Here is a 72,089-nt window from a genome sequence, read left to right as displayed (position 1 = left end):
TATGATGAAGTATGTGAAACAGAATTAATTTAATTTACCTGACCTCAAACGCAAATTTTGATTTTACAAAACAATTTATTTTGTCTACAAACAAACAATTTATGTTGTTTCTAATTAACACAAGTCAAATTATATTCTATTGAAAATATTTCAACTTGTGCTATCTTTAAGTAGTCACACCACTATATATAAATTAAAACCGAAATAAATTACACATATGAAAGAAAAACCTCAGGAACTGGAGGCCAGGTCACTTTACGTACGTCAGAACTGTCATACGCACTTTTCGTTCGCTCCGTGATTTTAATTTAAAAATAAGTTATAAGTGTGTTTTTAATAACTTGGCTCGCAAAATAATTTAGCCCTAGCACCAGTGTACCTACTTAAAACAAACAATTATCAGGTGTGCAAATTTTAAAGCCGCTAAAATCAGTTTTAAAACAGTGAAATATCAGTTACAAGTAAAAATCAACTCCGCGGTCAGCTGACCGGTGACAGCCAATCAGCTGTTTCGTGTCAGCGCGTGTGCGTTATCGTTGTGCCAGTGATACTCACTGGAAAGTAAACTTTATTTCAACTGCACGAAGTTCGAAGTTGCCATGGCAAGCTGCGGTGGTTGCTTTAGTGAAATAACGGACGGAGGATGTTTAAAATGTCGCAACTGCCAAAAAATTTACGATCTTATTTGTGCAAATGTGACTGAAGACTTTTTCAATTGCATGGGACCCGACCAGAGATATTCCTGGAAGTGTGTGGAGTGCAGAAGTGCGGAGCCCAAGACGAGCAATATAAACACGCCCGTACGCGGCCATCACCCGGCGGGCCATGCAAATGTTAACGTGCACAGAGGCGCGCAAGCTCTGGTGGACCTGAGCCTCGTCGGGCCTGAGGGTGACAGCTCGGTCATGGAGGTATCCTACACGGACGGAAACACCACCCCGCGCGACAATGGGCTGAATTTGACCAGCGTCAACGACAGCCAGCTGCTGGTCACTGAACTCCGGCTCTTCCGCGAGGAGATGCGCGCAATGAGCCTCGAGATCCGCGCTCTCCGCACATCCCTGCAGAGCCTGTCAGCCAGGATCGATGGCTGTGATGGGCGCATCGACGAGCTTTGCGCTCGCGTGGAGTCCCTCGAGAGTGGGCCGCAGCAGAGTGACAGCGGAGTCAACAAATCTCTCGCCGAAACCGTGTCGCTGCTCAGACTAGAGCTCAACGACCGCGACCAGGAGTTGTTATTAAATGATATCGAGATATCAAGTGTGCCGGAGACTAATGGCGAAAATGCGATGCATTTGGTAACAACTCTGGGCCAAAAGTTGGGTATTGAACTCACCGAACACGACATCGTCGACGCTACCCGTGTGGGGCGCGCGCCTCAGCTGCAAGAAGGTGTCCACGGGCCGGCAGCGCGGCCGCGGCCGCTCGTCGTGCGCCTGGCGCGCCGCGTCGTCAGGGACCGCCTGCTGCAGGCAGCGCGCGTCCGCCGCGGGGTCACCACGGAAGGCACCGGCATCCCTGGCCGAACGTGTAGGTTCTACGTCAACGAGCGGCTGACTCCTCACAACCGACGTCTCCTGTACAAGGCCCGGGAGCTGAAGCAGCAGTACTCCTGGCGGTATGTCTGGACCCGCGACGGTAAAATCTTCGCGCGGCAGCAAGCGGGGATGGCTTCGCCTCGATACCGCATACGGACGGAAGCGGATCTGGACCGTGTTTTTGGCCGATAATATGTTTGTTCGCTATTTTAACTCCGTATCACTCCTAACGATCACTATTCGCGCTTATACGTCATTGCCACTGTCGCCGCTGGTCAATCAAACATCTAAAACACGTGCACTACTACACAAACACAAATCGTACACATATTACACTTTCTATTTTAACATGAACTCAAGGTTACAGTTTATATGCGCCATATTTGTTTACTTGTATTATATCTCAACTTATTTACACGACACTATACTTATTTTATATGATCATTCACCGATACACGCATTATTTACACAAATAACCTCAAATCCATGCTTACGTTCCCCGCGCCTGGTTGCAGTACTAGCGATGCAAAACCGGTTCCGTCTTAGTAACTGCTCGGTCATTTTTACAACTTACAAAAGTGAATAAAAATCATCTAAGAATAGGTTTGTACAACGCGGGCTCATTAGGCACGAACCACGATAACTTTATAGCAACTTGCACTCGGTTAGATATGGATATGTTAGCCATTAACGAGACTTGGTTAAGAGGAGGGGATGAATGTCGTGCACCGGTACTACCGGGGTGTAGGCTGCGACACACTCCGCGACCACAGGGATCTCGCTCACGGGGTGGCGGGGTCGGCTTTTATATAAAACGTAGTGTGACTGCCCGAAATTTGACACATCCCGTAGACCCAAAACATAAAGCAGTAGAACAGATGTGGCTACATATGTCAATACAGGGGAAAAAAATTGTAATAGGGACAGCATATCGCCCACCATGGCAGGATGTTGACTTATTTTTAGACGCCATAACCGACACTATAAGCTCGTTGACATGTTATGACCACATCATTTTGCTGGGTGATTTTAATATTAATTTATATATCAATGACATTAATACAACTAAGTTTAACCATTTCTTGACTACTTTCAATTTGACACAATTAGTAACAAAGCCAACACATTTCACAAGCACCAGTCAGACATTGATTGACGTGGTTTGCACAGATTTAATTGCCAATAAAATAAATATGGAGCATGTAGGGTCATTATTTGGGCACTGTATTGTTATGTGCGAATTTAAGATTAGACGGGACAAACTTAAGCCCCATACTGCACTGCATAGGCCCCTTAATGACATAAATTTTTCACTTTTTGACAATGACTTGCGTAGTGTGAGGTGGGATCGGATTTCTGCTTTATCGGATGTTAATGATCAGGTGGACGTATTGACCAAGCACATAGTATATTTATTTGACCTGCATGCGCCCGTAAAAACATCTATAATAAGGGGTCCTTCATATCCATGGATCACCGACACAGTGAAACTTATGATGCGTATGCGTGATCAAGCTGCCTCAGAGTATCATAAAACAGGTCATGACAGTAAAAGGCTTTATTATAAGGATCTAAAATCAGTAGTAAATAAGGCTATATACAACGAAAAGTCTGCTTTCTTTAACCATAACATTAATAATAAAATAAAAGAGCCAAAAGCACTTTGGAAAAATCTTAAGTCTACCATTCTACCCAAGGATACCAAAGAATTGCCATCTACTTTCAGCGATCCTGATATCATAAATAACCACTTTTTAAATTTACCTGTTACTTCACAGGTGACGATTTCCCAGTTAACATATTTTGAGTTTTACAGGTACCACCAGTCTGTGTTTCACATCGAACTAATTACCCCAGATGCGTTACTAAAAATTGTCTCAACACTTAAGTCAAATGCAGAAGGGCATGATCTAATTAATTTAAAAATGCTTTTGATGACATTTCCTGGTACTTTGGATCTGCTGACTAATATTATAAATACCTCAATTTCAACCTCCACCTTTCCTGATATCTGGAAAGTAGCCATCGTTCGACCGCTACCAAAAAATACTAACCCTTCTCAATTAAAGGACCTTAGGCCCATAAGCATATTACCTTGCATATCGAAAATAATAGAAAAGATAGTGTGTACACAGTTAAGTGCTTACATTGAAAAAAACGCCATCTTACCAGATGTACAATCGGGATTCAGAAAGGGGCGCAGTACTGTGACGGCCCTGCTTGACGTGACAGATAATATACTTGGCTCACAAGACAAAGGCATGTGCACACTGCTTGTTTTGCTGGATTTTTCTCGAGCTTTTGATTGCATTAATATAAATCTTCTACTTTCTAAGCTAAGTTACTATGGGTTCGACAATAGTGCAGTGCGTTGGTTTCACAGCTATCTGAATGAGCGGTATCAATATGTAAAGCTGTGTTCCAGTGATGGAACCTCTAAACTCTCAAGTAAAGCGGCCCTCCAGAGAGGTGTTCCACAGGGATCGATACTCGGTCCAATCTTATTCATATTGTATACAGCGGACATCAGAACACGCATCTCGTACTGCAAGTATCATATTTATGCGGATGACATCCAAATATATATATCTTGTAAACCTACTGAAATTGACAATGCAATTGAAAAGCTTAACATTGACTTAGCGAACATAGCGTCCTGGGCTTGTGACAACAGTTTAATGCTAAATCCATCTAAATCAAAATATCTTATCTTTGGCACCGAAAGTCAGTTGAAAAGCATCGGAGCAGTTAGAGATGTGTTGCTATCAGGTGAACCAATTGAAAGAGTATTTGAAGCACGTAATCTAGGCTTAATTATGGACTGCAAACTTAGGTTCGAGAAACATGTTGCTGAATGCGTTAGAAACTGTTTTTATAGGCTCAGGGTATTATATAACATACGACCTTTTCTTAAAGAAACCTTACGCATACAGTTAATTGAGGCACTTGTTTTGACAAAATTAAATTATATGGATATAGTGTATGGTCCACGACTACTAGAAAGGACAAGGCGTCTTATTCAGCGCGTACAAAATACACTGGTCAAAAAGAGAAATAAAAAAACAAAGTGTGATGTAAAGCTGCATTTTTGGTATGTTATTTGGGGTCCTTGGGGGAATGTAGGACTATATTTTGCAAGCAAAAAAATGATGTGCTAACTTTGTAATTTAAAAAAAAAAGTAAAAAAATCAGACTTTTTTTGGTTTTTGCCGTTTTATTAAAAAACTATGCATTTTTGGTCAAAAGTTGCTGTGTAATGTTGAAAGCGCATTAAATTCCAAACAGTTTGACATCTTTTTTATCAATGTCCGTCAAATATTTTTTGAGATATGAAGCGTCAAAAAAAGAGCATTTTTCCCCTTTCTATGAAAATATTCGTTTTGCTAATATTTTGAGACAGATATCAGCAAAACAACTCAGGCTATTACATAAATTGTAAAAGGAAAATGTAGAAAATTTCAATAAGACCAAAAGAGTGCCAGTTATTTAAAAAATAGGATTATAATTGGTAATGGCCAAATGGGATAGTTTACATATATGTTTACATTACTATGAGGCGTAGCGGAGAACGAATTATTATTATTTGGGGGCTGTTCAAGTATTACTCAGACACATATTTGCGTATATCAAATCAACATTTATTTAGTAAGTTAAGTTTACGGTCAGAAAAACCTCAGGATCGCCGCTTGGCGGAAAAAAATATTTACGAGTAGAAAACCCTCATTAATTAAATCAGATTGTTCCGAAATTGTTCTTGTACGGACTGGTTTTTAAAGCATATCACTGAGGGTCAATAACATCGATGCAATCTCACGAGCGTTGTCGTGGACGTGCCCGAATCATAGTATTCTCCGTTTAACGAAATATCAGTACATAGTACTATATGTGTTGTATTGCACGCGCAGGTCTCTCACCGCCGCGCAGGTGTAGTCGGACCATAACTCGACAGTATACACGCTTGTACAAAAACTGAGGAACAGCTGTCTTTTTACGCTGTCACTACATTTGGCGAATCTTCTAGCCAACATGTTTGCCCTTACTGCGGTGGCTCGCCTCTGCCTTTCTATGTCCTCCTGGTCTTTTAAACTGGACAACAAGATGTGGCCAAGATATTTGACTTCGTGTACTCTCCGCAATTGAACTCCATCAAGCAAAAGAGGTGGTACATGTGTGGGCATATGTGCTGCCTCCATGAGCATAAATTCAGACTTGTCCGGATTGTATCTCATGTTATGCTGGCTGGCGTATCTCTCGCATTCTGCAAGTAACTTACGCATAGCTCCCACAGATGGTGCTAGTAGGACCATATCGTCTGCATATGCGATGTGATTTATCATTTGCCCATTGATGGAGCAGCCAACCTCGGTACTGGTCAAAGCCTGCGACAGCCCATCCATGTACACGCTGAAGAGAGCCGGAAACATACTGCCTCCTTGTCTCACGCCACAGTTTAGCCCGCTGGCTGTGGACAGAGTTGACTTCCATCTTACTACGTTCTTCTGCTGGGAATACCACTTCTCCAGTATCTTAATAATTGGCGTGGGCGCTTTCCGTTCCCGTAGTTTATTCCACAGCAATTGGTGGTCAAATACAACTCAAGTGGACTTTCTATCACTAAAGGAGTTGTGCCATCAAGATGCAGAACCAGGACCCTCAAAAAGGAAAAAGTAAAATGTAACTAATTCTGTTTTATTTTTCTAATTTACTAAACTTCAAAATTTTACTGTATTTTAATTCTTCATTAGTAATAGTCAAATCGATGCATAGTTATCTTAGACAATTTTTTCAGATAAACGGATATCAAAGAAAGTAAGATCGAATATATAGCACTTTCAACCTAAAACTTTTAGCGTAAACTATTTTACCTTAACCAATCTACCAGACTCTTGGCTTCTCTATTTATAGATTTTTTTTTGTTTACCAAAGTAACTATTTGTCTTACTGACCTTTATTTACACTAAAACTAAAGCAAAATAAATTTTATACAATGTTATATTGCAATATACACCGTGTCCAATAAGTTTGAATACAGCACAAATAGCCAATAAAACAAAATGAACAAATAGTTACTACATTATTATTATATTTTATGAATGGCACTCTTATTTACTACATTCACAACAAATGTTTTGGAATAACTCCAGCATTAACTTGTTTACCAGCCTCAAACGCTTCTCAAACGGATCACACGCGGCACGCACCGTTTTCTTCACATTTCATCCCAAATACTCTCGATAACCTTTTTGAAATGATCTAGGTTTATGATTTTATAAAAATTTTGTCTTCAAAGCATGTATGACCATACAAAATAGTCTAATACGCCTAAACCTGGAGGCCTGGGTGGCCACTCGTGTTTCGGATAAAAAACTGCCAAATTAGTCTGAAACTACGCTAGAATACCATTTGCCGAATAAGCTGGAGGTGCGTCTTGTTGGGACACATGATACTCATTCCCAAGCATCCTTTTTAACTTTTAGGCATTTTTTTCTCCAAAACCTTGGTTTTAAAGAAAAAAACGTTGATTTTAACGCTTTTATCTGTAAGTACTGAAGGTAGTTTACCTCGCTTACATACTGCATCCCACACCTGGGCCGATGGTGAGCTCTGGAACCTAGGCACATTTTTCTAGTTGCCCGGAACGTTATCTATCCTCGGTACCCATAATAGTTTATTTTGGACACGTAGCGTATGTTTTATCACATACAGATTCTCCTTATAAAAAATAACTCGTCACCTGCGTGCCGAGCAAGTATTTTGTTGGCACTTTACCTCTTTGTTTTTCTTAGACACTTCGGAAATTTCATGTACTTTGTGCTTGTATTTTATTAAGAGGAATATACTCTTTAGTTTAAATAAGAATTTGATGGCCTGTGATCCCTATATCTTTAGAACTGAGGTAAAATGTGAGTATTCGGACTTATTGGACACGGTGTATATCATATCATGAAGTATTTTGCAGATATTTGTCTAAAAATATTGGCAAAACGCTACATTTTATAAATGCGTCAAAAATTAACCTTTTTTGACGCTTCATATCTCGAAAACTATTTGACGGACATTGATAAAAAAGATGTCAAACTGTTTGAAATTTAATGCGCTTTCAACTTTACACAGCAACTTTTGACCAAAAACGCATAGTTTTTTAATAAAAAAATAAAAACAAAAAAAAGGTCCGATTTTTTTACTTTTTTTTTAAATTACGAAGTTAGCACACTTTTTTTTTGCTTGCAAAATATAGTCTTACATTCCCCCAAGGACTCCAAATAACATACCAAAAATCCAGCTTTACATCACACTTTGTTTTTTTAGCCGATTTTCATGTAAGATTTGACCGGTGTAAAATGCTTGTGCCCGTTTTTGTTTCGACATTCCACCTAGAGGCCATGTTACACCATTTCTGAATCAGCATAGTCTTCTTAAAATGCTTCATCGACGGAAATTACACCTGGCATGTCTTCTTTTTGGTATTATCAAGCACAAATCTCCTTCATATCTGTTCGAGAAGTTGTCGTGGAAGTCCACCCGCCAGGGATCGGATACCGGTATTTTTTTCGGAACGGTTCCGTACGTTGACCCGAGAACTTTACTTTAGCGTTTCTGGTTCCATTAACCGGTATTCTTTTTCGTTCAGTGAACGAACGTTTATGAGTGAGAACTGTTCCGAAGAACAGAATTAAATGATACGTTCTTTAAAGAACAGTTCGCGGGAACGGAATTAAATGATACGTTCTTTAAAGAACAGTTCGCAGGAACGAAATTATTTCGGTTTTTCTATTTCCAAGAATTTGAACGAACAGTGCAAGCGGTGTCGGCCACGGCCATCACTTTAGTAACTTTAGTTTGATTTGAGACTAGCGGTGAGTAAACGGCGTCGAACGAAACAAATACGTCGAAAACATTCTGCACCACAACCACAATGAAGTAAGTTTTTTTCTTTTAACTTAGTGCTTTCAATTTTACCGATTTTAAAATTTAAGTAATGTCACGACGCTTAAGTATTTATTTACAGGCAATCGTACAATCCAAGGTCAAATAAGGACGGGACGCCGCTATTAGCAAGAGCGAGCGTCCTTATTTGACCTTGGTACGGTCATCTCAGGTGTGTGTGTGTGTGTGTGTGTGTGTGTGTGTGTGTGTGTGTGTGTGTGTGTGTGTGTGTGTGTGTGTGTGTGTGTGTGTGTGTGTGTGTGTGTGTGTGTGTGTGTGTGTGTGTGTGTGTGTGTGTGTGTGTGTGTGTGTGTGTGTGTGTGTGTGTGTGTGTGTGTGTGTGTGTGTGTGTGTGTGTGTGTGTGTGTGTGTGTGTGTGTGTGTGTGTGTGTGTGTGTGTGTGTGTGTGTGTGTGTGTGTGTGTGTGTGTGTGTGTGTGTGTGTGTGTGTGTGTGTGTGTGTGTGTGTGTGTGTGTGTGTGTGTGTGTGTGTGTGTGTGTGTGTGTGTGTGTGTGTGTGTGTGTGTGTGTGTGTGTGTGTGTGTGTGTGTGTGTGTGTGTGTGTGTGTGTGTGTGTGTGCGCGTGTGCGTGTGCGTGCGCGTGCGCGTGCGCGTGTGCGTGTGCGTGTGCGTGTGCGTGTGTACAATATACACTACTCTCCCCTTAATTGTGTCGTTGGTACTGTAGATAGTCAATTACCATAGAAATTACATCAGCTACTATCAACAATGGACCTTTAGGGTCAGTTGCACCAAACCGTCTGTCACCGTTAAAGCATTCGTTAAATTTTATTGTATGGACAGTTCCATAGGCGTCTGCTGCGTGACGATGATGTGTGTGTCAAATGTGGTTGATGCAACGGGCCCTTAGTCTAAAAACGTCACAATGAAAGATGTGAAATGTGCAATTAGTCACAAAAATAAATTGTTTTTAGTATTCAACACTCCCGTGTCCCAGAACTCGAAGAATCCCAATTCATCCAATGTTCTTATACTGCTGCGAGTGAAAGGGGCACTAATGATGATATTTATGACTTGATCGATGCACAGAATGAGCCACTGAGTAAGTACTTACCTATACTAAACCTTCATAAACCTAAATACTGAAACTCTGCCCGGTGGTTCGGTGTTAGGGCTTGCAATTATCCGTCCAATTCGAAATCCGGATGATTCGACTCGATATTTGAAAATCCGGATATTCGGATAAAATGGATATTTCGAATATTTTTTATTTTATTTAATAAATCTCATAATTAGTAACATAATTATGTACTACGATACGAAAAACACGTCGTAGGAAATTGTTATTTTATAATCAGGCTTGAGCTGTTGTTCGTAACCTTAATGTTAGGTTAGGTTACTTAGTTATTTCATTCTTGCCTTTTTTAGGGTTCCGTAGTCAACTAGGAACCCTTATAGCTTCGCCATGTCTGTCTGTCCGTCCGTCCGTCCGTCCGTCCGTCCGTCCGTCCGTCCGTCCGTCCGTCCGTCCGCGGATAATCTCAGTAACCGTAAGCACTAGAAAGCTGAAATTTGGTAGCAATATGTATATCAATCACGCCAACAAAGTGGAAAAATAAAAAATGGAAAAAAATGTTTTATTAGGGTACCACCCCTACATGTAAAGTGGGGGCAGATTTTTTTTTCATTCCAACCCCAACGTGTGATACATCGTTGGATAGGTATTTAAAAATGAATAAGGGTTTACTTAGATCGTTTTTTGATAATATTAATATTTTCGGAAATAATCGCTCTTAAAGGAAAAAAAGTGCGTCCCCCCCCTCTAACTTTTGAACCATATATTTAAAAAATATGAAAAAAATCATAAAAGTAGAACTTTATAAAGACTTTCTAGGAAAATTGTTTTGAACTTGATAGGTTCAGTAGTTTTTGAGAAAAATACGGAAAACTACGGAACCCTACACTGAGCGTGGCCCGACACGCTCTTGGCCGGTTTTTATGAAATGACTTCAGTTGCCCATAAGATATATGATTTTATTTTTATGTAATTTTGACTAATATTTGATATTAATGAATTTTAATGCTAGAGACATAATCTGATTGCCATATGAGGCAAAACGTCATGTTGTGATCGTTTAGATCGAATATTACCTAAAAAAGGTATTACCTACCTACTCCTTGTTTAAATATCAGATTGCATTTACGAGGTTTTCATTGCCGATTTATTCAAATGCAAAAAGAACTATGACATATTACAAACACCATTTAGCTTTGTTAAATAACAAGGCTGAATGATCTTTCTCTCTAATAATTTTCACCTCTTATCTTTGATGACTTCGTGACTCCATTCCAGTTACACTTGGGACTCTCGGGTAGACGTTCTCGGGTAGCTAGAGGGCCTTACGTTACGTATACAGCGAAAAAGTTTTGGTGTTGCAACACTTGCAACCTATTTTGAAAGGATAAAATGCAAAAGCGTATCTGCTTAACTACTTCATCTTGTTCTGCAGTTCAATACTAAACAGGTCTTCCGCCGCGGGATACATAGAAGACTTCTTTTTGTCAGAAAATTTGAACAGTTTTAGTTCTGTTTGCAATTTATTTATTTATAGGAAGCCGAGCGTAGCGAGGTGTTTTATGAAAATGAAAAAAATTCTATCTTTTTATTGTATCGTCCGATTTTGACAAAACGTATCTCAAATGAAAGGTATTAATTTGTGTAATTTAAAAAAAATACAAAGAAAAAAAATTTAAAAGAAAAGTAAGAAAAAAATAAAAAAAGTAAATTTCCGTCTCGCACTGAATAACTTCAAAGAATGACAGACAAAATGTACAATGTCGATATACAAGTTTTTTTTAATCGAAGACAGATAAATTTTTAGTTGAAAACTGAAGACCGCATCGAAATCAGATCAGCATTTTTTAAGATACAAGTTGCCAAAGTTGGGAAAGATCGCTTTATATGGCCACTTTGAAATTCCTTTGCCAGAAAGTCAGAAATAACATGTTTTTCTGACACAGAAAAATACATAGTAACAGTACACATCAAACTAAAATTAAAAATTCCGAGGATATTATAATTTCATCCCTTAGAACGACGAGCGTAGCGAGTCAGTTACGAAAACCGAAAAAAAAAATCTCATTTTTTTGTACGTCGTCCGATTTTGTCAAAACATGTTTCATTTGAAAGGTATTACTTTATGTAACTTAAAAAAAATATTGAAAAAAATTGGAAAAAAATGTAAGATTTAAAAAAAAAACCTTAATTTTCGTATCACACTGAATAACCGCAAAAAACGGTAGACACGGTGTATAATTTCGATATATGATTTTTTAAATTAAAGACAAATAAATGCATGATTATAAACTAAAAACCGAATCGAAATCGAATCAGTAGTTTTTAAGATGCAAGTTGTCAAAGTTGGCTTAGTTTGTTTATATGGTCGCTTATAATAGTTATAATATAAATTCCTTAGCCAGAAAGTCAGAAACATTATATTTTTCTTACAGTTAAAAGTATGCATAGGTAATAGACATCATTATAAACATTTTTTTACAAGGATATAAAAATTTCATTCCTTAGAAACCCTTACAAAGACGATCAAATAAAAAAAACTGCCTTTTTTTTGTTTTTCGTAACAGACATCGCTACGCTCGGCTTTCCAAGGGATGAATTTTTTATATCCTCGTAAAAAATTGTTTATTATGATGTCTATTACCTATGCATACTTTTAACTGTGAGAAAAATATAATGTTTCTGACTTTCTGGCTAAGGAATTTATAAGCGACCATATAAACAAACTAAGCCAACTTTGACAAATTGCATCTTAAAAACTACTGATTCGATTTCGATTCGGTTTTTAGTTTATAATCATACATTTATTTGTCTTTAATTTAAAAAAATCATATATCGAAATTATACACCGTGTCTACCGTTTTTTGCGGTTATTCAGTGTGATACGAAAATTAAGGTTTTTTTTTTAAATCTTACATTTTTTTTCCAATTTTTTTCAATATTTTTTTTAAGTTACATAAAGTAATACCTTTCAAATGAAACATGTTTTGTCAAAATCGGACGACGTACAAAAAAATGAGATTTTTTTTTCGGTTTTCGTAACCGACCTCGCTACGCTCGTCGTTCTAAGGGATGAAATTATAATATCCTCGGAATTTTTAATTTTATTTTGATGTGTACTGTTACTATGTATTTTTCTGTGTCCGAAAAACATATTATTTCTGACTTTCTGGCAAAGGAATTTCAAAGTGGCCATATAAAGCGATCTTTCCCAACTTTGGCAACTTGTATCTTAAAAAATGCTGATCTGATTTCGATGCGGTCTTCAGTTTTCAACTAAAAATTTATCTGTCTTCGATTAAAAAAAAACTTGTATATCGACATTGTACATTTTGTCTGTCATTCTTTGAAGTTATTCAGTGCGAGACGGAAATTTACTTTTTTTATTTTTTTCTTACTTTTATTTTAAATTTTTTTCTTTGTATTTTTTTTTAGTTACACAAATTAATACCTTTCATTTGAGATACGTTTTGTCAAAATCGGACGATACAATAAAAAGATAGAATTTTTTTCATTTTCATAAAACACCTCGCTACGCTCGGCTTCTTAAGGGATGAAATTTCGATATCCTCGGAAAAAATCGTTAACTATGATGTCTACTATCACCATGCAAAGCGACTTGCTTCCATCCAAAAGTGCAGCTTTCTTTTCATAACTAGTATGACTATTATTAAATAAGGTAGTAGTGCCACTCAAGGAGTAATTTTTGATATAAATCGCTTTAATATCGTAAATGTGTTAATTTTACTTTAAAATTTGTTTTCCAAATGAGCTTCTTAAAAATTGCAATGGTATTTCTGTCATTCACAATATTCGAATTATTCGTTTTATCCGGATTTTAACGTGCAAATTATCCGAATTTCAAAATCAGCGGATATATCCGGATTACAATACAAGCCCTATTCGGTGTCACTCCTAAAGTAGGTACTTACAGGCGACCGTACCGACATATGTCAATTAGGGACGCAGTTATTTGTAAAAAAATGAGAAAGCCTTATACGGTCAACCGGGGTGGCTTTAAAACGCAGGGGTGACTTTGAAAATTTAGTTTTAAAGTCATACTGTAAGTAAATTCGCGATTTTCTATGGTAGATTTACAAGAATATTTATTGATCTATTATCTATCTACTAATTACATGAACAGTTTCAGTAAATAATGAATGATGTTAATTTTAAAGCCGTTCAAATACCATCAAAGTAACCCCAAATTTTCCTAAAGCCACCCCGGTTGACGTAGCTCTCCCGCTCTTACAATCCCGTACTTGTTGGACCTTGGTCGGTTTGGTCGTCTGTAGACAGTGTAGACACTAATACACTCGCCAACTACAGTTGTGTATTCCATGTAGATACACCAAGGGCCCAATTCTCAAAAGCTTGTAACTTATTGTAATAATTTTCTAGAAATGTAAGTACATTATGCAAAATAAATAAGATATTTTTATTGCAGATAAAAGCTTTGACATAGATGATGAAGATCTAGCCTTCAAAAAAATATATATAGAGAAAAAACTACCCCATATCCAAGCGATTCTGATGACCTTGAGTTGGATGTAAGTGCTTATAGTGTGAGAAAGCTGTATAAAATATAATCTGCACTAATTTGTATAAATATGTGTGTTACTTAATCTGTGTGAATTTGTAATAGTGATATGTTTTTAAATGTTTTTAAGGACCAAGATGCAGTCCTTGAGAGAGCACAACCCATGCAATCCATTTATAGTGAACCGGAACCGGACGCGATGTGCCCTTGTTCATGCAAGCGTAATATAGTTGCAGTCGTTATAAGAAAAAAGTTAGAACAAGTTCCCGAAGAGAATTTACGGGCTTGTTTAGAAGATCTCGAAAATAAAATAGAAAAATATTATTAAATGTGTATCAAGATTATGTGTACTCTATCATAATTATAGCTTCAGTGTAAAAGTCAATCATATTTTGGTACATTCGTTAGTGAAATATCGTTATAAAATAAGGGTTATTCCACTAGTCAGAGTTACCACTAAGTTGTTACCAGTGGTAACTACAATGTTATTTTCCCATAGGCAATTACTGGAAAGATTATATCATAAGATTCATAAGTTTTGTTTTATTTTATACACATGTAAAGCATGACCAGAAATATATGACTACGCGCCATGTAGCGGAATTTCATTAAAACTATTTTCTTCATAGTCATCATACTATACTGAACTGTCACTCCATACATCAGAATAACAGCGCACTCCTGCCTGACAATAGTTATTTATATTTCTGTTCAGGCTTTAGTTTCTTAACCATACTTACCATATCCAACGCGATCAATGTTATTTTCACCAAATCTAATGGCAACAGCTGAGACTGTTTCCTCACCTTTAATTGATTGGCCTCAATGGCCACTGCGTAAGAGTCGTTAGAGGTGCACATTGACTTGCCTAATATCAAGGACTATAGATACCGGGACTGACAAAGCCCATACAAAAGTTTACCTCTGAAATGTCCCATACATTTCCGAGCGATTATTTCCGAAAAAATTAACAATATCAAAAAATGTTAGTAGTAAACCCCTATTCATTTTTTAATACCTATCCAACAATAGGTATATCACACGTCAGGGTTGAAATGAAAAAAAATCTCTCCCCACTTTACGTGTAGGGGGCGGGCACCCTAATAATGTTCTCATGCAATGATTAGTTGGTTTCGATTTAGCTTAATATATTTTTTGTTCTTATTTATGGTGTCTGTATTTAGCTCTGCCGTGAAAAATATTTAAAGAAATAAGGAGGCCGTTTCATCATCGCCACCAGTACAAAACAAGGTCCCACGTAAGAAGAAAATAAACATCGACGACTTCGATACAGGCACAAGCTTCATGAATTTTAGGCTGTGTGGAAGTAGCAAGTCTTCAAACCTAGCTTATTAAATTGTCATTCTCTAAAACCATGCTTTAATTTTCTACAAATATTAACGCGAAACGAAACCCAGTACTCGCTGTCCCGATTATACATGACGTCGGCACATTATTGCCATATGAAAACGATTTGTAGCGACACTCTTCCAGGGTCAAATAAAAACTTGTCAGGCATTAGTTACTAAAAAAAATCCGGATTTAATCCGGAGTTCGGATTTTGCCCTAAAAATAATCCGAAAATCCGGATTTTATATTATTGCAATCCCTAGGTATAACCCAATCCTTTGAGAAAATATTTACTTTATCACAAAATTATTTTAAACTTTCTTTTTGACATCGAAAAGGCTTTAGTTTTTTACATATCGAATAACTTTATTTCGGTATCATGATTCCTTTTAAGATAATTACATTATGTATAAGGTAAGGAATAATATTTAGAATACCTAAAATATGACAAATTTGCATTCTATTCAAATCAGTACGAGTATACTTCACGGAGTCCAAAACTATACGCAAATCAGAAGTCCAAAACTAGAAAAATATAGATAGAGACTATAGAGAGCGATTGCGGGCGCCGGTCGGCTCGAGCGCGAGTACTTGCGCCGCCGGCGTACGCGTCTGTGTGCGTGCGCCACGCGCACACACAACTTTACTATACAGGGCCTCTCTGTGGGTTCCGCCCCCGTCAACGCGACGGCGATAAAGACCTAAAAATCTGAATTCGTGCTTGCCTCCTGTATCGTCTTAATCCTTTAATGATTCCGTTAACGTGAAACTTTAAGTAGACAGGTTTTATGAAGACAATTGGCCGGTGAGCCCTACAATTTTAAAATTTGCCGCCCTTTATACATGGTGTATATTCTATGCTGTTTCTTCCTATCCTAATAGTTTCAATATCAAGCATACACTATCACTGCACGTTCGCTGTTTATACGCCGAAAGTTGCAACTCAAGTAAATGAAGTAAACAAAACAAACAACCTACCTTCACCTTCATTGCCGGCCGCGGCCGGCCGGCTAACCGAAACAGAAATATACATGAACTTCGTGTGAAAAAGAGACAGCGAAAGGCGGCTCGTGCGTCGGCGAAAACGTTCGGCTCTGGCGCTCGCTACAGTCGCTATACCTACTCCCGCGCGGCTCGGAACGAAATAATATTGGTTTTAGGAACTCTAAAATTCTGTTCGTTCATTTAAACGTTACTGTAAGGAACTGTTCTTTGAGGGAACGAAATAAGAACCGAAACCGAAATTATTTTGTTCCCACTGAACAAAATTTATAATGAACCGTTCGTTTAGGGAACGATATAAGAACCGTAACCGAAATTATTTTGTTCCCATTGAACAAAATTTATAGGTAACGGTTTAAGAACGATATCAAATGGTATTTGGGAACGGGTTCCGATCCCTGCTCCCAGCGATACCTGGGTCATACAGGGTCGACCCGCCGGTCGACCGAAAACTCTCTTGACAGCCAGTCTTCTACTCCACATACATACTATTTTAAGCCTACCTTTTTTGAAAGTTATTGCAAATTAAATGCAATAAATCTAATCCTGTCAAACAGCATTGTGCAAAATTTCAAGGACAGGTGGTAGCAGATTTTTATGGGCGTGAAGAACCATTAGAAACAAATTTGTCCATTGTGCTTTTAAGTAATAGTTTTCGGCACCGTGCACCGCCGCACTGTCTGTCTGACCATCGGTTCGACTAATCTATTGCAAGGTTTGTAGATGCATTCAAATCTTTGGAAAGCTTTGGTAGAAGTAGAAATCGTGCCAAAAACGTCTCCAACATTTCTTTTAGATTTTTTATAATATTGATTTGAACGTGCAACCTAGGGCAATTATGCCATCAACCCCGACACTTTACTATTAGTCTAAGTATTAGCGTGAAATACTATTTGGAAAAGGCCTCCCCTTTCCCTTTCCTATTCTCCTTATGCTGAGCTGAATTCCACCAATTTTGTTGAATTATGCATCGAAGTCGTTTTTTTGGTCCGTGCCTCGACTAATTCTGGTCTGGAGACAGCTAGAAGTATTAAATTAAATATACCAAATGAACATCTGGCAGCCTTGGGTCCAACCGGTCAATAGTGGTCAATAGTTCTATCCTTAATGAGTCACCAGATGGCGCCCCAGTCACGCCACCCACTGATGTCAGAAAATCGCCGCCATTTCACGCCTCTCACACCTACTATTGTTCGGCTAACTTTCGGCAATTCTGCGACCATTATTCGACTATTCCAAAACTATCGAAAGTTCTGTGAATGGCAAGTGATTTAAGATGGACCGTGAAATTGTGGAATTACTTTTCAAGTGGTCTTTTGTTAATGGACGAGGTTGGTGGTCAGTTGTTACAAGTACTCATCATAGCCTTTTGGCAAATTGAAGAAGTGGCGCTGATTGTCACAAATACACTTAATCTAAAGTCAGATTTTGGAATAAATAGAAGGTTATTATTTAAAATAGTAGAAATGATTAAAAACGTAATGTGGATTTGACATCTTTTTAGGGTTCCGTACCAAAAAGGTACAACAGGAACCCTTATGGTGCGACTCTGTCCGTCTGTCTGTCCGTCTGTCACATTCCTAAATATCTCGAGAACTACTAATGCTATCAACTTGAAATTTGGAATAGTTGTGAACATTGTAAACCTCTACAAATAGAAAGTATAATTTTTTTAAATATATTAATTTTAATTGTAGAAAATGGCCAAAATGAAAGGGGGCAAACTGTAAATTTCAAGTTACTAGGTCAAGTGGGGTATCGTTGGAAAGAGCTCAAATTGAACGTAAATAAACTATTTTTATAATTTTTTTGTTGTGGAAAAAAAAAGAATTTTGAAGGAAAATGTAAAAAATAATACCGTTCCCCCCCCCTTATCTCCGAAGTTTACCAACGAAAAATTATGAAAATTTTAGTAAACATTGGTTTTATGCTATATATTACAGGAAAAATATAATCGTGTTTGTATTTTGAATACTTTTTTTTTTTTATTCACAAAAAACTTTTCAGATTTTTACTTTCAATTTACCCACCCTTGCGGATGTATATCGTACTTAAAATTAATACGAGATGTTACGTAAACCATCTTCTGTCCAATAAAGTAAAAACTGTTTAAATCGGTTAACATTATAAAGAATTATCCCTGAAAAACCAGGTCGCGTAAATTAGTTAGCAAATTGACCGGGAGATGGCGCTATACACTATAATACTCATTAGTGCCTATACTTTTGTCTTCTAGTCAAGTCATTAGAGTTATATGAAAATATGAGATTATTTTTACTAGGTAGTTTGAAAGAAAGTTTGTACGGAACCCTCGGTGGGCGAGTCCGACTCGCACTTGGCCGGTTTTTCATCTTTGGCGAATGTTTGTTTCAGCCCACATTGGGTGATTAGAAAAGGTGCAATTTTTTGCAAAATACTCATATGACTTTTTTTGCATTATTCAAAATTTAACCCTTAAATGCATGACCTTGACAAATATTTATTCAAACTTGAATTTTGACACGCTGTCAATAGAGTCAAAAATGCATGATGCATATACATATACATCACTATGTATTTAAGGGTAAAATGTCAAAACTGCAGTAAAAATAAAAGATCTAACTGGATAAGAATCACAGACATTTTAACCAACTTCCTTTTATTTCAACCAATCATAATATCTACTCGAACATTCTCGTTAAACGGAGATCGGCGTCTTTATGTCTCTAACAAGCTTCTTTGATATATTTTTGTTACAAAATAATGTAGAAAAGCAGCTTTGAAGAGGTTATTTGCTTTATAAATTGAAAGAAAAATAATAATGTGCCTAAGCTGCTGGTAATGATATTGCATTATGTAAATCATAATGACATTAAATGAACTAAAGGTAAAACAGATACGAGTAGTATAAGTATTTGAAGGGTCCGTTTGACAAAATTGCAGAAACAGTACTAGGTAGTTATGTTTTTAATTATAGTATTTGTCAATCGGTCGTTCTTTCACCTGTCCTTCCGTTAATCCATCTATTTGTCCCTATCTATATAACTACCAAGGCAAGTTTACTCGTACATGGAAACAATAAGATGTTATTGATTATTAATGTAACTGCACTTGAAACAAAAACCTTTGGCTCTTTTATTATTGCACATTATAAGCAGTTGGTGGAAAAAAACCGGCCAAGTGCGAGTTGTACTCGCGTTGCAAGCGTACACTGCAAGAAGGGCTTAAGCGCCTCCTTTTTAGTAGGAACTTAAGTCATTTTTGCGAATAATCGATATTTTGAACAAAACGATGTAGCCGGCTAGTCAGCGGAGAAATGAAACAAAGGTTCTTCAAGTAAACAATATAATATATAAACTAATATATACAATAAAATGGGTAATATCTGTCAGTACGCGAGTAGGTAGTAAAAGATCGTCACTGGCCTCAACGTTCCTTCTGCTGGTCTTCGTCTAGCCGTATAACGTGGTCTGTCCTCAGGTGCCACTGCGCGAGTTGTACAGAAACCAGGCTGAAGATGTTCCAGCGCTGAGTAGTATAAGCAGCGACGTTCAGCAAAGTTCTTCTTAAATTTTAAAGTAGAAGAAAGGACTGCAACAATCGTGCGTGCTTAGGTCTGCAGTCGGAACCTAGCCCAGGCCTTATTCGCTTTCGCGAAACAGTGACGTACAATAAGACTTGGATTAGGTTTCAACATTAAATGAATAAACTTAACTATTTACACATATTATACAATTATAAGTACCTGCATAAGAGGCAGCCCAACACAAACACACTTTACAATAGAAGTATTTCACAAGTTTTAAATGCAATTAAATAATTAGCACTTGAAATGTATATGAGCCTTCCCCGGCAGAGAAAATTTTGTGCAAAAAAACAAAAGACGCGTGATATGGCCGTACTTTTTCTTCTTAGCGGCCAGTGCGCGCGGCGACTGCAACATGCAGGTTTGCCATGTTACAGTACCCCTCGCGCCCAGGAGAATTTTCCAGAATAGAACATGAAGAAAATTCCAGAAAGAAAAATATATGACACTGTTTATAATTTCAAATCTTTAATGTGCCATCTCCCTATGGCACGCCCAGTGGAATCAGCTAATTCATACACAAGAGGAGAAAGCTTTTTTAAAACAGTACACTTTACAAATTTGGGAGCAAGTTTAGCAGTAAAATATTTACCAGCGTCACTTAACTGATAATTACGACGCCAAACAATATCGCCTTCATTAAACTCTGCATGTTTACGCCTTAAATTATAATATTTACAATTTTTTACATGAGCCTCCCAAATTGCAGCTTGCACTTTGTCGAGAATGGGCGACAAGTGGCCTAAATTCTCAGCGTATATGTCACGTGGTGCAAATATGAGGTCGTCATAATCGACTTCACTAGAATTAGGGGCACCGTAGAAGGAACCACATGGGACAAGCTCCCTTCCGAACACCAGAAAAGCAGGACTGAACGCAGTGACTTCATTAACACTGGTGTTGATGGCAAATTGGATCTTAGGAATATTAAGATCCCAATTTCTATGATCGTTTTCTACAAACGAGCTAATAGCTATCATTAAAGTCCGATTGTATCGCTCCACAGAATTCACTTGAGGACAATATTTAGGAGTAAAGTGTACTTCAGGAATCTGATATTTACTGAAAAGGTCTTGTAAATCATTGCTAATAAACTGAGCACCATTGTCCATTATAACAGTCCGCGGAAAACCATGTACTATGAATACAAAATCCTCCAAAATCTTACATATTATACTCGACGTTGCCTTTTTAATGGGAAATATTAAGCAGTATTTCGAAAAGCAACAATTGACAACTAAAATGTACCGATTTTGTTTACGAGTCATTGGTAATGTGCCAACAAGATCAATGGACAAACACTGAAACGGTCTGCAACACTCTTTGGGTTTGCCCATAATTCCCAAAGTTTGATGATTCTGGTACTTATACGCTAAACATGTCTCACATCTTGCGATATATTTACAAACTAGTTTTTTAAAGGTGCGCGGGGCCCGAGGGGTGCTTTGGGGTGATCAGACTGTTGTATGTCTGACTAATTTGCCTCATGCACTAACTACTGTAGTAGTAGTAACCGTGGTAAGAGAAGACTATTACTTATTAGTATACAGGGTGTCCCAAGACTATGGGACATGAACGGAAAGTACCTTAAATATCGTAGATAGGGTATTTTGCTACAAGAAGACTTTATTTTATTTTTAAAACTAAGTAAAACTCCATTCATAGATTTTTAAATAATTACATGGTTAAACCGGGAATCAAACCCGCTACACGAGAAAAAAAAAACATCCTGTAATTTTGTCATACCGATCGATAGGCTTCATCATAAAGATTATCTTTCTCTAAATAACATAGTGTCGGAGATAAAAGGAAGACCATGAATTTTAACATTTTACATGGCAGACTCCTTAGCCTTAAAATTTGTCCATACATTAAAAAAAAAAAAAAAATTTTTTTTTGAATGCAGTTTTACCAAGTTTTAAAAATAAAATAAAGTCTTCTTTCAGCAATATATCCTATCTGTGATATTTTAGGTACTTTCCCTTCATGTCCCATGGTCTTGGGACACCCTGTATAGTTTATAGTATGTAGTTTTAGTTTTGACTTGAGTTTACAAAAGAGTTAGGCGTGGGAGCACTGTCTGCCCGCAGCTCGGCCTGCGGCCTCGCGTGCTTGGGAGCCTCTCAGACACGCTCCGGGCTTTCGGCCCTCCGCGTAATTACTATGGGGGTTGTAGGGAAGTTGAAGCTTAAACACGACCCAATAGTAAAAGTGTCTTGAGAAGCTCACGACGGGCCTACGGCCTGCGGCCTCCGGCCCGTCGTTTCGCTTCTCTAAGCCACTTTTACTATTGGGTCGTGTTTAAGCTCCAACTTCCCGGTCCGCCGCCAAGCCTATCAGGGACGCTCCGGGCCTTCGGCCCTACGCGGAGCTCGGCCTTCGACCTTCGCTGGGTTTCGAAGCTCCGCGTCGGGCCTCCGGCCCGCCGCGTCGCTTTTAAGACACTTTAACTATTGTTTTCCTTGGGAGCACTGTGTGTCCGCAGCTCGGCCTGCGGCCTCGCGTGCTTGGGAGCCTCTGAGCCACGCTCCGGGCCTTCGGCCCTCCGCGTAGTTACTGTGGTGGTTGTAGGGAAGTTGGAGCTTAAACACGACCCAATAGTAAAAGTGTCTTGAGAAGCTCACGACGCTCCAACTTCCCGGTCCGCCGGCGAGCCTATCAGGGTCATGAACGACCTGGGACCTCTGACTATGATGGCTTCATAATCTGTGGCAGTAAGGCTTAGTGCACACGTTTATTAGGCGCATTCCACGAGGATGTCCCTTACGAAAATACTTTTGTCTCGTATGGTAGCTACTTCAATGAAATCCGTAAAGCTCCAAACAACTGCCAATTTCTTAGACAGGCCCCGTAGCCGAATGGCATTTCTGCGATGCAAAACGCCAACGAATCGCCGCAGAATGTAGTCTGGCTCTGTCGCGCCAACACGCAAGAGCGACAGAGAGATAGAGAGCTACGAAAGAGATATTATCGTGAGCGTTTCGTGAGCGTTTGTGCATTCGGCTACGAACACTGGTGAATGAAATGACCTAAAAAAACATGAAATATTATAAGAAGCAAAATCGCTATCTTAGCCTCTTCAAAAGTATTAAACATTCCATTTTGTAAGAGACTTCTTCTTAAATTTACTATTAAGTTCGTTGATTATGCTTAATGAAATGATTGCGTTAATTACCTAACCACAAACCTAAAACTATATTATGCAAAATGCAAATTTATTTATGGAACGTAAATAAAATCAATGCTTGGATTTTTTTTATTATATCGGGAGTGAGTTTTAGGTCTTATGTAAGGTCGCTCTCACACGATCATAATGCGTCGCGCGTGCGTGGCAGATTTAACGGTCGCTAACAGCGATCAGGGAAATTAACTTCTTAACATTACAGTATGTTCCTGTATACCTACCTATCCATAAGTTATTTAAATTTTAGTTATAGGTATTTGAGAAACTAAAATTTTGATAGGTTCTGGGCAGATTTTTAGAAGAGTAACTTATTATGAATTTATGGGAAGTAACGCCTAATCGATTCCACTTTATTCTAAATTTTACATCATCTTTAATTTAATTATTGTATAGGTACAACATGCCACGCCAGTAGATCTAAATATATTATAAAAGAAGAATCTGACTGACTGACTGACTGACTGACTGACTGACTGACTGACTGACTGACTGACTGACTGACTGACTGACTGACTGACTGACTGACTGACTGACTGACTGACTGACTGACATATCAACGCACAGCCGAAACCGCTGGTCTTAGAGATTTCAAATTTGGCACGTAGGTTCCTTATACAGTGTAGAGGAGCACTAAGAAAGGATTTTCCAAAATTCACCTCCTAAGGGGGTCAAATGGGGGTTCAAAGTTTGTATGGGGAAACAAGATTAGTTTGACTATTTTATTCGAAACTTCACAGGAAGATTCCTTAAGACATATGACTGAATATCGTTATTATTATGTATTTATATGACTGTATGTTATTACATATGACTGATATAGTATAAGTCTTAATTGTAATTATTTTATTTCCATATTGTAGTTGTTTAGAGACAAAGTTTTGCGGATGGCAATCGTGAAAACGAAATTAAACATTTAATCTACTAAAGTGGTAGGTTATTTTTTATTCTGGCAACATTATAATATCTTGCCGTGTACGCTATATTGGTTTTTTGTTGTCAGTCGCACGCCATAACTCGTGAAGGAAGGATTTGTTCGAGCGTGTTTTAGAGGTCCGTTTCTGAGTTCCACATAGTGACTACGTTTTCGAAGGTATATTGTATAGTTTATTAAGAAACTACCTGTTCATATTACTAGTTAGTTTATCTATTTTAATAATATATAACGTTTATGGGAAGAGTTTGTATAATTTAATTTACAACCAGAATTTTGTTTCTCAAAGGCGTAACCGTTACGTTCCATTGAGAAATATTGTTTCTCAGTGGATTAAAAAGTAACTCAGTGGAACGATAAAGCCGCGTTATAAGTACACATTTATATTTTTACGGTTTCCATCTTACTCAATACTTTAGTACTCTACGATACATGAGTGGAATTAAATTTTAATATATAATGAATAATATATTGTTACTATTTAAATAATATAATTATTGTGGTTGGTTTCGTTTCCTTTTCAAGAAAAAGTGTACGTTTCACACATTTTTTTCAAAGTATTTACATTATGGGCTCATTTTACTTTATGATTTAACTTTCACATCATATACATGAAAAAAAAAATTATCGTCACTTTTTTATATGGAAGTTTAATTATTTTCATGAATGTGATGCAATATACAAAGAAAACAAATTACTAAATTAAGGGCCTCAATTTTCATACGTGAGGCGTAAAATGAGTCCAAAAAGTAAATATTTTGAAGACACTGAATATGTACACTTTTTCTGAAAAAGGCTCAGTTAATTTAATTTTTTTTTATTTGAGATATTAACATCCCCGTAAAAACAGTTTGCTTGATTGTTTGACGTAGTTAAATTAGCTCCATGTTAATCGCACCCTTAGTTTTATGTTACGTTCCACTGAGAAATTGTCCTAGCAATTTCTTAGACGTAAATTTAAATTTTTATAAGATTTTGTTACCCTTACCTACCTGTGAGTATGATATTATATAAATCTAACATCTTCTTTACATTTAATAGGAGTTTATAGTTAATTTTTCTACAGATTTTTATGTTTTTACGAAAAAGTTTTGAAGTTTTTTGACCACAATGTCACTCAGCGGATATGTAAAAGTGATTTTAAGGGGGTTATTTTGTGTTTATTCTACTGTTTTTTGTAAAGTTCGTAACTCAGTGGATCACCCAGCTCCAGAAACACCGATTAAAGTTCATTTTTTTCTCAGTTCTTACAAAAATGCTATTACAGTGAAACCTGGTTAAGTGGGATCTGGATAAGTGAGATACCTCTTTAGCTGGAACCCAAGGTGCGGTCCCGACACTTTCGCACCGATTTACCTCTGTTAGTGAGACAAAACAGACCTCTATAACTGAGATTAGCCTTTTCGATTTTTTTGTCACATTTCCCTCTATTAGTGAGACAGATTGTGTATTTTACCTCTATTACTGATACTATATTTGAAATGTATATTCACTTAATTGTTTGTTAAGAATTTTATAGAAATTTACCTCTGTATCTGAGATACAGTCAATCTATGACCTCTGTAACTTAGACTTTAATCATCTCATCAATTTAAAAATCTATTTCCATATTTTTAATAATTCTTAGCCCATCTGTAAATTACGCGATTGATTCTTTGTGTTTCGGTGAGTTAAGGGTTTTCTTGGTTATTTTAAGTAATTAGAACTAAAATTTCGATTTGTAACATAAAAATTATAAAAAAATATAGCATAATATAAAATTTCTATGACACAATGACATTAAAAGTCTTATATTTTATTTAAAGACAAAGGCTTATTTACCTTTTCTTTTAGTATGCAACTAATAATAACTATATGAAAAACACCTTATTACCTCTATAACTGACACATCCCCCTATTCTGGCCTCTATTAGTGATACCCTCTGTAAGTGAGACAAACATTGTATTATACCTATCTAACTGAGACCCTTTTTTTCTTCTTTTTTTTTTTGACGGAGTGGGAATGCTGTATCTAACTGAGACCCTGAATAAGTGGAATACCTCATTAAGTGAGATAAATTTTGTTGTCCCTTGAAGTCTCACTTATCCAGGTTTCACTGTAATTTCATTGAATTTTATGTAGATGAATGACTAATGAACACGAAAAAACAATTGTATCATTCAAACTAACAACATTTATAAAATCACAAGTTTTTCAATACGCTATAACAAAATAAAAATCCACCCTGTACCTACAAAGAGTACAAAGAAACCTACGGATCCAAATGAAAATCTTATTTTTTGTAAACGTTTCAATAAGAATACTTTTATTACGCGGGCGAAGCCGCGGGAAAAAGCTAGTTAAAACATAAAATATTACCTTTCGATACATACATTAGTAATAAACCTGATTAAATAACAAATGGTTGTTTCGAAAAAACAATGTGTGAAACATTCAATTTGTATATAAAGACATGTGACACCCATAACAAGCATTATTTTCATAATGGGTCTCGCACAGATCACCTCCATTGTGATTCTCATTGGACAATTTTCTGTATTCAGTTTAGCTGCCGATCTTCCTAAGCTACCCAATAACAGACTCTCAGAAGGAAAAGACAGGGACCTCCCCAATGGAGTACCAATCCACTGCGGATTTGGAACTCCAAGGAGGGTCAGCACTACCACTTATAAAAATCCAGGACAAGTATTGACAAGTACAATCTTCGGAAGAGACGCGATCACTGCTGGTGCATTGGGAGATCCAAACGGACCTAGACCGGGAGCTGGAACGCGCTATAAAATAGCAGAATTCCATGGAGCTAAAGTCTTGTACGCTCTTGAAATAGACCCCGCTGGGGAAGCAGCCTACTGGCTCCCTCAAGGCGGTGTCGTAGACATTCACCATCATCCGTCCGACAGACAACCAAAGTACGTGTTCACTCCTGACTTCAGTGGTTGCTCTTGGACCGTCACTCCCGGGACTAACGGGATGCTCCGCCTGCATCACGTCGAAGGCGGCAGGGAGAGAGAACAGTTCAACAGCTTAACAGAAGCTCAGAAAGGGGGACCTATCACCTACGCCATACAATACAAAGACTACGGGTACGTCGTGGAGACTCGCAAGCTGACTAGCAACGTCCCGGCGTTCGCTTACATGCACTACGCTAACGGCCATTGGACCCTCAACTTCCAGCGCAAGTCTTGCACTCCGGAAACTGGCGGGTACACGTTCAACAGTGCCCATATTTTAACTGGGTTGGTGATGAACGAATCGAAATCTACTTATCCTGCTATATCGGGTACCAAGTCTTACAACATTCCTTAAACGTCGTGATTTCGTGATATCAATTCTTCATCCTTTTGGCATTTATTTATTTAATCTTTATTGTACACAAAGAAAGAAAAACTTATAGTACAAAAGGCGGACTTAATGGCATCATGGCATGTTACTCTTTGATCTAAGGCCTGTGTACTGTGTAGGGGTTCCTAAATTAAAATTTTATTAAAATATTATATTTTTTCCATTCAGATACAAATACGCCTTTCTTGACACATTTTGTGTTATTGTTTTGTAGTTCTTTACCCATGTCTCATATCATCTCATATCCCCACCATGAACAAGTTTTGAGTGCTCCTTCTTCTCGGATATCGCGGTTCAGTCTGACGTTATGGGGTCCTGTTTTCATAAAAAAATAATTGGAATTTACCTTTCTGGATCCCTTATTTGAAATTATTTTTTGCGTTATCAGTTTTACTTTAATTAGCACTAATTTCACAAATTTATTTAAATTTACTGTACAAAAATGCACGACAGTTGATTTAGATATGAATATATCTGAAAGCAGATACATACATTAATTGCGAGTTAAACCTGATTTGATAAAACGCAATTAGCTGTTTAATAAACAATGAACTCGAAGTCAATTTGTATATAAGCACATGTGCCACCATCGCCTGGTATCATTTCAGCAATGGGTCTGAGACACATCACCCCGGTCGTGATTCTCATCCTCCAGCTTTATGGATTGAGTTTAGCGGCCGACCTGCCCAGACTCCCCAACAACCGGCTTGCAGAAGGCCAGGCCAGGGATCTGCCCAACGCTACTTCAATCCGTTGCGGCGCAGCAACTCCTAGAAGAGCCACCGTCTCCGCCCATAAGACTTTTGCCCAAGTCTTCACGAATACAATCTTCGCGAGAGACGCGATCACAGCCGGAGCATTAGGAGCTCCCAATGGACCCCACCCGGCAGCCGGTTCCCACTATAAAATAGCTGAACTTCGTGGAGCCAAAGTCTTGTACGCCCTTGAAATCGATCCCGCTGGCGAAGCGGCGTACTGGCTTCCTCAAGGCGGTTCTATAGACATTCCCAAAAACCCGTCTAATACTCAACCGCATTACGTGGTCACTCCTGATTTCAGCGGTTGCTCCTGGACGGTCACTCCTATGGCCAACGGAAATCTTCGTCTGAGACACGTCGAAGGAGGCAGGGAGAGAGAACAATTCAACAGTTTAACTGAGGCCCAGAAAGGAGGGCCAGTTACTTACGCTATGCAGTACAAAGACTATGGATACATCGTGGAAACAAAGCGGTTGGTCAGCAATGTCCCAGCCTTCGCCTACATGCGCTACGCAAACGGTGACTGGTCCCTCAACTTCCAACGCAAGTCTTGTACTCCAGAAACGGGTGCATACGCATTCAACGCCCAACGTATTTTGACAGGATTGGTAATGAATGAACTGAGGTCTAGTTATCGTCCTATATCAGGTACCAAAAATTATAATGTCCCTGAACAATAAATAAGTTCCAATAGGCAAGTTCAAGTGCAGTTTAGTTTCATATATTTTGCGAAAACCCTCAATTTCTTCTTTCATTTCGGCATGTTTCTTTGTAAGTATTTAAAACCAATCATTTCAAATCAATTTTCCTTATTTTCATATCTAATAAACAATCATTTCATATTTTATTTCGTATTATTATTTCTTTTATATTTGTCCTTATGAATTAAATAGGTTATGTTTGATTGCATAAACATGTCTGTTAAATGCCGAGTTCCAGATGTTCAACGTAATAATGTCAATAAAAATGGCCCGTGCAATTCACCACACCTGCTTCAACACAAAAGCAACTAATTTGACTTATATTGCGCAGACACAATCCAACAATGACTCTCCAAAGGTCTTAACAAAACCTGTAATCTATAACACTTAAGTCGTTTTCATTATTAGCAAGTAATACTTCATGTGGTGTTCTTAGAGTGCAACAATAGGCCACCTCAGAGAAACCACCAAAACAGTTCATTGTGGTCAAGGAGTACAAATGGGACAATAGATTTCAAGGGGCAACTGTAGGTACTTAACGTATGATTCACAAAGCTGCCCTGGGTGTCAAAGGACTATTGAGGATTTAATTGATTGCTAATATTTAAGGTAGACTTTTATTATTATATTATGTGGTTAGAACGGTTCAACTATTTATGATGAAATATGTGAAACAGAATTAATTTAATTTACCTGACCTCAAACGCAAATTTTGATTTTACAAAACAATTTATTTTGTCTATAAACAAACAATTTATGTTGTTTCTAATTAACACAAGTCAAATTATAATTATTCTATTGAAAATATTTCAACTTGTGCTATCTTTAAGTAGTCACACCACTATATATGTATATAAATTAAAACCGAAATAAATTACACATATGAAAGAAAAACCTCAGGAATTGGAGGCCTTGGTCACTTTTTCTTTCATATGTGTAATTTATTTCGGTTTTAATTTATAGTAATTTATAGTCTTATAGGATGTTTTATAGCTTCCTAAGTTGTTTGTCGAAAACCGTAATAATATCCCCCGTACCTACTCCTGTACTAGTACCTAAAGGTTGTGCCTTAGAGCTTCATTTTCCAGCATTTATTGCAATTGTAAAACAAAAAATAAATCTGGTTTATTTCATTTTCCATTTGCTAAGTCAAATTTTCTTAATGTCTCCAATTAGGGAACAATTACCCATCCGAAAATAATGAACTAGATACAGTAGGTACCTTATGCTCATCAACCTCAACCCTCAAAGTAATGGCAAGGGTGCCCGATGCCCGATTGATATTCCGAAATAAAATACGCCGATTTTCGGTTCGCCGACAACGATTCGCCGACGTCTTTTTTGGCCGAATAACGATTGGAAGATTCTCATGTCGCATAATATTCGTTCGAAAACGGAGTCGGTAGCCTGAGCTCCGGGCCTTCGGCCCTACGCGGAGCTATACACTATATCGACATAATCGACACACAGAAGTAAGAAAAAAAAACATACACCAACTACACAAAATATAACCTAAGTTATGTACAAAACCGTATATTATTTACAAGTATGTACATAACCCAATCCAAGTCCTTAAAGACCCACGTACTGACAGAAAACCCTATGGGCGCCAATGTAGCCGGCTAGTCAGCGTAGAAATGAAACAAAGGTTCTTCAAGTAAACAATATAATATATAAACTAATATATACAATAAAATGGGTAATATCTGTCAGTACGCGAGTAGGTAGTAAAAGATCGTCACTGGCCTCAACGTTCCTTCTGCTGGTCTTCGTCTAGCCGTATAACGTGGTCTGTCCTCAGGTGCCACTGCGCGAGTTGTACAGAAACCAGGCTGAAGATGTTCCAGCGCTGAGTAGTATAAGCAGCGACGTTCAGCAAAGTTCTTCTTAAATTTTAAAGTAGAAGAAAGGACTGCAACAATCGTGCGTGCTTAGGTCTGCAGTCGGAACCTAGCCCAGGCCTTATTCGCTTTCGCGAAACAGTGACGTACAATAAGACTTGGATTAGGTTTCAACATTAAATGAATAAACTTAACTATTTACACATATTATACAATTATAAGTACCTGCATAAGAGGCAGCCCAACACAAACACACTGTTTTTACAATAGAAGTATTTCACAAGTTTTAAATGCAATTAAATAATTAGCATGCTTGAAATGTATATGAGCCTTCCCCGGCAGAGAAAATTTTGTGCAAAAAAACAAAAGATGCGTGATATGGCCGTACTTTTTCTTCTTAGCGGCCAGTGCGCGCGGCGACTGCAACATGCAGGTTTGCCATGTTACAACGAAACAGAAATGAGTTTATATGTAATATTCAAACGCGCTCACACAATTTCAAGAGATTTGGTAACTCCTTGCAGCGGCAGTGAGTGAAATTCGTAATTTGAGTTTTTTTCTTTTAAGTCCGACTTTTGCTTTACTGTAGATTTCTAATAGGTTTTCCTGTAATCTATAGATTGAAAACTATCTCGTGTATTTTCTTGAAAATTTTACGCTTAGTAGTTTCGGAGATAAGGGCCGAATGGCAATTTTTTGCCTATTTTCTTAAATTACTGGAAAATATTTTTGAAACACTTACAAAAAGCTCTTTCATTTGATATGTAACACAATATAGTTCTAGAAACTTTGATTTTTAATTTTCACTTTTACCCCCCAAAAGTGGCTCCTATAATTGAATTTTCTTAATTTAAATTACATTTTTTTTATACTACGTCGGTGGCAAACAAGCATACGGCCCGCCTGATGTAAAGCGGTCACCGTAACCTATGGACGCCTGCAACTCAAACAGTGTCACATGCGCGTTTCCACCCCATTAGAAGCTTGTACATTCCCTTTTGCTGTGTTAAGTACACAGCAAAAAGGAGTGTACAAGTTCCAAGGAGGGTTCGGGTTGCCGACGGATGACGGACAATAGACGGAACAAGTTAGTTCCGTAAGTCCTCCCGTCATCAGCACACCGCACCCTCGTTGAGCTCTGGCAGCCTTACTCACCGGCAGGAACACAACACTATGAGTAGGGTCTAGTGCTATTTGGCTGCGTTCTTCTGTAAGGCGGAGGTACTACCCCAGTTGGGCTCTGCTCTAGATTCGAGCGAGACGATATTCGCTGTGCTGTGTCCTACCACACAAAGCGGAATATCATTCGCTATGCCCTACCTCCTCCTAGATTACATGTCCGTCTTTGGGTCCCAGGTTTACATATGTGTGCCAAATTTCAAGTTAATCGGTTCGGTAGTTTCGGAGAAAATTGGCTGTGACAGACGGACAGACAGACACACGAGTGATCATATAAGGATTCCGTTTTTCCCTTAAAAACTAAGCTATGGTCGCATGAGGCTTATAAAAACAATAGGGCATGAGAAAGAGCCAATAAAACTGAAATGGATGGATTTAAAACACTTACATTTGGGTCCGTTAAAAGACACGTACAAACTTTTAAAGACAGCTCAAAAAATATAACTGTTTGCCAAACTATGCCGCGAAATACCTTCGCAACTGACATCCCGAACGCGACAATTTTAATTAAACCAAGCCCAAAAAACAATAAAACCCTTCAACCAATTTCGTTTCCAACAGCCTAAATTTGTCTCGCGAACGCATCAAAATTCTGCAAAAACGGAACGCGTCAACGAAACAAGATGGCCGACGTAGCCATTTTGCGTTGCGAAATTTTAATTGGGACGATCAGGGACCGTTCGCGGAAACGCCGGGAATGTGGTCGCAAGAAAAACTTTTATCTGTCGTCGATTAAAATTCTGTCCGTAAATCGAACAAATAGGTGGATTTTTATCGGCCACGCCTGCGACAGGCTTGACACCAATATGGCCGATGTGAAGACGTATTTGTATCGATCGATAAAATTGCGCTTTACTTGGTGATATTTTCCATTTTGTTTTTTTACAACATGTTTTATTTAGCCTAGCCTATGAAGCGGATAGTCCAAGTTTCGAATCCTTGTAAGGGCATTTGTAACATCTGATGAGTAGGTACAGGTATTATTCCTGAGTCGAAGGTGTTTTCTATGTACATATTTATTTTGTATTAATCAATTTTGTCTGGATGCAATTCAAAACAGAGTTGCACCATAAGGGTTCCTTTTGTTACCTTTTTGGTACGGAACCCTAATAACAACAATATATATATGATTACTTTTGCCATGATCCTAAAATTGCCAGATCGTATTCTTTCTCGTTTTGCCGAATCGAACAGACTCATTCTCTGGTCCTTTCGCTTAAATATCATTCGAACCTATACATATAGGTACGAGTATCTTTTCACTAATAATGTACAATTGTACATATTTGTGTAAAATTTATTATTTGTGTAAATTTAAAATGAATATTTAACCTGCCTATTTAATTTATTTATTTTTCGAACGCAAAATATTAAATTTATTGGCTTCATTGCAGAATGCAATGACAACATTCCAATTATTACAAACGTAAGGACAGGTAGACCAACCTAAATTAACAACGTAACCACGTGTAACCTAAATAAATTCAAACTGAACTAAACAAAGTCTAACCAAACCCATCTGGAGAAAAATACCCAAGTATTAAAAATAATAGCAATTAACCATAACTACCTACACATAAATGTGTTATCGTTTAAATCGTATCCGCAGTAATTAAACCGAAACAATTTGTAGAGCGGTACGTGTCACGTTGCGTCGTTAATCATAGTTTTTAATGCGTTTAAAAAACGGGTAGAGCCAAAATATCTGCTAATTGACGGGTTCCTGGTTAGATTGGTTGGTAATGACTGCCTGGTTCGAACTTTCTTAGACTTCAAATATTATATCTAAATAGGATACTAGTATAATGACTGCCCGATTTGAACTTCACTACACGTGAAATGTTATATCTAGATACGACAATAGTGTAAGGACTGCCTGATTCGAACTTTGTTATTCGTAAAATATTATACCTAAATACGATTACACAGATGGGATATGTGAGTGTCTAAGGTGACTATTTTGATATAAAATATCCGGCTCAAATTTGATTTAGTGCCTTTATAACGTAGGTAAGAATATTAAATGTGGTGTGGCCAGGAAGCTTCTGTAAAACTTTAAATTCTCGCGTTTTGTACACATATTTGCATAGTGCAACCTGGTCGAAATGTCGCAAAATAAAATAATGTTAGTTATCCTGTTCAACCCGTAAGTGACTTTATATATGCAGGAAGCTACTTCCAAGCTCCAATTTAACTTCAGTGACCTTTCTAATTAGTACCCAAAATTCCACCCAATTTCGCGTTGCCAGCTAAATGGTCGTAAATTACCATACGCGTCATACAAATTCCTCCCTTTTTCTGTAATTTTTTTCTCCCCATACAAATATGCGAGAGTAAATCATAAGGCCGCGTTCCAGGGATGCTTGAGTGACGCTTAATGCTATATTTGGACCGGTGGTAGGATACCCCGTCATTTGCTTTGGCTACGACATTCCTAACACGTGGGTTCATGGCATGTCATTAGGAGGAAAAAAAAAAACTACTGGGAACCCGTAAGTTTTAAATATATAGGTAATAGAAAATAAGTGGCCTAGCGGTAAGAGCGTGCGACTTTCGACCCGGAGGTTGCGGGTTCGAACCCCGGATCGTACCAATTAGTTTTTCGGAACGTATTTGCGAAATGTCACTTGACATTTCGGTGAAGGAAAACATCGTGAGGAAACCGGACTAATTCCAATAAGGCCTAGTTACCCTTCGGGTTGGAAGGTCAGATGGCAGTCGCTTTCGTAAAACTAGTGCCTACGCCAAATCTTGGAATTAGTTGTCAGAGCGGACCCCAGGCCCCCATGAGCCGTGGCAAATGCCGGGATAATGCAAGGAGGATGATGAGGTAATGAAAATTAATTATTCTCATGATTACTATGATGATGGTTGTACATCTCAAATAGGGGTAGGTAGAGCACATGAAAATGTCTAAGCTTTAGCTCCTTGTGGTGACGGGTTTAAGTATTTTGCCACCCCCTTTCCTTCCGTGGGTATCGTACTTAGGAGTCGACTGTGAGGTACGGATTCAATGAGGAGGCACACTCAAAGGTTACGACAGATGGCGCCACCCTATTAGTCCATACGTGATAGCGAGAAGATGATATGTTTTTTCTCTGTCACACATATGAATGACAGTGACATGCCTAGACACTTGCACAGGCGCCGCCTGGCGGGATAAAATGTCAGTGTGCCTCCTCATTGCGGTGTTGGCTGTGGGCGAGCAACCTGTCACGGCAATATCACAATTTAGTTTTATTTCAACCCGTCAATTACTAAGAGTGGCACTGAAGCTTGCAAACCTCATATTACTTAGAAAAATTACGAAGAGCCAAGCCAGGCCAAAGTAGGCTGGCAACGATTTTGATAGGCCGTCCTCGGCAATAGGACTAAGTACCCTTTAAAAAATTTTTACTCACTTTTTAAAATTTTAATACTACCTAAAATTTTAAAAAGTGTGAAAATCTCGAAAACCAGGCGACTTTTACTAAAGCTTAATGTCTATTTTCTGGACCAGTATAAGGTGCCCTCTTGGTGGTTAAAAGGTTGTCCATTAAGTACCGGGCACCCGGTATATAAATTATAAACTGAAATTATAAACTGAATCGGGAACTGGGCCGGAGTGGTGTGGTGTAGTGGTTTAAGCACGTCAGTCGCGATAGCTGGAGACCCGGGTTCAATTCCCGGCTTCGCCACCAGTGGGCTTGATCGCTTTTTCTTTAGTGTATGGTATCTATTGAGTTGGTAAGAAAGTAATGAGCGAATCATAACCAATATTGTAATTTTTATTTAATTTATTATTTTAATCATTTATCAATAATATAACGGCCTTCGTTATCTACTACTTGTCTCCATCGTTCTGGTAAAGAATGAATAACATCGGCGAAGAAGTTCTTAGGTTTAGATTCAAAAAACTCAGCTATGTACTGTCGTAGATGGGCTTGATCATCGAACTTTTTTTCATTCAAGGCATTGCTTAGCGATCTGAACAATGCGTAATCCGTAGGTGCCAAGTCTGGAGAGTACGGTGGATGAGGTATCACTTTCCAACCTAGCTCCAATAGCTTTAGCCGAGTCACTTTTGCAATGTGTGGGCGAGCATTGTCGTGTAAGAAAAAAACTTTAGCATGCTGTGGACGATTCTGACAGATTTTTTGGTTTAAATTTTCAAGCTGATTACAGTATACTGATGCGGTACCAGTCATTCCACTTGGTAGGAGTTCCCAGTGAATAATACCATGAATATCCCACCAAACGGACAGCATAACTTTTTTCGGGTGAGGCTCTGTTTTTGCTGCCTCTATTCCTTTTTCGTTTGGAGCTAGCCACTGACGTTTGCGTGTGTGATTTGTATATAAGATCCATTTTTCATCTCCAGTGATAAGATGGTCCCACCAGTTGAATGTGCGGCGAAAAGACAGAAGTTGTATGCAAATATCGGCACGGCGGTTTAGTTGATGTCTATCAAGTTCGTGCGGTATCCAAACACTGTATTTGTAGTTTTTCCCAACTCGTGTAGATGTGTTTCTATGGTGACATGAGAGCAGCCTAACTCGGTAGCAAGAGTACGACTCGTTAGCCTCGGATCTCCTTCAATTAAGGTTTTTAATTTGGCTACATCAATCTTCACCGGTCGACCAGACTTAGGTTGATCTGATAATGAAAATTCGCCACTACGAAACCGCTGGAACCATCATTTCGCCGTGGCCTCAGACACAACTTCAGGAGCAACACGCTGACATATATTACGCACTGCTTCGGCGGCTGAATGGCCAGACTGAAATTCATATAGTAAGCAATGCCTTACATGCACTTTTAATTCGTCCATTTTCTTCCTTATATTAGCTCGGCGACAGCTAGTGAATGACTGACGAGAAACTGTGCGACTCGCTCTTTATATACTTTCGACCATAGAAGATTCTAGAACTCTCTCAAAAATTGTATGTGGAATTCAATCGATCGCTCATTACTTTCTTACCAACCCAATATTTCAGTTTAGGTCCCTGTTGTTATAAAAGTAGATATTCCTCCGAAATCCAGAAGACTGATAATTCTTTTAAAAGATGCCAAGCTGTGGAGTTAGCTACTACATACTCCATAGAAATTAACTGTCAAGGGGATCATTCGACAAATCTACATTTAAAAGTACTAAGTTAAACAAGCAACGCCATCTATTGGCAGCGGTAATGTGATTCTGCAGTTTACATCAATACCTGCCATACCTGGGGAACAACAGGTAACCGTCGTAGACTGTAATGTAAACATTACCTTTTACATAAAATTAATTATTTTTTTAGTGCAATAGGTATTTATAAATATTATGTTAAGATCTGTGACACTTAATTTACCAATCAAAGTAGGTAGACATATAATTTTGTCGCTTAATTTCAATCTTGGGTAAATCATTTCCGCTTTAGGGTTGAATATATAAAAAATACAATATGATCTGAAAGATATTCAACCTTATAGCAGAATGGATTTACCCAGTTTTGATGTTAAAATCAATAAAAATAAAATAAATAAATATTGGGGACACCTTACTTAGCCCCAAAGTAAGCAAAGCTTGTAATATGGGTGCTAAGCGACGATATACATACTTAAATAAATAAATACATACTTATACAGTATGTAAACTAACGAAAACCATTTACTGTAACCCGTAAATGTCCAGGTGATACTGAGAAACTTTTACTATGGGATCAACCCCGAAATCACGAAAAGATCTTCTGACAGTTTCATAGGTAGTTTTATTTTATAGTAAGTATTTCCTATGGGAGAGTAAATTTTTATTTCGCGTTTTGGGTGTTGGTCCCATACTAAAAGTTGCTCTGTGTAACTTAAATATTAACAGGCTTCAGTAAATGGTTTTCGTTGGTTTACATACTGTATACATAGAAAACATCCATGACTCAGGAACAAATATCAGTGCTCATCACACAAATAAATGCCCTTACCGGGATTCGAACCCAGGACCGCGGCTTAAGCGACACAATTATCCTATTTGCTGAAATAAATACGACACCTACGTAAGAAAGCATGTTCATTTCGTAAATACCCGAGTTCGTACAAAAAATGAACTAGAATATCCACAACAATTTTCGCGGCAACGGTTCCGAATGTTAATAAATATCGCATTAATTCCACAGCTTCCTCATTCATTTAATACAATAAACCCAGTCAATCCTATATTCAATACTAAATATTACACTCAACAATAAACTTTACACCTATATCAATAAGGTCTATGCTAACGTTTCGCTAATAACTTGTACGATCGTTCATTTTTCTTCGCACCCCACATAATTAACTATCTTCCCTTCGGAATACTAAAGACCTATTTAGTACCAACTATTCTAGAAAGAATAAGAAAGATACAATATTGTCCAAGAGTAAAAGAGATAGTAGAAAGTAATAGATATCACCCCAAGTCTTCACGGTATAAGGGCGATTAACATCTTAGAATAAAAAGGTCGTATGTACGTATAGTTGAGGGTTATTTTTGTCGTTTTGGGTTTTTATGGTGTCGTCCTTCCCCTTATGTTATTCTTAGACGGCAGCGGGCTGTGAAGTGATAGGAAATGTTTATTTAACTAAACGATATTTACACTTTATTGGATATTTATGGTCATTTAACTGTCAAATGGATTTAGGGAGCTTTTTATGGGGAGATTTTTGGTTTAGCTTTAACTGTACTAAGTTAATTTGATTTGGTGTCTTAAAAGTAGGCTTTGTATTTAGCCTAAAACTCTGGGCTAAGTTTCGTAAATGAGCTCTACCCCGTCTTTCAGACAAAATAATAATAGCGTCACCTAGTTGTTGTCGATTTCCGAAAAATATCCAGAATAACTACTTATTTGACTAAAAACCGTGAAGCTAATTTCAATAAAAAATTAAATTTTGTAAACAAATACGACAAATTTACATTTGGCAATTTTGAAATACGTATTTTGAAATTTGAAATACATATACTCCGGTACCTACCCAACATTTTTACTAAGATTTATTCCTATCATACATATTGATTGAAAAATACATAATTTATTTAAGTTCTCAAACTGTTGATAAATTCATCATTTTCATACTAAATTTGATTGTTTACAATTTGCCAATTTGCTATTTGTATCGAACTTAACTTTACAGCCGTAATCTTATTTTAATTTTAGGATTTGAATTCGATCAGGATTCGATATGGATCTAACCTGTCAGTATCAAATGTCAAGTCTTTTCAACCAAAAACATTATTTCCACCAAAGACTTCCGTAATGAATCAAATGAATGGTGTTGAAGGTGGTAACAGGAAATAAAAAATAAAAATTAAAGCGACTGCAGATTTCTTTCAACCAAGTCGATTAAATATCGTAAGCATGCTGTAGGTAACATTAATTTCGACGCAATCAAAACACCGATAAAGTAAAATCACAAAAAGCTCCTAATTATCGAAAGGATTCAAACAAATAAATCAAATCGCAAATATTGTCAGCGGTGCGCGGTAAATCACCAGCCTAATTTGAAACGGATCCGTGCGCAGCGTCAAAATTCAGCCGCGGCACTAATCTCCTAAAGGGCCAGCACCGCTCAATAGGATTTAACAAGCGGCATTCACGACTCCTCATTATATTTTTATACTTTATACCTTTAGTACCCGGCATAAAGTGCGCGATCAAAACGCGCGAACCCCTACAAAAGGTAATTATGTTTTGATTCCTACAAAAAATCGAGTATCACAAAGGAGACTAACGAGATAAGAGCGTGCTAAATCGCTCCCCCTGCGGCCCGCGCGCGGATCAATCCGCGGCCGAACGGTCGATTGGCTGAGCGGAGCCGCCACGGGGGGCGGGGCCAGCCCGGCCCGCCTCGGCCTCCGCCGCCGGCCGCCAGTCCACCTCCGAGCGCCCGCATGCGTACACGACACGATCCCCAGTGACTGTGCTAAATGGAACTGAACGTTCAATGTTAAAGAAACCGAGCTACGAGGAGAACGAAGTGAATATGGCGATAGAGAGTGTTTCGAGGTACCCGAGAAGCCCAGCGGAGGCGACGGAGCCGCCGAAGCCTTCGAGGATCAGCTTTAGCGTGGCTTCGATACTGGCCGATACGAAAGCTAACGAAGAGACTGCTGAAGTTCTGAGGCATCATAGGAGTATTCCTGAGTCTCCTTTGAGACAATCTCCATCAGCTCAGCCGGAGCTGCCGGGTGGGACATCCCCGCGGCCTTCGTCGCAGACGCCTCCCTTGAATTTGAACGCGTCGGCGACGGTGACGTCTTCGGATGACGAGTATGAAGATGGTTCGATTGTTGATGTTGAAGATTTGAATTTGCGGAACGGTCAGAGCGAGGATGAGGAGCGGTCGAAGGAGGAGCGGCTGGGGCCGGTGCGGCCGACGCCGTTCAGCGCGCTGGCGGCGGCGGCGGCGGCCTACCACGGCCTGGGCGGCTGGCCCGGCGCGCCCTCCGTCGTGCCTTCCTTTGGACCCCTATTCCCTCCACACTTCAATGTTGGACACATAACAGGTTAGCTCTTTACAATTATTTAATATGTTTATTTTTGGTTTTCCTAAATCACACTTTTTGAGTGAAAATGTAAAATTTAAGCAGAAAGGCATATTTTTTAATGGACGGCAATTGAAACAATCGGATTTCCCGATTCTGCCTATGTTCAAGCACAACAGTAAAAATAATCAAAGACTGTTTCAGATTTTCTCATATTTTAGTTTTTTTACCTTCCCGGCACTTTTAAAGCGATAATATCTCTAGTATCCTAGTTAAGACTTTTTTCTTAAACATTATTACTGTTTTTGTAAAGATAAACATTCCTTTTACTCGATTTTTATCAATTTTCCATTTAAATTTTTAATCGTCAATAACCGTTATCCAAAAACTTTTCATTTCACCTCGCAATCTCTTACTTCTTAGCTGTGACCAACTTTACTAAAAACTATTCCTGCTAAGTTTTTTTCTAATCCGACATTTACACAATTGGAGTCGCCTTGCCAAAATCCAAAATCACGATTCCATTTCTAATTAGCTTTCGTTTCGAGTTTCTCTTAATTGTTGTCGGTTTTTGCGTCTGTCAGTGATCATTAATTTACCGCCTCTGCGCAGCTCATCAATCATCTGTCGAGTTTCTTGTATCGGTGTTTGTTTTAATGGTTCCCATTTGAGTTATGTCTTTTGGAATACGTTGCCAATCTTGTTTCCGGGATTATTTTGCTGTAACGATTATGGTTTTAGTCTGTTCAATTTTGATTACGTAAATTTATTATATGAATGTTTAGTTGCTGATGATGATGCATGATCAGCTATTTTATCGATATCCTTTGTTAAATTTGATTAATTATCGATCAGATTGAATTTAGTAGGTACTTTCCATTTCTTATTTCACTAAATTAATATTTCCTTTTTCCCAAAAACTGGCTTTCTGACAAATGTTATTTCCTGAATGATTGGCCCTTCCAATTTGGTTTATTAAATATTTTACCGTAATCGAGCACTTACATTAACGTTACTCACGTTTACTTGACAGCAAACAAAACTTTATAATTCCATAGTTATTTGTATGTTCACATAATCAATATTAATATTTTATTACCTTGTATTCTTCATGGTGCCTAGTGGTTCCATGTTATTATTGATAAAAACATTTCCAAGTTCATTTGTACTTATATCATAATTAATTCAACTTATTATAATTAATAACCGCTTGTGTGAGAACAATAATTGTAATTAGTTGAATGATCCGTTAATTATTTTGTTTTTAATTACCTACGTGTTCATATTACGTTACTTAGATTAGGCGCGAATATTATTAGTTATATTAATTACGTTTATTAAACCTACTTAATTAGTAATTTAAGTACTTTGTGTTATCACCAAATTTATGAAATGATACGTAAATACCTACCTACCTACTAAACAATATAATTGAAATATAGTAAAATAGGTATGTTCTTAATAAAATAGAACGCAAATACATGCAAAACAAGAATTATGCATTTAATAAAGATGCATCGAATACCAATCTTGTAATTGTCACCTACTTATATACCGGTTAAGTTATGCAAGACACAACGCTACTTAATAAAATTGCATAGATTTATTATTTATGATATTATAAAATCAATTAGCAACTGCATTGTCTATGAAAATAATCTACATGCGATTAAGAACGTATCACGTTACTATTGATAATAAAACTAGGTATTTTATAATTGAAATTGATATGCAATTTTTAATACATGCAATTCTATTCTGGATAATTAAACAATATCATCCTGATTTCTTCATAATGAAATAGACTACAACAATTAATGAAGAAATGAAATGAAATATTTATTTTCCAAGTAGGCATATTACAATGCGCATATGAACGTCAAATAAAGCTACGCCGGCTCCCTACGCCTCAGCCTCGAGAAGATTTCAGTCCCCCGTCAGTTGGAGGGAGGTATCCATTAAGGGACCGGCAAAAAAGATAAAATTACTAACTTAAAAATGAAGATAAAATTAATAACTTAAAAGTAAACTTTTAAAGCCTAAATAAATTACGGTTTGATGTCGTAAAGATGAATGTACCAAACTAAGCTTTCGACATAAAAACAAAAGTAACCCGTGGATGATGCTGTTGACTTATATTTTGTAATTTATATTTTCTGTAACTCTTACTGTAACCGATATTGTGTAGTTGTTTGCTACCTCTGAAGTAAATAAATAAGATAAAACAAACGATAGTCATCGTCACAAAGATGAATGTATCAAACTTACCAAAGCGTTTGACACGAAACGACAATCGTTTGAATACATCGGATTTGGGAGCAAATGCCTCAAAGTTAGACAAGCCCGAGCAAATCCGCGGAATCCCTACAAACTGGTTGCCGTCGAACCTTGTGCATAAACAACGGAAAACAATATCCCATTCAAGATGGCCGACAACATGGCTGCCGTATAATTGGCCGAAAACGGGAAAGGAGGGTTTTGGGTGAATATTGAAATTTTTGAAACCGATGATAAAATAGATTTATTTTTGAAGTTTTAAGTAATACAATTAGCCATTAGATAACCTTAGAAAGTGACGTCGAAATTTTAATTTTATTTTTATTTTGTTTATTGGGGAAAACAACAGATATAGGAAGATCATACAGATAATAAGATATTGGATTACATAGTAATAAGTACAACCTACATCCTGAGACAATTCCCAATTTTGATATTAGGTATAGGTACTAAAGGTAAGGTTAGGTACTGAAATTGAAATTAGTAGTACTCGCAGAAAACGAACATTCTCAATATTCATTTTTCTTCTGTAAAAAAAATCCTTTAAAGGATTTATATAGGAAGTGCAAGCACAAATTGCTCGCCCTTAAAATTGGTCAAAAAGGCGCCTAGCTTTATCAGAGATGACTACACTAAGATAGTAATTTTGTCGGGTACCACGGCGGGCGGGTGGTCTAGTGGTAATAACGTTAGCCGCGTAAGCGGAAGACCCGGGTTCGATTTCTGGCTCGGCCGCCAGTGGGCTTTGTCGTTTTTTTCTTTCGTGAATGATATCTATTTCAATTTGTAATACAAAAAGTACATTGAAAAAAGTTGAGATAAACAATAGGCGCTTTTATCGGTAAAAGCTATCTCTTTCAGACAACGTTAAAAAGTAATAGGTACCTACTTACTCACTTGGCAGGCGTGATAAAATTTGTTTTGCCTCCAACAATAGCAACGTTGAACCTTAAAACATATTTACTTTATAAAAATACAAAATTAATTCCAAACGATACGAAACTAGGTGAACTGCAGTAAGTAATAAAACGTAAAAAGTAAATTAGCATAATGCCTAGATTGTCAACAGTGGCGTGGCGCATTCGCGTGCGGCGTCGCCATTAGACCGGCGGACCCGATTAGCCGCCAGTACATGGTTATTCAATTACTACACTAATCGTTATTCGCTAGTAATGGGAGTTTGCCATTGGGACTGTCGAAAATTTGTTTGAAATTTTATTAGCACTCAGAATTTTTAGAGGCTGACTTTATCCAGTTTATTGGAGTAACAAGAATAAATGGACTATGCCTATATTTCAAACTGTGTTTTTTCTTGCTATTAGGTAATATAATGTTTCTGATGTTATGTTATTATTTATTCTTACTAATTATTCTTTAACGTAATCCATCAATATTATTTTCTAAAATGATGAAAATCTTAAATAAATAAAATTGTTCGCTTTCTAAAAAAAAATCTCTAAACACCTAAATTTTACTTATACAGTAAAATATATAAACCTTAAATCTATAAAACCATTGCATAATTTAAACAAGAAATATCAGAAGGGACTATAAGGGCGTAATTGCCATACTTCGTTCCTAGAACACATTGATATCGCTATAAAAATCGTTCGTGCCAAATAGCCATTGTCGATATTTGCTGATTACGCAGTTGCTCGCTACATTACCTTTTCAATTCTCCACTCATTCGTTTTGCAAATTATGTTGTGCTTATCAAAGCTATTATATCTTATTTTATTTTTTTATTCCACAATAATACGTTTAGTATTTTCAAATATATATGCTCCTTTTCATTGTAATGAAATGATTCTTGAGTTAGTATGTTTTTGACTGTGTGGGTTTTGTTCTCATCTTGTCCTAGAATGTTCCCGTCGTGCATATTTTGAGTTCCTAGTCCGTCATCATTAACTTCCATATTTTCCCTTTTATAACCAATTATTGAGTTTTCTGTATGATTTGAACACGAGTTGAATTCCTTGCCATTTCGAAATGCTCTGCTTACAAAGGACGATAGGTTAACAGTTAATCTCATTTCAATCACGTATCGCAAACACCCTGCGAAACCAAACCACAACCTTCACAATGCTACTATTGTATATCCTGCGCCATTCAAGTCAGCTATAACTAAGAAAATGCATTTGGAACTTACTACAGTAGTAACACAGCCCAAACTGCAATTTTATACTTCTGCTGTTACGTCATTACTCCTTTCTAGATATGGACACGATAGACCTTAACAATTGACTAAAGCTTAACTCAGTTCTAAACTGAACTCAATTGCATTTAAGTCTAAATTGAAATGAATACTCCCATGGATTTAAGATTGTTTGTTATTGAATATGGCTAAGGTATAGCTGCGTTAATACGACCATTATCCGTACTTTCCTATTTGTTTACGATCCGACATAATGGTCTATTACGATTGTTGAATTACTAAACATAAAGTCACATTGCGTGAACATGGATTGATTAACAAAATAATTACTTAGCTATTGAGTTGTTCGACTAAATTCTATTGAGTTATTGTGATCAGTATCTTTGACCTTGACGTTTTCATCTTTGATTGTAAATCTTAAAAAAAAACTAATATTAATTCACCTTTAACAATATATACATTTTAATTCGACTCAAAATAGCTTATAAGCCATTTAAAGCGATTAAATCAAGAAAGGAATAAGATACGAGGCAATATCAAGCACAATGATAATAAAAAAAAAAACTTAAATATTTCGAGATTCTGCAAATAATACATGAACAAAATACCTATTAACAGTGTCATTAGATTCATTTATGCACCGATAATACTTACTATTAAAATAGACTCACTTACTTTTACAAGTACAACATTTTATTTTCATCGTTTACTCGCTAGCAGATGCTTTTCTCAGAACTATAGAAATAAGTTCTCAAAGGCGATTGCGAGTTACATTCAATAACTTAACCTTTAATTGCATTAGCGACCCACTCCTTAGCCTTTTCAATTGGAGCAGTATTACTTAGTTTTTTTACGGACCTATTACGTGTAGGATGTTATTTTCACCTTTATTTTGATGGTTATTTTTTATCACCAATATCTACATAATTAGAGGCAACGTATACTTCAATAACAAACAATTTAATTTCACACTTATTGATCCTACACATATGCGGATATATGGCACTAGTTTGATTAGGAAAGATATCGCTTTACGATTCTTATCGGGTCTAAACGACCTGAGCTCAATAATGGTCGTTTAGCTTACATGATAATTGAAATTTCGATTTTACGACGTTATTAAATAACAATAGGAAATTGCCGCATAACCAATCGATGTTTTTATTAACCAATCAACTCATAGGAAATATGCTTGAAGAACTATAACAAATGGTAAAACGTGAGGCTATGAAAACGTAGTTAATCAAGAAATAAAACTATGGAAACGGATTAAATCGCGTATAATGAATTTAAAATACATCCCGACGTTTCGAACTCTTTACAGCGTTCGTGGTCAACGGGTGACTGAGGAAAAATTAAAATGTGCAAAAGCTACCCACTTACAAGAAATATTAACGAACCATGACCACAAATAATATAGATTTCTAAGGCAGGATCACACACTATTAATAAAGCTAGTTATACAATATTCAAAAAATTTACCATTACTCTCGAAACGTCGGGATGTATTTTAAATTCATTAGACGCGATTTAATCCGTTTCCATAGTTTTATTTCATGAGTAACTATCGCGATAACCGAAGACAATATTATATAGTTAATCAAGTATAATATACCTACACGGCAAATAATAACTAGCATATTCAATAATAAACAAGTCGAAGTGATTGAGACGTTGTATGCACATATTACTACATAACAAACACTTGTTAAACACACTAAGAAAGAGAAAAGAAAACTACATGGCACCTACGCCAAAAACTGGCATTATTTAGTTGTCAAAGCACACCCAAAGCTACTATAAGCCATGGCAAATGCCGGGATAAAGTACGGACTTGTTAAACATATAATACATAGTAAGAATTAAATTTTATTGACTTTTGTTTTATAGTGAATTTAAACATTCCCAATTTGTAAGTATAGTATGTTATACCAATACAGCTTTCTACAGTCTAACACGATCCACAAGTAATGCAAATTTAAAGATAAATACGTCCATATTTGTCTATCAGAATAACTGAAAAGGCTTATCAGCCAAGTCGGGTCGTTACCGCGCTGTAACCGGAGCTCCCTATTATTGTGCTCGCAAAAACGCAAATACCTACTTTAACCACACTTCATTTAAGTTATACTTTCCTTTGTGTGATATTCAAAGGTCTTTTTTCGCCCGATACTCGCACGATTGCCTCTCCTAATTGGCTGGCCATGTGTTTTAATTCATTTTGCCATAGTTTAACAAGTATTTTATCGACGCGTGGCTCCGCCTGGCGGTGTAACGAAGCGGCTAATCGATTCGTATGCGTGTGAGTCGACTGAGCTGGATCGCGAATAAATTGTTCAATTATTCAATTTTGAATTATTTCCCTTTAATGAACAAAGCTTTTTAGAGCAGATGCTCAAGAATTCTGACCTTTTAGTTAATGTCATCGGTTTTAAGCAGCATATCTTCGTGTTTGACTTGCTGAAACTACAAACAATCCGCATGGGAGGTCTCGAAGATAACCATTCAAATACAAATCTTGATACGAAATGTATATGATTTATTTTCATCCGTTCTTGGTGCAAACAAGATAAGTCCAGTAGCGTCGACTTACCAGCTAGCGCCACCTCTCGAACGTTGACAGAACTAATAAATCTTCAGATAACATCAGAGACGAAGATTATACGGCACTGTGTTCCCATCACACCACCCGTGCTTCCTGCTTTAGCAAATTAGTAAAACACTGAAACATGTCTGCAAAATCAACCTTGTTTGTCCAACATTACGCGTCATAATCCTTTGTTTATTGAATAAGATAAAAGTGGTCTGAAAACACTGAATATATTTTTAGTAGTTCGCAGAAGTGAATGCTATAGTTAAACGGGTCGACACAGAACTAAGCATTGACGTTTAAGAGGCAGTTAAACTTAAACTGCGGTTACGGTTCAAGTTAATATATTGTCAAAGGATTAGTTAAATAGAGCTTGTAATATTCTTTGAAACTTACAGCCTGGTCAATACACTGCATTAAAAAAGAAACTAAAAGACGAACATTACAAATATTTACGTGTAGGTAGGTATGTAGAAATATCAATTTAGCTTTAATACTTTAGAAGTTGTAGCGTGGTCTCAATTTACAATGGTAAGACTTATTTTGATTTTAAACATCACCACTGTGATAATTGATTGTTTAATTGTGATTAACCTAATCAATTACATTTTACAAGGTCAGAAAATACTTCTAAAGTATACGAACTTCAAATGTGACCCCAAGCCATTGACCAATTAGAATCGGCCATTAAACGCACAAACCCCGCTCCTTTTCGGCAAACGCCGCATTCTTTCACGAAAACAAGCTCCCTTAATTGGTCAATTTGCACAGACCACAACACGATCGGTAGCTTTTGAAAACCGAATACGCAATAAACACACACCTGTAAACTACGGGGCCGAGAACGGAGCCTAGAGGGACACCGGACCTGTTTGTAAATTAGACATTCAATGTAGTAGAAAGCATTGTCTAAAAATGTACACAAAGTAGTTGTTCGACAGTCTTATGGCTCATTATATTTGTAGTAAGTAATTAAGTATCTATTGAATTCATTTAAAGATATTTGCTGTAACGTAAAATTTTCATCCAGCAGTATTATTTTTTAATAGATAATATTATCCTTCTTAGGTTTAACTAACTATGAATAATTTTCATTACATAGTGACAAAAACAGTGTTAAATAATTAATACATATTTATTCCACAGGCACCTTTAGCTTCCTTTAAACGACATTTTATCATACAAATACCTACAACTTAGGTCACTACAAAGTCATTGATGACAAAACCGGTACCGGGCTATAAGAATCGAATCATTTTAAAATTACAACCGCCGTACGTAACGACTTTAGAATTGAATTAATCAATTAGCGGAATAGGGCTGTCAACAGCGTTACTAATGGCTATTATTAGATGATTAACACAATTGCGGTTAAGGAAAAAACAGCTGATAAGTAATGTTAGTTTAATAAGTACCTAAATGAATGAAAAATGCTTTTAGAGCTATTGCAGACCAGAAATAAGGTATGAGGAAATATTACAACGATAGTTCAGAAACTAAACTTAAATATTTAGACAATGCAAATTAAACGAGAATAAAGTTTTAATAGTAGAAGCAAGAAATACACTAAAAGTAAAATTACATTAACATGCGGTATAAGCATCACATACCAGATTTACCAAATTATAAGAATTCATAAAATGAAGCTGTAACTTTAATTTGCCGATTTGATCTCAAAAATGTGGAGCCGTTAGTACTTATTTAATCAAATTAGTCGTCGTCTCGGAATCGGGTTTTTACGAATTTTAATATTATCGAGTCATCTGCTGCGATAAAGTGGCATCTTTACGAGCGAGGTTAGCAGCCATTAAACGAAAGCTTGCTACTGTTTTAATGTTGAAGATCTTTTGATATCGCCAAGTATAAAATGTATAATTTTTAACTAATATAAGCGAGTAATTTTTAACTTACTATGAAAGTTTGATATCATTGTTTGATCTTGCTTTAGGACAGTTTAACAGAATTAACTCTTTTAAGAAAACGTAAGCTCATTTAATTTTACGATTGGTAATAAAAGTTTACAACTCAAGTGATTTAAAGTAAACCTTTTGAGGAGCGATTAGCGATTCCCTCGAATACAATAAATTACAGAAAATGCATTTTAATATCGAAATGTGTTATTTATATCCACCTGAGCTAATTAAAATAATCAAGCGAAGCGAATTAGATAATTTGTCATCTAACCGCTCACGACATAAATCGACACAAAATCGAAAAGTCTTAAGTCAATCGAGATTCTAATCTACTTAATATCTTTTGGTAAACGCATTGTTCGGACATAAATTATGACATTCTGCCTTCTTGGAACTATGGAACATTTAAATATTAAGAAATCGGGAACAATAAATTTGCAAATAGCTTTGTGGTGCCGATGTAGATAAATCAAACATGAACAACAGTTTTAGAGGGTTACGCAATTGGTTTTAAGACTCAATATTTGTTAATAGGGAAACAAAACTTAAATACGGCAAATCTGAACTTTAAGCTCAGGTCGGGTATCTAATTAATGATCATAACTTTACAAGCAAGACACAAGGAAATAAGGAACGTCCAACTTGTCTGGCAGCTGAGCTTTTAAGTAAGTTGATTAAAAATAATCTTTGCTTCCTAAAATATCCTTTATCTAGCACGTACTTGTAAGCACACATAGTCTTGAATAGGGTATGCAAAAACCGGTTAACTTAAAAAACCGGTTAATAACCGAGACTTTTCCTTCAAAACCGGTTAACCGGTTATTAACCGGTTTTGAGGATTTTTAGTAAATGGCCGTACTACGCAATAATTACCATTACCTTTAAGAATTCTGATGTTGATGATATCGTAGCAGGTATTACTTGCACGATGAAGATCATTTTTATCCATTTTTAGAAATTTTGTAAAATGCGGAAATTGCTAAAAAAGGCTTGTGTGGTTTGAATGTGATTCGTCAGTTTTGCGTTTTCTAGGCATGTCGCGAAGGTCTACAGCTCCCAGAGCCCCTAGTAATACAAGCAATTGATGTAAGAAAACCAAGATTTCCATTTTACCTTTCTTTTAAAAAATATAGTTTGAAATATACGGTAGACTCCGGTTACAACGACGCTCAAGGGACCGCTGATATTACGTCGTACTAACCGGATGTCGTACAAAACGAATTTCATTTCTTTTAATTAAAAGTAATATCACTAATATCTACATCTCTATTACTAAAACATTTCAATCAATAGGTTTATTTACAGGGTATTATTATCATAATCTTATTTTATTGTGACTTGTTTAGTTAGAAAAAGTCATTTTTAGTATACGTGCTTGCTCATCATTTGTAAGTAAAGCTAGTTTATACGCAATCGAAAAATACAAATTGGGTTCTATTTAGCTTATAAGATTACACCCGAGGGGAACAAATTGTTAAAATTTTAAAAGCAATACTCCAAAAAGTTACATGGCCACAATGTAATCTTGCTACTTGTTGTAGGCAAGACAGGGGGCCGTGCTCGGGTGGAAGTAGCTTTGTTTCCTCAATTTACTAGTAAAACTAAAACGTTGTCGCTCGTCGTTGCAACCGGACTTGACGGACGGATTCTGTGTAAAATGTGTCGTAAAAAGCGGCTGGTCTTTAAAATCGGAGTCGTTATAAACGGATGTACTTTCATACTATCACATACGAAAACCAAATAAATACCTGTGCTTATGTCGTTGTAAGAGGTTGGACGTAAGATCTATGCAGAGTCGTAATAATACTAACCGGACTCTACTGTATTGTATAAAATGTATAATTGAGTAAACTCGGGACTAATTTTTTAAATAAAATCATTACAGATAATAATGTTGTCAATGAAAAGTAATGAATAAATCTTTATTATTACAAAACATTAAATAATTACGTATTTTTGAACCTTTTTATGCCTAATTTCCCAAATTTTGAGAAATAAATACAGTTTCGGTTATTAACCGGTTAGAGACTATAAAAACCGGTTATTAACGGAGGCCAAAAAGTCTCTGTTAACCGGTTTTTCGGTTAACCGGTTAACCGGTTTGCACACCCTAGTCTTGAACTCATATAATCATACTCATAAGTTCGAATTTCAAATTCGGAACTGGCCTGGGTCTTACGAGGCAAGAGGTGAGGATTTTAGCGAAGCTTTCGGTACCTATAATCTTGCGAGTCTATTTTTTTATTCACATAAAGCGATCTAATACATGACACAGCCTAACAAATTCATTCACCTCCGGTAATAAATAACGCAGCACCTAAGCACGGGCCGACGATTCGGCTGTACTCTGTGTCTCGCTCGACGAGGTGGGCCGGCGTCCCGCTGGGCTGTCTGCTAGGCCCTAACATGTTCATTTATTAATATCGAGACATAGCTATGGTAGAGGCGGCAGAATATATGTTTTTAAGTATTTTTTCATTACTTATAATAATAATGCTTTATTTCAGGCCAATTTGCCATAGAGACGTATGGGACATTATCAATGTGAATGAGTTAAATATTGATAAGTACACCTCAAAAATTGTTACATATTTTGACAACTTCCTCGCATGATATAGCAAAAAAATATAGCCAGCATCTTTGGTACAATGCCTCAAGGGCATATTTCATTTATATATTAAGCTAGATACTACCCTGTTTAGTTTTAGTTTGTATATGTAATGTCCAATTGTCCATATAAAATATGTAATGCCCTTATAAATAAATGACCTTGATTATACCATTACGATAATCTCTGTAAAATATAGTGCATTTGTGGCTAATTACTAAGACACTATTTGAGTAGGTAATTGCAAAATGATAACAAAATGCGTTGGTAGAACGTTTAGTAGGACTTTGACTTGTAATTTATGAAACAATTTTATACACAAATGAATTGCAACTCAGAACAGGTTGAAAGGTTAAACATTATACTGCAACATTTTGACATTTGGTCATTATTAACCATTTCGCAATGACAAATCACTCGTTCAAGTGCATATTTATCTTGGTAAATAAGTTCTTGTAACTTTTTTACACTTACCAATTATTTATATTCTAAAGTAAAGCGTATATTCTAGATAATGCTAAAAAATTATTACCAATATCGTAAAAATTCGCAAGCCATAACATAATTAAACAACGTGCAATGATTATTTTATCATTAATTATAATTAGTACAAATAAAATATACGCGCAAATGTCTAATAAGTTCTAAGGCTGTGCGCACACGAGCGTGGGCGTTAGCCCAGCTTCAAGCGGGCCGCAAAGTGGCGTATTACTGGCCGTTTACCATTTCCACCTTAAATACTCAATTAAGTTCAACACTGAGTAATTTACTGCGATTTCGCCTAGAATTTATTAGGCAACATTACAATATGCGAATTTAAAACGCTATTTTGGTTGTTAAACGCCCACAGTAACCTAATTGTATGTTCCCGTTGCTTTCTAACTAGTAAAAAATTACAACACATTTTAAATTTAATGATTGATTAAAGATTAGTTTTAATGTGTTAATTGTGTGATTAATTAGTCGATTATGGGATAAGTAATACTGTAATGTGGGCGATGGACAAGCAATCTGTCACTGCAATATCTATACAGGGTGGAAAAATCGAGTGCGACATGGATGGCAACTACCTTAAATATTGTAAATAGGACATTTTGCGTAAGGGAGACTTTTCTTTGTTTATAAAAACAATAAATTCTGCATTTAAGGATTTATGAAAAATCGCTTGCCTCAGTCGGGACTCGAACCGGTCAAATATGACAAAAAATAACGTGCCAAATAATGTGCCAAATTTTCATGGCCTTCCGTTATTCTGATTGTTTTTGTTATTTAGAGAAAAATGAACCTTATCAGTAACTTTTTCAAACTGCATCATAAAATACGGCACGTTATTTTTTGTCACATTTGACCGGTTCGAGTCCCGACTCCCGACTGAGGCAAGCGATTTTTCATAAATCCTTAAATGCAGAATTTATTATTTTCAAAAACAAAGGAAAGTCTCCCTTACACAAAATGTGCTATTTACAATATTTAAGGTAGTTGCCATCCATGTGGCATTCGATTTTTCCATCCTGTATAGTCTATACATAGTATATACACGAAGTGTGGCACTGAAACTTGAGTAGTTTCATGAGCCTACCCCTTTTGGGAATACTGGCGTGAGTTCATACACATTATAAATTGCGGAGCTGTCAATAAAGTCTCAATTATGTCACCAGAGTAATAATTACAATTAATGAGCGCTATTGTGCACGTAGCTTTATTAATTAACTCGCAAAACACGTATTTATTAAATTCAATAACTTTTTATTCCTTTATTAATTGGTCGTTATGATAATAAAGTTGTTATGGTGGTTATTAATTTTCTCACTAATCATATTTTATGTCGATAACGATTTTTTTATGCCCACGAATTTTATCGGTTCTAAAATTGAACTTTGTAAAATGTTGTTTACAATTCACTTGCTACGTGCTTTGTTTCGAATAATTTGACGTAATTGACCTTTTTGAGATAATATTATGTACCTAACCTTTAACAAATTGGCTTCTATAATTTATAGTCTGTAGTCAAAGTACCTATAAGTACCTATAAGTACCTATGGTATAATAGTTTCTATTCCTGTACCTATATTACTAGCGTTCTGCACTTTTTAAGTAAACTTTTTAAGGTTAACTGGAAGAGATCCCTCAAAGGGCCTTCGCCTTTATACTTCACATCTGAATGTATGTTATTTTTAATGTGTTTTTGTACAACAAAGAGTTACTACTACTAGTACTACTTTTTAGGTCAGTATTTCAAATGCCTAAGAAATACTATCTTAGATAATTTGAGTAATTTGATTTGGTTAGTAATGATTGCAGTAGAGATTCATTATGACACAAAAAATAATTTGACATCGATATGTAATGAAATAATATTGGCTTAATGCAAAATGATGTTCTTAACCGGAAACAATCATTTAATCAATCAATTAAACATCTTAGAACTATAATCGTCTGCCAAACGTTGCATACTTTAAGTACAGTCACCTGCTATAACATACACAATGAAAATCGCAAGAATATTTTATTTATATTATTTATTGAACCACAAGGGTGCACACTGCACAGACGCCATTTTTTTCTTTATTAATTTATCTCTATATTTACAAAAAATCTTCTAAATATAATATGTAATGCTATTGGCTGTATACTTAATCAGGGTCATTCTTTTAAAATTTTATGATTATCTGTCAACAAAATAAGCAGTTATCATCGAAAAACAAAAACACATCGTGTCCATCTACTAATATGGACTTGCTCACTGTCTTCTTGTCACTTATTTATGCGATTTTCGAAGAGTAACATATCGTCACTTCTTTGAAAAAATCTCGTATCTGCATTTGGAGTTACTGCGTTTTTACTTTGACTGTGAGATAACAGGTTTTTTTTTAATAGTAAATAGGTATCTCATAGGTAAGCGTGCTCCACCGTAGACCGCATCATCACTTACCATCAGGTGTGATCGCGGTCAAACGTCTATTGAAACTAAAAAAAGTACTGACTATATTATTGCTGCAGACTGTACCGTCAGCAAGTCACGCTCCTAATTATAGAAGCATTCCCAATCAATTACCGCTTGAACGACCGTTAGCAAAAACGACAATCGTTAATGAAATACTGGTCCAGAAGCGATTGGTCACAAGTGCAATGAATTTCAGATATGCGTTTGACGAAAAGGATTTCAGTGGTTACATTGTTAGGTTTATTTGGATTTATATATTGTCGTTTACATACATATGCACGCCAAATAATGACTGAAGTGTTTGGACGGCTACAATTAAATGTCTTTGATACAAATGATACAAGTATAGAAAAAATTACTAAGTTCATAAGGACAACATTTAAAAAAATCTTGTTTTTTCGAGTTTTTTCTTGTTTTTTTTTTCCTTTTTCTAAAAAGTCTAACTCAATGTTTATTTTATGTCCGTGCTTTTAGTATCTCTAATCAGTGTTTAAATTATATAATCTTTTGTTTACACACATTTAAAATCTATGCTTATATCTAAACGCTTAAGTTCTATCTGTCGACTATTAATACGCTGAAAGTCAAAGTACTAATATTCCATTAAACATGTCATTTGTTCCCTAGCTGGAAATAAACAACTTAGTCGCGGCCCGAAATAGATTCCGGGGCCAGAGAAGCTGCGGTTATAGTTACAGTTAAATATTACGTCAATTAAACTTATCTGTGAAAAAGTAGTCCATAAATTAATAAAGTAACAGGAAATTCTGACAGTGACATTTTAGCAATTCATATATTTGGTGATACATATTTGAAATATTTACAGAGGATTATAAAATATAAATTATAATTTGGATGAAGATCGTGAATAAATTTGTAATAATGCAATTACAAAGAATAAGAAAGCAGATTATTTTAAGACACAGCAAAGACACACAACACACTAAACACACACATTAACACTAAACATTGATTCACATCAACTTGAAAAGAAATTCACAAAAATAATTAATAGAAAAGCAAAAACATACAAAAACCACGAATCTGTTTATCTAGATTAAAGAACTATAAGATGTAATCATTCTGAAGCAGGAAATCTACGCCTATTCGCGCTTCCTGTGTCTTTTGTCGCTCATCCTATGGCCTCCAACGTGCACAAAAGGAGTATATGTTAGTTTGGAATCCACGTGTCTTAAGTCCTTACAATATAAAGCTAAAACAGATGAATGTCAGATGTCCTGATGAATGGATCCTACTTGCTTGAAATACATCGCATACCATGTAATAGTTGACAAACCAGTTAAAACTGTGGTCTCTGATTAAGAAGACTTGTCTTAGGTCTATAGGTCATATAACTGGATCAAACGCTCGCTTAGAGATTTTAACAACTTTGATCGTTAGATAAATGCGTGGGCGCACATTTAATAGCTGAAAAACGCTTTGTGCAACTTTATTTATGGCGACGAGGAATCTTGGATATTTTGTTTTGGTTTTTAAAGTGGTTAGAAGATCAAAAGTCGATTAACTACCATGTGCTGGGAAATTTATGAACATATCTGGCATCGTGATTTGGAAAGAAATGAGTTTACATGTGTTAAATATCTTTGATGATAATGATATAAATAGAGAGAAATTTATAAGTTGTAATCATAAAAGTAAAAAAAATATGAAAGCATGAAGAAAAGTCGAAGATGTCAAAGCCTAATTTGATTGAAACATAAATAATTGCTGCCTCAAATACTAATTACTCAACAGTGTCTTTGAAGGCTATTACTTTTTTGCACACTCCAAATTGTTTGTAAACGGCCTAGAATGTATCATTGCATTTCTGCATAAGCCACAATACATTACATTACCATACCTACTCAAAATAATTGTAAAAAATTCCAAACCTCCTGGAATGCTCCCCAGTTGTACGGACAGCAAAAACGTCGGCTGTACAGCGAGCATTTAAAATATTGGAATGAATGACATACCACGCCTCGCACGATTAATGGCGTACCGTCCACAAAAAGCAAGTTGCCTCATTAATATATCAACTGTCTTTGGGAATATGGATTATTTTTGAAAATTGAAAGTGATTCAGGGATTATAAATGGGTTTACCAGATGCGTAATTGTTTTGAGGTTTTAACATGCTATTAATCAAGAGTGCTTTGTTTGAAGTTTATAGGTCATATTTTTTGAATTAGGATAGAATATTTATTTTTAAGTGCTCTTTATTTTGTTTTTGATTTCCTTTGAACGTGTCTAGGTGTATTATAATATCAATAAAACATGTAAAACTTTGATTAGACAGGTAAAATGTAACAAAAGAAGAATTTTAAAGTGAAAATTTGGCACGTTCAGTGTTATTAACCATACAATACTTAAACTTTAATAAATGCACTTAGCGTGATTAATAATGAAGTCAAATTTAAAACAGGTCCTAATTCTTGATTAATGGTTAAAACAATTGTACCAGTTTTTCAAAAAGGTAAACCTTATTATCTCTGACAAAATATTGTTTCAAAAACAGAAAGAAACAGAACAAAACAAACCCAAAGCTACTAATCTCATTAGTTGATCGCTTAAGCCTCTACAAGATCAAGTAATAACGAATACAAAAGATCTCATATTTCTCTCCTCACTCAAAACACGCGTAACTCAACAGCACATCTGTAGCCGATATCTCTAGACAATTAACATCGGAACGAAAGCAGACAGTCCCATTTATGTATTTTTAAATGGGATAATTTAGCAGCAGACGAGAAGGACTGCCGCACACTTGCGATTGACGATGATTTAGAAAATCGTAGAGAGATGAGTGCAAATTACGAAATTTTTGTAAATTTAATTTGCCAACAAGAGAAAAAGCAAGATTTTAAAAAGATCTAGCTTAGTAACCTTAATGTGTGGAATCACAACTTTGTAGTTGATGCAAGACAACTCAAGAAAACCTGTATTGTGTACTAAATAAATACATAACTTATCAATGTTATCTATAATAAAGACCGCATTATGATATAGGTATCTATTATAAACATCTTCACTAAGCATAATTATATCCGTCGCCACTTTTAACCTTTGTATAAACATCTTAAGTAGCAATTCAATATTCAAAGCTATCTAAATATCCTTTTTTACATCGTGTCAACCATTAAGAGCGTCTAAAAAAACGCATATCTCAAACGCGCGTTTGCGGCGGCGCTTGCCCTATTTCCGTCCGCGCTCTCTTTGACGTCCGCTAAACACGACATTAATACCGTTTTTTTTGGCCTGTCACATAATTTACCTTTTATTTTTTCTCCCATTAGCTATTAAGCGGGTGTATACCGTTTGACACTGGGATTAATATGTTGGCAGTACAAGCGCCAGATATAATTTCAAGCTTTTTAGTACGAGTATCTCTAACATCATCATTATCACAATTGGTATTATGTTTTTTAATATGTTCAAAGTGCGTTTGTACTTTGTGTTTCTTCAATTTACGTAATTATGAATCTTATACTTGTATTCTTCATGATGTTGGGTCTTATAGAAAAAAAAATATGACTTTTGTTTATTGATGTTTATTGAATTTTTTTCTCTTATGTCATCTTTTACAATTTCGGTGAATTTGCCGTTAAAAAAATCTATTTTAATGACACGTCATCTATGAATCAGACTTCAATTGATTAATTGACAGACCAATAAAGTTCATTAACTGCATTTATAATACAATTATTTCAATTTGCATTTTAGATTTTAATACTCATAACATTATTTTAATTACATTTGACATTATAATACTGATTAGAGAAGTACTTTGATTTCTTAATAGCATACTCTTAGACTCCTACTAACAACTTTGGAATTCAATTCATACTGAGCATTTAGAAATTTACCGTAATGTCATTATTTACTAATTTAAATGCTATTTATCATTTAATTTGCCTTGTTTGCGGTTAATAATGATTCTGTGACGAATTTATAATTACCAAATTTATTTATATGTCAGAGACACTTTGGAATGTAAATTATTAAATTGTTACTCATGATGTAGGCATTTAATAATTATAGTTACGCCAAATTTGCCAGACTAAGGTAATAAACCATTACTAATTGCTGAAAACTTATAAATACTAAATAAATAAGAATTTAATACAAAGTTGGAGCAATAAGATTTGATTAATAAATAAAAATATAAGATAAAGAACGTACGAAGCTAAAAGACCAAAACAATACACGAAAAAATGTCGAGGTCTTAGTCAAAAATTTACCCTGATGCAATATTTTAGAAGTTATTTTTAATTTGTTCACGTGTCTTTTAAAAAATAAAATTGTCAAGTATCATAAGATTTTACTATTAATTTCTTCTCATGTCTCAGAGAGAAATGCACTTAGTATCGTAATAAAAACAATTTGTTTCCATTCAGGCTTTAAGTAACTTAACTCTTTCGCATGTTTAATCATTCTCCCGCAAAATTGCATTGAGTTGGATATTGAAGCCATTCAATTTTCTGCCATAATCTTCCAGGCTAAATGTACAATAATGTCGATATTTATTAAGGTTCATTTCTAAAGGCATCTCTATGGAAAAGGAGTTTTATCGACAGTCGGTAATAAGAAACATTCTGATTGAGGAAGGAATATTTGTTACATAAAAGTGTAATGTGAATCGAATGCACTCAGCCACATGATTGGCTCCGATTCGAGGTTTACGCCCTATAAACCTGGCCAAATAATAAAAATATCGCTCAAAAGATGTGAATTCCGTCTCTAATATTGAAATATACGGGTGTACTCACCATAATCATCATATCATAATCATCATAATCTTTATTTGCTTTTTAAAAAGTGTTAACATAATAGGTGTTACATAATTTTTGTGTCCCAACTTTTTAGCCGGTTTTGACAGCATGCAAAATATATTAGGTACTACCTACGAACTAAAATTACATTAAATTCCCTTAATTACTTACATATTAAACTATTCTATTATAATACATATGTCACGTTATTGTATCGCGATTATCGACATGTTTTGAGACATGAGGAGACCCATCATCAGACATGAGTGGTCGCGGCGGGTACACTCCGTGCACTAAAGTGAAGAGTGTGATATAATAATGTTAATACACCCGTAAATTTAAATATGATCACGAAAGGTTAACGTCTGTAATTCCAACTAATAAACAACAAGTTCTTGACAAATCCATATTGCTCAAATCAGAAAGAATAAGCAATAAAGAACCTCCAATCATGAGTCATTACTGATTTGAGAATCTATATATTGATTTAAACTAACACGATCTTCACTCATATTATTAAATTAAAACGGGACTTAATCGCGTAAAACTTACGTTTTATATTTAACCCGACGTTTCGGACATGACATTACGTCCGTGGTCACGGGTAGACTGGCTGGAAGTTGTATCAACATCTTCTAGCTGTACGAGTTTTTCGAACTACCCGCACTTGATTGTCATCAGTCACTTTTACGCTAGGTTTTAATTTAATAATTTGAGAATCTATGTTTGACACCTATAGTTATTTATCTATCTATCTACCTACAGTTTTGAAGTTTCATTCAACTTAAAATTGGCACGTTTTTAACCGTCAATACGATTGACGTCAATATCAGTTTTTTTATTTATTTAAGTACTTAGTATTTGTAGTGATTGTTAGGTTCTTTATTGATTGATTGGTTTTGCATTTTTTGGCATAGTAGCGGATTTTTTATGCGTAATTTAATAGTTATTTCCTCAAGGGAAAACCCATCGAGATGTTTAATATAGTTGAAACGACAGGTCATTCCTGTTATATTAACTAAAATTACTACATCGTAAACATTATCTTCATCTACATCTCATGTGGGTGTTATTTATAATAAGGTAATAAAATCGTCAATTTGCTTACAAATCCGCATATTTTGCGAGATTTTAATCAGTTTCGCCTTCTGCGATATCAGTTTTGGATTTATTGAGACGGGTGAACATTCTTCGGGTAACTCTGGTCAGGAGTGAATTGTTTTCAATATAAGTAAATTAATTATGTATCGACGTAACGTTACATCTGCTTTGTAGACAGATGTGGCATTTAATAGCGTTTGTGTTTATTTATTAAAAAAAAATCCCTTCCGCGTTCACAGTTTGAGTAGTCAAGTTGAGCGACTACAGCTGGGATTTGTTACTCTTTTCTTTCTTGCAATGTTGTGACGAGTTCGATTTTATATTTTTGGGACCATAAGGCCGTTTTCACATTATCCGATCCGATATCGGATGTCGGAAGGATTTCCATAGAAAAAATCCAAGATGGCGCCTGTAATGTATGGGATATCGGTCCGACATCCGATATCGGATCGGATAATGTGAAAACGCACTAACGGGAGGTTAGGAAACTGATTCATATATGTATAAGTCGATAATATTGGTAACATAGCTTTATACTTTACTCAGTAAGCAATAATCTTCACAATGTTTTATTAATAGTCTCTTAGGCGTGTCATAATTATTGTATTTTCGGATTTATCACACTACAGCGCGAACAAAACGTTAAAATGAAACCAACATTATTTACTTATAAATTCAATATGTCAATGATAGTACAGGATGTTTATTAACAAATTAGTGCTTTTCGACGGATTGAGACGCGTGAATCATCGAAATTGCCCAATCACTTACACACTAAAGCAATTCTCAACCATATATCAATGCAATATAGTAAAAAATAAATTACTTTTATAAGCGAGTCTACCAAAATTCTTTTCAAGCTATTGTACGCCTTATATTCAAGTTTTAAATTCGTTAAATTGTAGTTATACGTAATTTTTTATATGAACATGCGCAAGATTCAATCTTTGACAGTTCGCCATTTTGACAGCGCCGAATGGCCAGTTCAATTGGCTGTAATTGGAGTCAACGATTGATTTCGCAATTTTATAACAATGGCGATTCGAAAGATATGTTATAATAATAGTTATAATGATGCCTATTCCAATATACTGATATGTAAGAGATGAGATGACATCGTTAGGTATTGATTACATTAAAAATCGTGATAGATCAATATGAAGTATTAAAATATACTCGTATTTGTTGACAATAATGTCACAATGATACAGTTCAACAATGAAGTAATATGTTAAAAATGGTGCAGGCGTACCTATTGTTAATTCATTACTGAGTTATGGATAAGATCAGATCCATATCTAATTCTTAGTAAACTCTGAATATGACTGTTAGTTTCATTTGAACCTGTAATGATAATAAATAAATAAAATAAAAAGCCCATTTATTCCACAACCAAAGCGATACAAAAATAAAAAAAAAATGAAAAATTACTATGTTATGTTATGTACTATTATGTTATGTTGTTTAGGTTTTTTTTCTTTTTCTATAGCCTAAATATTTGGTTAGGACCCCTTTCGGGTAAAGGTCTCCTCCAGCTCTTGCCATCTATTCCTGTCTTGCGCAGTATTGGGCCAATCTTGATCTGTTTCTTGAACCTGTAATGATATTACTCGTAAATTATTGTGTCATCTACATTATCTCTAGGTTATCTAAATAACATTATTAGTGCTCATAAGTTAAGAGCGTTATAACAATTCGGCGTCAGGCGACATTAGGTATTTTACCCGCCGCGCGAGCCCAATATGCCGACCCTTTCTAGCACGTCTTATCACTCGCTCGCACTACAATAATGGACAAAACAATCTTGATCCTTCCTATGGAATTTTGATAACAACCACAATCTACTATCTCGATATAAACTTTTGATTTCTAATAAACATTATTTTGTACGAAAATACTAGAATATAGCGCAAAATAATATTAATAATGTTAAAATTTATTTAAAAATTTAAAGTATTAATTATAAACTGTGATCATATTTAAGAAGATCCCATCCCAAATATTTGCTTTTGTTATATGATAAGTATTAGAGTAAAGTATATATTAATATGATGATAAAATAAGTCAAATACAATTCTAATTACTTCAAGGTGGTACTCAGGGTCTGATGATGGAGCCAGATGGTGATCACCAGTACCAATAAACCATATGACTAAACCTCTTCGTGTTTAGGCTCAATGGGATCGTCTCAATAAGACCTTTGCCAAGAGGTGGTACTCAGGGTCTGATGATGGAGCCAGATGGTGATCATCAGTACCGATGAACCATGGAACTAAACCACTTCGTGTGTAGGCTCATTGGAATCTTCTCAACAAGACCTTTGACAAGAGGTGATACTCAAGGTCTGATGATGGAGACAGATGGTGGTCACCAGTACCAATGAACCATATGATATGACTAAACCACTTCGTGTTTAGGCTCATTGGGTTTGTCTCAACAAGACCTTTGACAAGAGGTGGTAATCAGGGTCTGATGATGGAGAGAGATGGTGGTCGCCAAAAAATCAACTCGCATATGTTAATAACATAAAAAACACGAAGTGGTTCAGTTACATGGGTTCATTGGTACCGGTGACAATCATCTGGCTTCATCGTCAGACCCTCAGTACCACCTCTTCTCAAAGGTCTTGTTGAGAAGAAGTAAGAACCCAATGAGCCTGATTACTAAATGGTTTAGTTACATGGATCACGGGTACTGGTGACCAACATCTTTTCATCAAGGTCTTATTGAGACGATCCCAATGAGCCTAAACACGATGTGGTTTAGTCATATGGTTCATTGGTACTGGTGACCACCATCTGGGTCCATCATCAGACCCTGAATACCACCTCTTGTCGAAGGTCTTGTTGAGACGATTCCAATGAGCCTACATACGAAGTGGTTTAGTTCCATGGTTCATTGGTACTGGTGACCACCATCTGGCTCCATCATCAGACCCTGAGTACCACCTTTTGTCAAAAGGTCTTATTGAGACGATCCCAATGAGCCTAAACACGATGTGGTTTAGTCATATGGTTCATTGGTACTGGTGACCACCATCTGGGTCCATCATCAGACCCTGAATACCACCTCTTGTCGAAGGTCTTGTTGAGACGATTCCAATGAGCCTACATACGAAGTGGTTTAGTTCCATGGTTCATTGGTACTGGTGACCACCATCTGGCTCCATCATCAGACCCTGAGTACCACCTCTTGTCAAAGGTCTTGTTGAGACGAACCCAACGAGCCTAAACACGAAGTACTTTACTTGCATGGTTCACTGGTACTGGTGACCACCTTCTGGCTCCATCATCAGATCCCGAGTATCATCTTGATGTGTCTTATCATCTTGACCGTATTGTAATTTTCACATATTTATCACCATAACGTTGTAATACTTTAACATTCAAACATAACAAAATATTACAAAAGCAAATATTTACGGATCTAGGATCAAATTCGTTGGTCGCTGTTTACACACACACAATGCGAGGATAGGACGTGTATAAACAAGGCGTCCGACCCACACAACGATAAATATTCTCGACGTTCGCGATGAAAACTCGGAGAGCGAAGCGACATACGTCTCACCTCCTCGAGCTCCGGCGCGGCACTGAAATCGCATTCGTCCGTCGCCGGTAAAATAGCGACAGGAAGGCTAGTTTTCAAAAAATTGGCAAAAAATCATTATAAAATATTATAACGACAAATGGATAACAGCAATTTAAGCAGATTGTGCAGATTATTTATATACTAAAATAACTTCGATAACATGTAGATTTTCGGAGAAATGATCACTTATTTCGATGTATTTTCAAGACAAAATTGAGTTCGTTTTACTTCCAATTTCTCAATTTCAAAGAATTAAATGATAAATATTGTTTAATGGGCCTAAAGTACAAGATATTAGGAACTTAAATTTACTACATTTATGAGAGTGAGCTTATTAAATTGTACATAATAAGAGCTCCGAAATCAGTGCTTCACGCGGTTTTTCCTAAACGAGCATCAGAAAAAAAATCATTACCAATTGAATAAGCTTTTTCTTTCATATGTTTTTTAATTAACCGACAGTTAATAAGATGTTCTAACTAAAACAAGTACTTTTACTGTCTTTTAGTATGGGTAAAGTGTACAATTTTATCGTTGAATATTGCGCATTTTACAATATATCGCCATTTTTTGTCATAGCGCTCTTAAGGTATTTAACTAAGAAAATTTGAATAACATTTATATTGACATATGTATCTAATTGCTGCTATTTCCCACAATATATACATTAAATGTTAGCAGTTGCTATCTACTCAAAAATAAACAGGACACCAATTAGAACAAGGATATTAACGTTGAATCGTATAAAACTACTTAAAGTTTTCAACTACAGAGTGAAACTACATATACCTAGGTAGTTTGTTTATAACATTATATATACTGTGCAATAATTTAAAGTTTCTATGTACATTTTTATAAATCCGAAGACATTTTAAACATAACTAGTTTTTAAGCCGATACCAAATACCAAAGATTGTGAATCCAATTTCCAAGTTGTCTTATAATGTTATTGTTGACTTGTCCCGTCTAACAGTCCTCTCTCTTGTTACAGACGCCAACGGCGGCCCTCCGAAGCTCAAATGTAACCTGCGCAAGCACAAGCCAAATCGAAAACCACGAACACCCTTCACCGCTCAGCAGCTTAGAGCGCTTGAGAGCAAATTCGTCGAGAAACAGTACCTTAGCATCGCTGAGCGCGCTGAGTTCTCATCGAGCTTAGGACTTTCTGAAACTCAGGTAAATATAATGACAACTTTGCTTACTCATTAAAAAACCGTAAGACGCGAACACCGCTTAGCAGCTAAGAGCGCTTGAGAGCAAGTTCGAGAGCAGTACCTTAGCATCGCTGAGCGCGCTTAGTTCTCGTCAAGCTTAGGACTTTCTGAAACTCAGGTAAATATAATAACGAATTGCTTACTCATTAAAAAACCGTAAGACGCGAACACCGCTTAGCAGCTAAGAGCACTTGAGAGCAAGTTAGAGAGCAGCACCTTAGCATCGCTGAGCGCGCTGTTTTCACCAAGGTTAGGACTTTCTGAAACATAGGTAAATATTATAAAAAACGATGCTTACTTATTAAAAAACTGCAATTAAATTTAACCTGTTTGCACTTGAGTTATGATGCTTGTCACTGTCACACTGACATATACTTGCCAGAACGTGACGGATGCTTTATCAACGTAGATAAGTGATAAAATTACAAGTGTCATAGGCTTTCTGAAAGTCAAATCCCAATCCATGAACATCGTGTACAGAAGCCCTGAGCAGAGTGATCCACTGCTAGTAAAAGTGCCCAATTTTACAAGTTTATAGAGACACTATAATATCTCTGAAAATAATCTACATTTTTAGTAAACTGCACCATGAAAGTACGCATTGTGCATTATTAACGCATACTGTCTTCTTTCACAGGTAAAAATCTGGTTTCAAAATCGCCGAGCGAAAGCGAAGCGAGTACAAGAAGCGGAGATCGAGAAATTAAAAATGGCGCAGTTTTCCCGCCACCCCCACCATTTGTACCCCCACCCGCTGCAGCAGTACTTCCACCCCCACCCTCTGATGGGGGGCAGGCCGCTGCCCCCAATGGGCATGCCACACTTAGGCATGGTACAGAGTCCTGTGTCTGGTGGGTCACCGTCGCCTAGTACACAAACTGGTCCGCAGTAGGATATAAAAATGGGACTGATAAATTATAATAAGGAATACAGAGAAAACCATTATAGATAGTCCTGGGTACAGTCAACCAATTGGAATGGTTGTATAGTGGTAGGGACCACTATACAACCATGTCAAAATGACAATCAGTAAGTTATTTCTTACAATCTGATTTATAACGTCACCATGACATAGTTCTACAGTGGCTTATTTTGGTCGACTGTACGTAGCCGAATGGCACAAATGCTCACGAAACGCTCACGAAACGAAACGCTCGTAGATATCTATCGCTCTTACGTATTGACGCGACATAGCCAGACTACCTATCGCGGCATTTCGTTTTCGTTTCGCGTCGCAGAAATGCCATTCGGCTACGCCACCTGCATCTAATATTGAATGTTACTTAAGGAGCCTACAGATTACCAGTTCCCCAAGCGATTTGAGTTTTCCTGCAATCGCAAAGATAACGCCGTGGCTTGCGTGGGCGCCGGTCGCGCGATGGTCGCGCGACGGCGATGCGACGCATACTAAATCAAACCTTATCGATATGGAAGTATGAGACGCGACGGCGACGGTCGAGCGACCGTCGCCCACGCAAGACACGGCGTAACAGTTGGCGAATAACTGGCAGGGTATACGTTTGGCGAACTTGTAATGTGTGGACTTCTTTATTTGATTGATTCATTTTATTTGTTTACCAATTGTGTAAGATATTTAAAATCTTGTCTTGGCAAAGGAAAGTCAAAATGTTTGAAAATAAATAAAGGACTAATTTTTTATCCGACAAAATAGTCGAGTGATTATGTAAATTATTCTGTAAATATGTAGTTAAGTTAGTTTTAAATAGCACCATATTAAGGATTGTATTAATTTAATGTATTTACTTTGTGTAGATTCTTTATTACCAAATATTTTCATTTATACGATTTATTATGTTTAATACTTTCCTAGGCGTTTTTGATAAAAAATGTGTTATGGAATTTTGAATACAGCTAAATGAATATTGTAAAATATTTTTGTACATAAACTTAAATGATAATTGTACATTATTATTTCTACTTCAGTAGTTAAATATATATCTATTTCTTTCAGAATGAAAAATTTCGTTTGATTTTATTTCCTTTATGTAGCATAGTGTTCAGAACTAAACGTCCTAAGAGGGTTTTCACTTTACCCGATCCGATATCGGATGAAGGAAATCAAAGGAAAATCGTCACTACTTTTAAAAAAACTTGTATCTTCCTCTGTCAATGAAAATAAATTTGTAGTAAGTGTGTATGGAATGCATAATAGACATACTGCGTTTTAACTTTGAGAAGCAGGGTGAGATACGAGATTTTTTAAAAGTAGTGACGAAATGTCAAAGATCATCGGATGATGGATCGGATAATGTGAAAAAGCTCTTAAGGTGAACGTGACGTGAAAGGTGAAGTATAAAATATGTGGGTATGACTATAAAAAAAAAAACATTTAATTGCAAAGAAAAACTGGTAAACAATAACCTAACCACAAAATTAAAATTTTGAAAAAAACCGACCTAGTGGACCGATTTTCATGAAACATGGCTAAGAACACTCCCGACTAACTCAGCTTTCAAACAAAAAAAAACTAAATCTAAATCGGTTCATCCGTTCGGGAGCTACGATGCCACAGACAGACACACACACACACACACACACACACAGACAGACAGATACGTCAAAAATATAACAGTCAAACATATAACTTAAAAAAAGGAGAAACGTAGTTTACTTATGTACCTTTGACACTTAAGACTGGTCAAGGTTGAACACTTCTGGGAGGTCCAATATAATTTGACCTCCAAAAAGTTATCATTACAGAGGTTCAGGGGTAACAACATAATATTATACTGAGATAACAGCGCAGCAGTTAAAGTTCTTAAGTTAACAAGCCGCTAATATTTTGGTCGATATAAAATTATTTAGCAGGCAGGGGTCAACAAATCGAGGTTAGGTTTAACCCTACACTGAGAGAAAATACAACCAATTTTCATGTTCGTTCAACAAGTTTTTTGGTTAAAATAGCGCCTACGTGCTCTTTGGTTCAAACAACAAGCTACTTGTCATTTGAATCGGCAATATATTTGAATCAACAAGTCGATTTTATAAAAACAACCTGACACATATTGTTTTAAACATACGTTTGGCTGATTCAAACGGATAAACCGCAACAAGTCGAACTTGTTAAATTCACAATGCAAATTTCTCTCAGTGTAGGTGTAGTGGGATAATCACGTAAAAATAAAAAGCGACCAAGATATTTTTAAACAGCTACGATTATTTTCGATGACATCTTGCATTTCGGTAGTATATGTCTAGTGTTTGTCGATGTGTTGTGTTGTTATTTTGTCTAGGCTCGAAAGTGGTACAACGCTCCTGCCAGAGCCCTCACCACACAGATACCGTCTTATAAACGGCATATAAGTAGACACCTAGTCAACTGTATATGGATGCTGCTCGACGCAACGTTGACGCAATCCAGTGTTAGCGTCTAGTCAGCGCTATATAACAGCCTAATAATATCTGCAATTACCAAAATTTTTCTGCTTTACCGAAGCGTACAAGTACCTACAGCGATTCACAAAACTCTTTAAATATTTATACTTATAAGAAGGAAGTGAAGTCTAGTTATTTAGTCAGTGTCATGAAAAATAGCATCGCTGTAGGCCTAGCACATGATTGTGGCGAGAGTATGTCGCCGCGAGATAGATCACACGTCTTCTAATCACGCGGCGACATACTCTCGTGGCAATTACGTGCTAACCCTGTTGGAAAGTCACACCCAACGGTTTCAATGAAGATACTTTCAATAAACTCATTCAAAACCATGTACTTACATAATTTTATTACAATGCGTACGTGCATACTCAGTCACATGAGGTTTGTTTTCATATCGATAACGATATTGTCAATTGAGTGTGGCACTAATTTAAATAATAACCATTAAACTTAATGGTCGATAGTGGGGTCGTGCGATAACAGAGTATAGGGCGATTCATTCTGTGTGTTTAGTGCTTAATTTTTGACACTAGTCGAAGAGGAACTATTATTAAGGCATAGTTACACGGTGAACCAACCCGCGTGTGATTTTAGTTACATTGCGGACTGTAGGTTGCATACAATTCTTTCGGCCGATTAAATGCCGTATTGTACCTAATGAAAATCGTACGTGAAATGTCGTGCCGTGTAAAGCAGCTTTTAGTGTTTTCAGTTCATGTAAATAATCAGGTTTATTAAATGTCTCTTTCTCCACTTATATGAAACTTTCGAACTTTTAGAAAATTACGCATGACAGTACCGCCTACATTTTATTTTGTGTCTTAAATGCAGGTTACAAATGTACAACTTGTTTTCCCGGGTCTATTTCAAGTAATTTTATAATTTTAAAATGATATTCTTTATGTATTAATAACGTGAGTAATCTCCAATGTCGTATAAAACTAAAATTTCTCAATTTTGATTTATACGCCCGCATATAAAGTTATATGTAGGGATGTCACCTATCTCTGCGGATAACTAGGGGTGTCTATCTCTACAGCTGACCGTACATCACATAGTCACACCATGTAGCTATACCTCCCCATGATAATTATCTGGATAATTATCCGGAACACGCACTAGGTCGGAGTGTATCTAGTCGTAAAAGGAATGATAAGATTATTCGGTCGTAAAACCAAATCTTGTCTGTCAGCGGTCTGTAAGATTAAACTATATACGGGTCAATATACGGAGCCATAAACAATGGTGATTATGCTGGTTACCTATACGAGTTATGAGAAATCTATGACATACTTACCTATAAAGAAGTAGGGAAATCTAATAGTTATTTGTTATACAAGGGGGCAAAGTTGTATTTTAACGCCGAGTGGGGAATTGAAAAACGAGCAAGTGAAAGGATTCTATAGTTGAACCACGAGCGAAGCGAGTGGTTCGAGAATAGAATCCTGAACTTGCGAGTTTTTTAACACACGAGAAGTAAAATATATTTTCACCCGAGTGTAACACAAAACTTTTCCCCTCACTATAGCGAGGAAACTACAACGCAAAAAATGCGTTTAATCACTGCTTCCAGTAGTTCCACAGGTGGTAAATCATCTTTATTACTAGATTCACCTACTTTTATCAATTTTAAATCAGTTAATTTGACTTTATTCAAGGTCAAATTACTTTACCCACTAGTGGATAAAATGCGTTTTTACCCGCTGGTATTAAAGGACAAAACACGTGTTTCCGAGCTAGGGAGGGGAAAAATAATTTTCTTCTAGGTAAGTACAACGAAAACTTTGATCGCGATGGCGGGATGAACTGCCCCGTAGCCGAATGGCATTTCTCCGACGCGAAACGAAAACGAAACCCCGCGAAAGGTTGTCTGGCTCTGTCGCGCCAATACGCAAGAGCGATAGAGATAGATATCTACTAGTGTTTAGTTTCGTGAGCGTTTGTGCTATTCGGCTGCGTACCCTGGACTCCTCCTTTGAAGTGTGGCCAGGCATAGCACTGGATAGAGATCAGTAGAGTAATTGGGGGAAGACTTTGTCCAGCAGTGGGATACGCGATTATAATTTGGAACCCTTTCCAAATAATAATAATAAGTTAAAGCGGCACAGCAGGTTCCAAATACAATACAACACAGGTACTGTACGAAATGATAGTGAAATATTCACCACTGAAGTTAATGTGAAAGCCGTTAGGGGTTCCGGATAATATGTCAGGTAACATTACAAATAAATTTTTCTGTCCTCCGACCGGAAAACCTCAAATTTCAGGCCGCTGCGCTAAACAAAGGAACAGTTTTCCGGATCCGTTTAAACTAACAAGATTTTCACTCATATTTCTATTATCTTTGTTTTTCGTTGCTGTGTGATTTTTAATTACAATAACTTTAGTAATTTTTATTTAGAATTTTATTTAATATTGGTTACAAGCAGAAGTCGGACGAGCTAAACCTTACAGTTTGACAGGTCTTAGGTACGTCATATTACATATAAAGGGAATGAATTGGTACAAACGAAAGAACATCCTGTATCAGAGCGCTTCTTTTGGCTAAGTAAAGGTTAACTTTCCGAAAACATCTGTTATCAAGTAATTTATAGCAAACGATTTACCTACATCGAAGCATTGTTTGTCCCACATTTTGTGATTATTTTTATCGTGATTACATTTTCAAATTACGAAATTGTGATATTACAATCTAAACGTGATATAACACTCAAAACCATTATGTACCGGAGCAGTCGCTAAAAATGTAAAGCTTTAGAGCATTTTTAGGAAAAACTAACATAACAAGATTATGAAACTTATGCCTTTTTTAACATGCGCTGTGCAAGACTTTTTCAATGAATATTAGTTTTAATAACTATTAAATCGAGACTTAAGACTATACGATACAGGTCAATTCTCCATACAAACGCTCTCGACTATTTCCTCCCTGGTTTTTGAAGGTAGAGCAATGATGTTTTCAACACAGATTATTATTATTTTTATCTGTGTCGGACCGTTTTGATATCGTTGCTATTTTTATTTTAAAAGACGCTAGAGCCAATGACAAATTTCTAAAAACGGCCTTTTTCAATATGGCTCAAAAAAAGGTGTGATACTCAAGATCGGTAACAATTAGCCAAAAAAATCTAAACGGTCTGACACAGATTATTTTATTGT

At 36.4% G+C, this 72,089-nt stretch overlaps 2 protein-coding genes across 2 annotated transcripts; both read left to right on the top strand.

Annotated features, from left to right (window-relative positions):
• Positions 1-719: 719 nt before the first annotated feature.
• On the top strand, positions 720-1,730 carry LOC125238207. Its single transcript, XM_048145479.1, has one exon. The coding sequence runs from the start codon at positions 720-722 to the stop codon at positions 1,728-1,730; it is 1,011 nt and encodes a 336-aa protein (XP_048001436.1).
• Positions 1,731-39,398: 37,668 nt separating this feature from the next.
• LOC125238319 (muscle segmentation homeobox-like) lies at positions 39,399-67,512 on the top strand. Its single transcript, XM_048145618.1, has 3 exons — positions 39,399-40,388; positions 65,309-65,493; positions 66,169-67,512. The coding sequence occupies exons 1-3, from the start codon at positions 39,827-39,829 to the stop codon at positions 66,421-66,423; spliced, it is 1,002 nt and encodes a 333-aa protein (XP_048001575.1). The 5' UTR covers positions 39,399-39,826; the 3' UTR covers positions 66,424-67,512.
• The last annotated feature ends 4,577 nt before the right edge of the window (positions 67,513-72,089 follow it).

The sequence above is a fragment of the Leguminivora glycinivorella genome, chromosome 23 (genome assembly GCF_023078275.1).
Source record: "Leguminivora glycinivorella isolate SPB_JAAS2020 chromosome 23, LegGlyc_1.1, whole genome shotgun sequence".
Taxonomy (NCBI): Eukaryota; Metazoa; Arthropoda; class Insecta; order Lepidoptera; family Tortricidae; genus Leguminivora; species Leguminivora glycinivorella.
This window is presented reverse-complemented; position numbering and strand designations above follow the sequence as displayed.

What these genes read in the sequence shown, in the direction of transcription:
- LOC125238207 (XM_048145479.1), top strand. Translation starts at nt 720, where the DNA reads ATGGGACCCGACCAGAGATATTCCTGGAAGTGTGTGGAGTGCAGAAGT.
- LOC125238319 (XM_048145618.1), top strand. Translation starts at nt 39,827, where the DNA reads ATGTTAAAGAAACCGAGCTACGAGGAGAACGAAGTGAATATGGCGATA. An exon ending in CAATGTTGGACACATAACAG is followed by an intron (nt 40,389 to 65,308) that starts GTTAGCTCTTTA and finishes CTCTTGTTACAG; the next exon opens with ACGCCAACGGCGGCCCTCCG. An exon ending in TAGGACTTTCTGAAACTCAG is followed by an intron (nt 65,494 to 66,168) that starts GTAAATATAATG and finishes CTTCTTTCACAG; the next exon opens with GTAAAAATCTGGTTTCAAAA.